This window comes from Topomyia yanbarensis, chromosome 2 (genome assembly GCF_030247195.1).
Source record: "Topomyia yanbarensis strain Yona2022 chromosome 2, ASM3024719v1, whole genome shotgun sequence".
NCBI classification, from domain to species: Eukaryota; Metazoa; Arthropoda; class Insecta; order Diptera; family Culicidae; genus Topomyia; species Topomyia yanbarensis.
The window spans coordinates 45,965,319-46,037,407 of NC_080671.1; the positions used below are offsets into that span (position 1 = coordinate 45,965,319).

The 72,089-nt window shown below is 38.0% G+C and overlaps 3 protein-coding genes and 1 long non-coding RNA gene across 4 annotated transcripts; 1 reads left to right on the top strand and 3 right to left on the bottom strand.

Moving 5' to 3' along the window:
* The first annotated feature begins 10,693 nt into the window (after positions 1-10,693).
* On the top strand, positions 10,694-11,799 carry LOC131684310 (uncharacterized). The gene is made up of 3 exons (XR_009304639.1): positions 10,694-10,809; positions 10,865-11,136; positions 11,188-11,799. It is a non-coding gene; the product is annotated as an uncharacterized LOC131684310 (long non-coding RNA).
* A 769-nt stretch (positions 11,800-12,568) lies between these two features.
* LOC131684190 (trypsin-1-like) lies at positions 12,569-13,670 on the bottom strand. Its single transcript, XM_058966848.1, has 3 exons — positions 13,542-13,670; positions 13,005-13,486; positions 12,569-12,944 (listed from the first exon to the last, which is right to left on the bottom strand). The coding sequence occupies exons 1-3, from the start codon at positions 13,594-13,596 to the stop codon at positions 12,648-12,650; spliced, it is 834 nt and encodes a 277-aa protein (XP_058822831.1). The 5' UTR covers positions 13,597-13,670; the 3' UTR covers positions 12,569-12,647.
* A 14,584-nt stretch (positions 13,671-28,254) lies between these two features.
* LOC131684191 (uncharacterized) lies at positions 28,255-56,019 on the bottom strand. Its single transcript, XM_058966849.1, has 2 exons — positions 55,554-56,019; positions 28,255-29,187 (listed from the first exon to the last, which is right to left on the bottom strand). Exons 1-2 carry the CDS (start codon positions 55,566-55,568, stop codon positions 28,414-28,416), a joined length of 789 nt encoding a protein of 262 aa, XP_058822832.1. The 5' UTR covers positions 55,569-56,019; the 3' UTR covers positions 28,255-28,413.
* Positions 56,020-64,665: 8,646 nt separating this feature from the next.
* LOC131684193 (trypsin-1-like) lies at positions 64,666-65,710 on the bottom strand. The gene is made up of 3 exons (XM_058966853.1): positions 65,605-65,710; positions 65,074-65,549; positions 64,666-65,011 (listed from the first exon to the last, which is right to left on the bottom strand). Exons 1-3 carry the CDS (start codon positions 65,657-65,659, stop codon positions 64,715-64,717), a joined length of 828 nt encoding a protein of 275 aa, XP_058822836.1. The 5' UTR covers positions 65,660-65,710; the 3' UTR covers positions 64,666-64,714.
* Positions 65,711-72,089: the final 6,379 nt, after the last annotated feature.

Here is a 72,089-nt window from a genome sequence, read left to right on the forward strand (position 1 = left end):
ACATTGTCGTATCGCAGATCAGAACGCAGCCATATAAATGACAGTATCGTTAGGTTAAAGCTTACCAAATAGTTTAGGCCGGTTTAAAAGTTAGTCCGGTTTAAATATAGTTAGTACGCGTTTGAGCTTACGGCTATAAAAGTCCCACGATCCTGAACTTAATTTTTGCAAGGGTATTCATGTCGAAAAAACGACAGCTATCAATATAAGGCGGCTACTCCATTGGATTGCACTATGGCAGGGATTTAAGACCATAACGGATAAATCTAGCTTGTATGGATTCAGTTCTGTTGGTACAGATACCCGCATAAGGACACCAGATGATAGCTGAAGCTTCCAGGAACAAGAGAAAAGTCAATGCTCTTAGGCAGAAAAGGTTGGTAAACTCTTTGGCTACTGTAATGATAAAACCAAGATTTATTGGTTTGCGAAATAAAGTGGGAGTAGTGATCTCTGAACGATAATTTAGTATTTTACACGGAAAACCGATTCATCACAATTTCAACTAAAAAATTAGTTGAGTTTTTGGTTTCGTCTAGTTAATATTTGGGCGAACTAAATTTTTGTTGCAAACAATAATCCAACGTTGTTGGTTTGATGCTGTCAGTTTCAGTCTGGACACGAACGTTTCATCCTAGCACAAAACTTAAAAAGCTAAAGCACAAAACTTGAAAAGCTACATGAGCTAAAGCTTGAAACGCTTGTCTCAGCTTCTAACGCTTGTTTTAGTCCAGACACAATTGCATATGCCGTTACACTACCTTTTCAGCCAAGACACAAACGACTAGAATTCAACTAATCTCATTGTTGAATTAAACTGCTTCATCGTAAAATACAACATAGGATATTTCAAACGTTTTGTTTCACCGACCGACGGATGAAAGGTATGAAATTAAATTGTTGAAAAATTCCGTATGTCAGTAATTCACACGTAAATATAATACAGAGTTATGTTTCTCATAATGTTATCTTTTTATAAACTGCAATCTTAAATGAGGTATTTAAGGATTGTTGGAAATTGATTGATTTGAATTTTAGAATAAAGGTATATTTTTTTCTATTTAGTCACAAACACTATCCAGCACTACAAAAAAACTTCATACTTATTCCACATCTAGTTTGGAATCTCAAACGATGAAAAATAATTATCATATTACATATTACATTGGTTAATAATTGAAATGTTACTATATAATCGACTAAATCCGAAATAGAATGATTTTGACAATTTTCGACAATACTTTCAATTTTCAGTGCACATGTATTGAAAAAAATGTCAATAAAAATCATCCCTTAATTGAAATGTTTTTAAAGAAAAACTAGGTAAAACCAAAATGAGGTCAGTTGAATTTCTGTTTTTTTTTTGTGTACTGGTTCAGGTAGTTGCGTCCAGAATAAAACAAGCTTTCCAAGCTGAGACAACTACCTACGTGCTTAACCGTTATGCCCAGCGTGTATGAACATAGTTGCTGTCGCTACCTTGATGTATTTCAGTAAGGTGTGCATCTTAGCTACTTGCTGTCATTTCGTATGATGTGCGTCTTGAATCAAAATCAATAATAATTTTCAATAACTATTATTTGAGAATCTCTCAAAATTAAGAGAAAATTTAGTTACGTTATTCATTTTTCTGTTGAAATCAACTAATTAGGAAAACAAAAATTTGTTTTGTTATTTTCTTCATCGAAAGGCTTTCAGTGTAGTATCCAGCAATGCACCAAGGTCCCCGACAAATGGTACTCTTTCAAGTGATTTTCCAGAGATAGTGCAACTCCACTAAATGGTACTTTTTTGCGTGGGGAAGAAATTACCGAACATTTGGATACATCAAGAGTCAACCGATTTCGAGCATACCAATTTCAGAACTCATCTAGTTGCCGCTGTAATCCAATGCAGTCCAATTCAGACCGCACAGTGGGAAACAGTTTAAAATCATCTGCATAGATAAGTTTGCATCCTGGTAGAAGGACATCACAAACTTCATTGTAGAACAAGGAGAACAGCAAGCGTCCGAGATTGCTACCTTGGGGTACACTCGATAGATTTATGAAGTCATGTGATTCTCTATTTCCCAGTTTGATAGATAGGGTGCGGCCAATAAGATATGACTTAAGCTACTTAGTGTAATAATCTTTAGCTAATTGAATGTCGTAAAAAAAGCAACAATATCTTCACCAGAAAAACTGATATTACCAAGGCTTATTACGTCGCTGAAAACATCGCGTAGTTCGGTTTCAACCTCTGCTGGAGTAATCGGTACTATTTCAAAAGTACTCGAACATGTTACTATGTTTCAATTGAGGCAAGGTTTTATTGTATCGATTTTGTTGGCTATTTTCGGCAAATTTAAGACTAAGAAAGAGACAACGAAAGCAATGAAATTGAATGACGGATAGGTATTCTAGAGTGAATCAGTTATAAACTTAGAATGGAAAACTTGAACAAGGCAGGTTCATATGGACATCGAAAGGAAATGTGAAGAGTCCTTTGCCTTCTGCTAAGTAGGAGCTGGGCGTTGCACCCAAGTCTACCGCATGGTCATTGATAGAACATAACTCATCATCATGTTTTACCGCCGACGCTGGCAAAAAAAACCTCACAAATCCTCGCCTAGAACGACCATGCGATTATTATTTCTTCTTCTGTTGGCATCAAGCCGTGCCGTATGCATTCAATCACCACCAAGCTACCGGTGTCGCACCGATCCTGTTGTGATTGAAGTACTTTTTGATTTTTTCGTTCTGCACACACAGATGGCTGATAGTAATTAACCCATTATATCCTAGCGTATGAAATTTCATACGCAGTACTATCCATCGTTTAACGCGTATTCACTGCAGAATTTTGGCATCTAAATACTTTATTATTGCACTAATGGGATCATTGCACCTCATATTTCATTGTGAAACAAGACAACTGCCATTTTTAATAATTTTGTTAACATTTTTGAAACGTGTATAGTTGGGGCAAATGGCGGCTGAAAAGTAAGCAATACATTTAATTGAATTTTATTGTTGGAATTCCTGCTAATAATTCCAATATGTGACAAAACGTTCCTACAGATGTAAAAGAAGTGTTGTCTATCAGAAAATCCGAAGAAATATGTTAAACAACTTAAAATTTGTTGTTTTTATTTAAGCGCACGAAATTTTTTGCACGAGAAATTTTCATTCTCAAAACCATTTTAAGCGGTGATTTTATTTTTCCCATAATCTTTGATACATTTTTTGGTGGAATTGAAGATATCACTGCATTTGACTCACTTTTTGAAACCCCTGGGTTATAATGGGTTAATGACACAGCTCAGCTAGCAGAAATTGAATTTTTAGCTACTTTTTTACCAACTAGTTCATATGTTACTATGTTTCAATTGCCGCATAGTTCTACTGTATCGATTTTGTTGGCTATTTTCTATTTTTTTAAATTTGCCGAATATTTGCCGTACTCATTTGCAGCACGTTCACTAGACATTCCGTCTAGTAAAGCTATACTAGTTCTCGAAGTAGATGTGTCGGAGTAAGGATCAGTGTAAGCGTAACCGAAGGAAGACGAGGCTGGTTGTAATCATCAAATAATAAAGGAGAAGCTTGTGGTTCTAGAGAATTTGCAATTTCATGTGCAGAGTCAATTTGTTGCTGAATAACGTTTATGCTATCCGCCGAGTCCGGAAGGAGCCAACACATGTGCTACCGTTATTGCAACAATTCTTTTGTTTGGACGCTGACCGATTAGAAACAGCGATGAGTACTCCACCGCCTCTTTTTTACTAGCAACCTTTTTAACCTTTCAAAAGCGATCAAAATTATCTGTTTTCGTTTACGCCTTTTTTGAGATATCGACATTTGATAAGGGCGTATTTTAAAGTGAAAATTATGTATAACTTTTGAACCAGACAAGATCAAATTTTCTTCCTTTAGCAATAGTCGCTGAAACCTTTATCCCCCCTTAACTAGCTTACTTTAGCATAGCTCTGATTCGTATCGTAGCAGTGGGTATAGAAAATTAATTTATCGATGATGGTTGGTTTGCTGGAGACAACTTTTGGTTCTATGTGTGATCGCGGATATAGTCACGGACCCATTTCTTTCCGAACAAGTCTGCCATGATCTGTACCTAAGTCTAACAGTGCACGTGACTGTCATCGAAGGGAATCCACGATCTCAGTCCGTTTGTAGACTCTAACAGTTTGACATTAGCACGAGTCATTCATCGTTATCTACGGGAATGCCGGTAAGTAGTTGTGAGTTGCCGATGTTCTGCAGCATTTGGGCTATATTCAGCTATGCTGCCTTATTAGCACTTTACTTCTACCACCAAATTTACTGGTACCTTTCTCGTACCTTGAAGGTTCCCCTCCTAGCCATTACGTTCCGTATTACCATAACACAAACATCGGTGTAAGTGATCGGATGGCTGTACGAAAAAAAAATCCGTTTTTAAATTCATGAACAAAAAATCACGATTTCGTGAACTGAATGATTTACGAGAATGGTGACTGAAATTAAGGATAATAAACTTCGTATTTATAAAGCACATTCCATTGTTTGGTTGGGTTACTGTAGTTGTTCCCTGGACATGATTTATGTGTTAGGATTCTTGCTCATAATTTGGGATACACTGGTTTGTATAAAGTACATCAATTAGAATAGCCAAAATTTAAACGATGTTCGTCATTTCAGAAGCTCTGTCGCGATTTTCATAGTTTCTCATCACGTTATTGTGATATTTTATTCATGAGTGTACTATCAGATTTTTCTGGCAGAGTAGTGTGATTTACGTTCATGATTTTAGGATCTATGTCACGATTTCCGTAATTTCTATTCACGTTATCGTGATAATTTAGTCACAAGTAGAATGATCTTAGTCACGATTTTCGCAATGTATATGCATCCCTTATGCATTTGCGAGAACGCTAACTCTAGACCCCAATTATCACCAGTACATTTAAAACATACTTTAAGAATAAATTAACATAAACTCGACGAAAACGAGTTTTGTTCGAGGCCTGGCTCTGGTAGATACGCATTGTACCATTCTTAGTCTTATAAAAATTACATGTGAATTGATATGTCGAATCGGATGGAAATTACGAAGAACCTACTGGGAAACTAAATTTTAATTGATAATCAATGCAAAAACCCTTTTACATTCAATTGACCGTTCGTTCAGATAGATGATTATAACTAATTAAATATTCAAAAATAAAATAGATTAGAAAGAATCCTTGATACATCAATATAAAGATTCATAGTTCGATCGACCTTGTGCTTAATACTTTCATGCTTTCGTTTTTAATCGCTCCGCTGAATCGCACATGCACAGTGAATAATTTGCCTTTCACGCTCCTACCAATCGGACTACTCACCGATAGGGTGTAAACAAAAATAGGCTACCTGTTGCACTCGAGTTCAAGCAATAAATCAGACCTCGAGTGCAAACAGCCCATTCCATTCACAAACGAGCCTACTTTATATCGCATTCAACTTTTAATGGTCTTCCTCGCGAGGCCAGAGCGAAATTGAATTGCCAGTCTTTCTACAGCGTCGATAATTAATTACAGCAGTACATCGACTAGAGTGCATTCCGAAGGGATTGTAGGCCTGCATGTCACGTGATAAATCTCTCGAACTAAGAATCTTTTCTATAATGTGTTGTTCAAATGAAAACGTTCAATTTGCTGGTGATTTACGACACGGAAAACCCCGCAATTACAAAAAATAAATATTGCAATTTTTGATTTTTGTCTTGACTGTTTCAACTAAAAATTGCTGATTCAACTAACTGTTCTGTTGATTTTCGCATCATCAATTGGCTGAAAAAATTAGTTGTTTTTGGATGCTGTCAGTTTCCTGAATATAATGACAGCAAAAAGGAAACAAAAATTGCAAATTTCTTTTAACTATTTTTTTAGTTGAAAAGGATACGTTAGTTTGCTCGCTATGCTTATTTTGTAAATTTTTTGAGGCTAACATAAAAGAGTTTGATTTTGAAGTTTAGATTAATAAACCAGTTATAATACTTAGAAGTGATTAACTAATTTAGTAATATATATGTGAATTTATCCAGACATTATATAATACATCAGGTAGACAATAAATTGCATGATTCGACTGATGCTCGAACGTGAACAAATCTGTATGTATGTTTCATGTCTATTTTACAAAGCATACATCTAAACAAGATCTGTATTTTTTGAAGATTCATCATGAGCTCATGGTTAGAAAGAAGTTCGAAAATAATGGAGCTCCGATATGGCAATGTAAAATGAGTGAGCCGACTAGAACACTTCTTAAACATTATTCGGTCGATCCGGCCGGAACCAACAGATTGTGAATATTTTCCAGCCCATTTTGTAAAACATCGCAGGTATTTATGAACATGTGTCTGATAATCTGATGAAAAGTTATCGAATTATTGATCCAATGTTACATCGTGGAGTGGTTTGGACCAAAAACAACATGCGTCGATTTTTTCTATATTAATGTAGTGAGTGAGTACGTGCATAACTTATATTTCGATTATTTCAGTAGTTAATTTGTTTGTAACAGTTCAAAACGAAAAGCTATGAAGGTATAATGCTTATCAACACATAGAGTTTGAAAACTATTGATAGTACATACTCTCCATGATTCTGGTAAGGGTCTCAAGGTAATCAATGAATAATACAACCCCAGCCAAGGATTCATTGTAACAGTAAGATACTACCGAAGACTCCATATCAAGAAGACTGATATCTCTTTCCTTCCCCCATACAAACGAGAGGCGACAGAGGTTACAGCGCCTCTATTGGAAGAAGGGAGGAAGCTTTATGTAAAAATGTATATGTGTGTGTGCATCACTATGGAAAGTACCACCTTTACCCGCAAGTGGCGTTGCTGTTACTGTCTCCGGATTCTGGACAGAGTTGCCAGTCTTCTTGATATGGAGTCTTCGATACTACATTATTACCCTATCTGCCAAACATAAGCTGCGATGTCCGTTGACATAAGTCATGTTTGAAACGGAATTTACTACCAAGTCTATAGTACTGCCTGGAGGTATTACAATTGTTCCACCTGTATGAGCCGTCGTTAATGAGGCTGCTCTGCATTCAGGCATTAGGGACGAGCGATTTGGTGTTTTGTTCAAAGAAATTCTCAGTGTTCATAGGATACTGATACTTACCGCTTAGTGCTATTCGAGTCACTTTTCGTTTCATAGAATTATTGCTATAATATACTTTCAGATCGTTCAGTTCAATCTTATGCAGTGTCAGTAAATCTTGATTGTAAACATCACTCTTGAAAGTTTAACACCTCGCACGTTCTTCTTCGGATTTAAGACATTTGTCACACCATTGCACGATCTCTGCCCGAGTTCTGTCGACAAACGCCTGAATATTCTCCCGTCGCATTGCCTCGCAACGGTTTAGATCGGTAAAAAGTTTGTCATGTGTTGTATAATAGTTATATTTTTCAAATTTCTTCACAACCGAAGGGCAAATATTTCCACAGATTCTTTAGTATAAAACGCATTTTGTCGACAGTCTTTAAGAAGCTCGTACTGGGAACATACCGATTCATGCAAGTGTCTAAGATCTGATATATTGTATTTCGTTGGAGAAAAGTTACGCTCATTGATCAACTCGTCCTGACGATCCGACTGCGGAGTGAAATCTAAATAGCCCTTCGACATTTTAATTTCGCGGCGCATCGCTGCAATATCATCGAATCGGTGTAACTTCTCCACTCGAAGACCTTCAAGGTACAAACGAAAACCTTGCATTTCGGCCACTGACTGTAGTGGATCGTTTTATAGTTCGCGAAGAGACTCGTATATTTTTGTTTCCAAAATTTTTCGTCTTGCGGTTTTCGCTTTCCTCGTCGAAAAACGTTTGAACGTCCTCTGGCAGTCGACTCATATGATCTTGGCAGATGTGTTCACCAAAAATCTCCGACCACAGATCACTTATTCGATTAATCGAAATGGTTGCAATATCATGGGCCTCGCGAATTACGTTTTGCTTAATTTCGGCAATCGGTTTCACCAACGGAATCCATATCTATTGAACTATCACAACACAACAGCGATGCCAGATTTACAGACATATCTGTATTTTACAGAGTTTTGATGTCTCCTAGAGACGTAGCCAAAGATTTACGGACTTTTATAAGGGTAATAATGTTTAGTAAAATTGCACTAGAATGTTTTCGAACACGAGTGATTCCTTCACAATAGAATTTTACTTTCAATCTATTTTTAAAGTAAAATTTTAGTGTAACTAGAATTTACACAACTATCTACAGACTTTTACAGACATTTTAGTTATTCTTCTACAGACATTTCAAAAAAACATGCCAATTAGGCTGTGCAGACTGACGAAATCAACTAGCAAGTCGATATAAATTGACTTTTACTTGAGCCGTGTGTACAAACATTGCTTCGCAGTGTTGGTAAACACGGCTCACAGTAAAAGTTATTATCCATGTCGACTTCGCCTGCGTGCACAGCCTAATTGTTTCGCTTTGGACGGTGTGAAACAGGGATACCAGGTCGTATTTTTTGAAATCGGTGCACTGCCTGTTTAAAAATCTGTGCAAATCTGTTGTAAGGAAAATGTTTCGAATGAAGAACATTTAAAGTTACGCAAATAAAAAAAATTTAAGGAAAACGTATAAATTTGTCTCAAAATAGGAAGTGGCGAACTGTTTTTTTTGTTTTTGCTCGAGGCAAAAATTTAGAAATCTGTGCTACTCTGTGCATTATAACAAAAAACTGTGCAAATCTGTACATTAAAAATTGAATATCTGTGAAACACAGATTAAGCTGTGTACCTGGCATCCCTGTTGAGTACATTTAATTTCATTTTCAGCTGTCCTCCTTGTCAAACTAACCCAGTAAGTTCAACCGGAATACTGCCCACCCTCTAAGAACGGTTGGTTTCAAAATCGTCCAATGAAGGACGTTCGTTGGACCAATTCGGACAACGTCCAAATAACCGTTCAACAAACGTCCATCGTTGGACCCGTGTTGAACGATTTTGAAACAATTTTTTGGACGTCTCAGTGGGCAATAAGTTCAACCGGGACATAAGCCGGAATGCCGACTGGATCTCGGTAATATTCCAGTGGTACAACCCATTCTAATTAAAATCGGTTATGGCACTGGAGCCGGAAAGTAACAAAAATCAGGTTGAATTCCAATTGAACTTTACTGGGTGGGAGAACTTTAATTCATCGGTGCAAATGTGTACACGCAACCATAAAATAACGTACAGAATAAGTACTTTTAACTTAAATTTAGGTACTTTTGAGCTGTGCGTCGCTTTCGCACTTCTTAGTGTTGTCAAAAACAAAACGAGAGATTCGACTCAGTCGATGTCTTCCGTGCAGTAAGGTACTTTTAAGTTGTTTAGGGTATACTCAAAATTAGGTAAATTCAACTTAAATTTAAGTAAATTAAACTCAAGGTTGAGTTATTATTTTTGTTGTAGTTAAATGGAAACTACCCTCAACACGGTTTACCTAATTTTACCTTCCTGCACGATACCACGAGATTGAGTGAAAAGTACTGAATTTTAGGTAGTTTTTCGGTGGCGTGTAGTGATTAAATTGCAGGGATGCCTGGGGCACAAATTTATCTGTGTTTCACAGGTTTTCGAAGTGCTGAACAGATTTTTAAAACTGCACAGTGTTCTGACAGATTAGCAAGGATTTCTCAATTTCGTATCATCGTACACAACTAATAAAAGGTCGCGTCTTCATGCTTTGAGACATAGTTTGCGTTTTACTGAAACTCATTTTTTTACAAATGCTGCGCAGATTTAAGAAATACCCAGCATCCCTGTTAAATTGTTTACTTTTTATATTTTCTTTTATGAGTGTTATGATGTGTACGAATATAAAGATTAATGAGCCGTTATTATTGGTAATGCGTATACCACTTAATAGTTTAATGCGTCGACTGGTAGGGGGTAATTTGTTAAATGATAATATTGCAAAACCGTCTGCAGTATATTAACAACGACACGACCTGAAACTTAATGAAACATTCGGAAGAAAAAGTGTCCGAGTCATTTACCGCCAGTTACCACTAAATTGAATGACCTCTCGAAGCGGACAAAAAATACTTTTTCCAGCAGTACTTCTTGTTTATTTCCATATTAAATTTGCAAAAGGGCGAATAAGATTTGTAAACAAACTTTTATTTTAATGGTTTCTCTTAATTTACTATAATTTCAAAGCAGAAAACAATTGAAATTACTTCTACGAAGGGTAAAAATTTACATTAATGCATATTTTTCATGAAATTCCACTCTGCAGCAGACTAATGAGCGAAACAAGTTTCTTTACAAAAACACTTTCGCCCTTTTGACGATTTAATATTGATTTTACTAACAACTTTTCAAATGTCTTCAAAATAGAGACGTCCATCCAATCCAATGACGATATATATATATAGGTGTGGCAGAATACACGGTTTGCTAGTGTTGACAACCAAAAATATGTAAACAATCCAGAAGCACAACGGGTCGACGTCATAGCGTTCACACGATTCAATGGGAGCGGAACGAACGGTATGATGCAAGCAAGTCGATTTATTCTGTGATCACTCACACCACTCATGTAAGATTTATCTTACGAATACCATAGTGCCATCTTCGCCATACCTATATATACAACATTGCTTCCAATCTGGCATCGCTGACTTCTAGCAACCATGTTATGTTTACATCAGCTCTATATCATTACTATAGAAAATGCAGGTAAAAAGAGCGTTTTGCGTTATGTAATCAGATTTTCGATTGAAAACACTGAAAATGCATATTATGTAAGTATTCTTTCCTATTAGACAACCACATGTTTAACAGTTCGTTTCCCAACAGCTCAAGCAGAGTGTCACGACATTCCTTTCGGCTTTCTCCGAATTTCGCACAGCTGGTTGCGAATAAACTCGATCGTCATGCTTACGTTCCGCAATCAGCTCAGGGACGACTTTTTACCATAATTAGGCGTTCGAATCGAGGAATATTCTCTAAATCTTTGCCATATGAGCGTGAAATATACAGAGCTGGCTACATTCCTTGACTTGATACAAAGTTTATGTAACTGACAAGTTTTCGTTCTGCTGATAAAAAAATTACAAATTACATCTGAGGTAAGTTTGTACATATTTGAACTTCTAAAATCTTACTCTACTATATTACAGGTTTGCAATGCTCTCGTGGTCTTACTGAAATTTTGCGTAGCTTGACACCAGCCTTAAATGGTTTGCACAGCAACTGAGTACATTGATTTGGATTACGAGCGAATTCTCATGGTGCTATGCATTTGATACAATATTTACGGAGGACGTGAAGCATAAAGATACCACGTTAGAACAAAATTCTAATGACCTGATCGGGATGAACTGTTTGATTAGGGAGAACGTAATATAATGCTTGCAATATCTGCTATATGCGATGTATACCAAAACCAAAACATGGAAAATAAGTTCAAGTAACTTTGCAAAAAGAAATCAAGCAATTTAGGAATTGTCAAGCCCTTGGATCAATATGTACCTGTCATCGAATCAGATCATTTTCTAAGCAAATAGGTATGCGAAGATATCGGCGAAATGATAGTACGCTACACACTGAACATGGAGATATTTTAACTTTTTGGGAGCTGCATCGAGAACATTGTCACGAAAAGGTACGGCTATAAAGCCGCACGAATGTTCACAGCTTAATTCATAGCATAGTACTGCCGCATTTAAGTTAAAAATATATTGTTGAGTAAGATTAAAGTACGTGGTTTTATCCATATTCATTATACACAATGGCACATGATTTTTGGAAAATTCATTCGAAAATAACATGATAAACTAATGAATTAAAACATATTTCGTTGATCTTATCATATCGACAATCGAAACAAAATACAAATCTGTTGATAGAATTAGTTTCGTTAGTTTAAACGCAAATCGCGCCAATTACGCGAAGCGCCACTTGCTGGCGTGGGTTGCCTTCGAAATATTTCTTAATATAGATTTATATTTCAGTGATACAACGTGATATGACGGCAATAAACTTTTTTGAATATAATTTGGCTTTTTATTTCTGGGTAACAAGTCCTCTTTATAATTAACAAAATCATTAGCTGTTTCAACTGGATGGGAATTATTTCAATATTACAATTGATTGAAACAACCATCTTGGTTTACAGTTTCAACTTGCAACAATCTTGAAATCGACAATTATATTAGTTGTTAGAACTGGTTGGGAATTATTTCAACATTACAATTGATTGAAACAACCATCGTGGTTTTCAGTTTGAACTCGCACCAATTTTGAAATCGACAATTATATTAGTTGTTACAGCTATTTGATGAGCTGGTTCAGATGATGTGTGTCTTTGCTAACTGACAGCATCACATTTTCAACTAGATAATTTAGTTGTTTCAGCAACTGTTTTGTAAATACAAAAACAAAAATGAAAGTTTAGAAAAATCAACAATCGTTTAGCTGTACCAAATTTTAACCAATCGATTTCAGAAATTCGGCTAATATATTAGTTGCTATGCGATCGGGAGCGTTTCCGTGGAGTAGACTTTAATCGATAAAAGCGTGTTCCGTGATCGGCTCATTTGGTCGTGTGCTTTGATATAGAACGTGTAATTAAATTAGTTCAAACTCCGCTGTTACTTCGGATCCAGTCACGTGCTGCGGCCACTCGTGCATATACGCCGGGATAATTCGGTTGTGCACAGCCAAGACCCCATGAGACTACCCCTACAAGTTTTCCGTTGGCTACTAAAGGACCACCTGAGTCGCCCTGGCAAGAGTCCTTGCCACCTTCACGAAATCCAGCACAAATCATACGATCCGTTACACCGCCAAAGTTCGTGTATGATTGATCACATTCCTGCTGGTTCACGGATGGCACGTATGCAGCCCGTAGATTAGCTCTCGACTCGGTAGCACTCTGTAATCGTAGGCATTTTAGTAGCTCGAAAAATCAAAACGATAAAGTTCTTTTACCTACCTGAGTGTTACCCCAACCGGAGACCACACAAAGGCTACCATCCTCGATAGCTTCATCTTGCTTTGGAAGTTCAATTGCTTGTGAGTTATCCCCCAAGACAATTGCTTTTCGAAGTTGCAGCAAGGAGTAATCGTAGTCGATTATACTGTAGTTGAACTGCGGATGCTGAACAATGCGACCGACAGCTATGACTTTACCACCGGATGCATGCATTGAAGAACCAACTCGTACTCGTATACTGGACGCCGACGCACCGAAGGTACAATGCGCTGCAGTTAGAACCCACTGGTTGGAAATGATCGATCCTCCACAGATGTGTCTTCCAAGGTACTGTAATGAGATCTGGTGTGGCGCATCTCCGATATCGATTTCGAATCCGCCCACTATCCTCTTTCCGGCCGCTATGGATTTGTAGTCTGAGATGAAGCGAGGCCGAGGAATTACTTCTGGTAGAAGTACGTTGTCGTCGGAAACAAATGAAACTGCGGAGATCATGTTCATTAGCAATATTGTGAAATGCATGATGCTAAATATTACCGTCTCCTTGAACTGAAACCAGGATTGCACACACTAGGGCTATTGAGTGGAACATTTTTGCGATAGTTACGATAGTTACACACTAGAGATGGTAGAAATCGAACATATCACTTTTATACTCAAGCCTTATTCTAGACTGATAATACAATCTGATAATCTTATCGTTTGTGCTATACAAATTATTTCGTCAAGTATCTACCAATGAAAGTTGTCGAAAGCTAAAATACATAACAGACATATCACTTACAGCGGAAGTAGCGATCATTAATATATGTCTTTCACTTATTTTTTAAATATAATACACCTTGATCCGAATTGACAGTTGTTGGATACGTACGGTAGCTAGTTTCAGTTCCTGTGTGAATTGAAAAAACAATATTATATCTTGCAATAAAATTGGACTAAACCGTTTTGCGCGTTAAGGGTACAAGACCTAATATAAATTAAGTTTTGCTTTTTTGTGTTTCGGATTCATCTCGTCAGTAACTAGCACCATCTGGGTATCTAATTAGACGATGTATCTAAACTAGTACCCAAATTAGCACTAGTTAGACACAAAAAATTCCAAACAGTTCACACGACATATGTGAACGCCTAAAGCCACATCTCCCGAGTGATGTCCCAGGAAGCAAATATAGCTCTAGTTTGCTGACGAGAAAGCGAAGACGAACTCTTGTCTTTTGGTTTCCGGGACATCCCTCGGGACATGTGGCTTTAGGCCTTAACATATGTCGTGTGAACTGTTTGGATTTTTTTGTGTCTAACTAGTGCTAATTTGGGTACTAGTTTAGATACATAGTCTAACTAGACACCCAGATGGTGCTAGTTACTGACGAGATGAATTCGAAACACAAAAAAGCAAAACTTAATTAATATTATATCTGTTAGTCTGTGATCGAAATATTGTGGTTTACTCTTGGTGTCATTGTCTATAGCTTGGCAACACTTCAATTATACCTGTTGTGTTGATCCTAAAACCTTCCGTAAACAAGTTGGTTGTCCTTTCATGCATTGTCAGGAACTTGGAATATTAAAGTCGACTTTCAGTTCAATGTGTTTGTTTTGTATGTCTATGAGATGTCTAGAAGCAGTTTGTACACAAAATTGTTCATATGAATCTGAAATTTCGATTTTGAAATGAGGATTGCCCAATTGGAATACGTCATAATCTCAATTAATGAAACTCTTAAAAATTTAAAACAAAATAATTTAATACTTCTCAACAAGTTGAAAATGGTTAAGGGGGTGGGGCGGATATGTACAGTAAGGATGACACACCATACGCCTTTTATCCTATATTATCTTTTGAAGTAGAATACTTCTAACATTTCAATATAGGGGCTCCGCTGCAAAAATTTCGGGAGGAATGTTACCCGAGTTTTTGAACGGTAATTTTGCCGTTGTACTGAATGAAAAAATAAGATTTTTTAGCTATCTCATTGGAAATATGCACTAAAATTTTGTGTCTAATTCCGAAGTAGGGTGGAAGCACCAATAGTCGCATACTTATGGAAAACTTTTGCTAAAAAATCGATGAATACATTAAATGTTAATACATTAAACGAAAGCTTTCAAACCCTACTTCGTGGGAAAAATATAAAGATGGTTTATTAACCAATTTATGTATTCAAAACCGCTTGTACCACTATAGGAACATATGTACCAATAGTGGTGCAATCGCTAATTTCGGTTCCTATGGTTGTAAATCCTATTGATTTCTAATGGGACTTGCAACTAGAGGTATATTAGATCAACTATAGGAGCTCAAAATTCAAAGAAAATGAATTTTTTCAATAGTTATTTGAGCAAATTTCAAGCATAACAGTTTTATTGTCGCATAATTTTAGTGTGATGAATCGATCAAAAAATATTTGTTGGTGGTTGGTACCTCAGTTAGGCGTATAACACACTACTGCAACTATTGGTACATCTCAACTCTAGGATTTTGTGAAGGCAGTAATTATCTACTCCACGATTGGCCCGTAAAATTCTACCAAGCAGCGAGCGTTGCTGGGTCTGCCCCTTTGTCATCCAATGAAATGCGACACACGTATAAAAACAGAACACATCATTCCAAACTACAAAATAGTTAAGCACGAAAACAAGAATCAAATACCACTGAACAGAGAAAAACAAGAATGTTACCAAAGATGAACAGTTATTGAAACTGTATCACTTAGATTGTATAATTTACACAAATGTAACAAAAATGAAACAATAATTAATGACGTTAAAAAAAACAGAACACACGAAAAAACCGTCAGTTTGCTTACTGACCTCGTAGTAAGCAAACGTTGTATGCCAGATCAAACCCTTCGGAGCAATATGCGTATTCCATGACTGCCGTCAGTAATCATTCCAATGATACACAGGCACGCCAGTTTTGTGCATACAACGATCACATACCACAGAAACAGTAGAACGCTTTTTTCGTTGCTCTGGAGATGGGGTGGTTGGGTGTAAGAGACCCCGGTCTCTTGCTCTTTAAATTATATGTGGCGTATTTGGATAAATTCACCACGGCCCGCGCTCCAAAGTGCACTGCGTTGTATACACTCAGCGTTGCCAATGTACCAGATTTATTTGAAATCTTTCAGACTTTTCCTAACTGAACAGACATTCGTTCAAGCCATTTCGCCAGATTTTTAAAATTTTGACAGATTTTTCAAGGTATTCTGGATTTTACGTTACACCCTAGTGTTCGCTCCTCTGTTCAGCGCTAATAACTGCCAAGTAAAATTATTCACACGATTCCATCACAATCGAGCAGAATCTCCAACCGGTAAGAACATTCCAGAATAAACTGGCAGATATTTGACTCGCATACAACAGTAGCAACAATAGCAACAGCTGCAGGCGCGGTAATGCATCATCGTCAGTGAGCGAATGTTCCACGCGTTTGTAATATAAATGCGTGCGTTCTGCGCATCGCAGCAATCAGTTTTATTTCGACAAGTGAAGTGTGAAGTACAAGTGAAGAGTGAAAATAAAAACGCTTTTAATCCACCTAACAGTGTGATGAGACATTTCTTATAACTCTTATCACTCTCTTCGGATATTATATCGTTTGAGAACATTTAGAACTTGATGCTTCGCGATGTTTTTGATAACACATACTACATGGGATAGTGGCAGGAGAATCGCTTAAATCAGCATAGGACAACATCAGTGCTAGAAATCTCAAACCAAATCAATGGGAAAGCGAAAAAATGACCCATTATATAGACATACAAACGAATTATTGCTAATGCTCTGTTAATAAAACATCTAAATTCCTCAATCAATGCATTGTGGTGGGAAAACTGAATTTTCCTAAAGGGGTTATGTATATTGTACTGAGTCAAAAAAAAACATTTAGCCTATACATATAATTGGTCATACAACAAAAATAAAATTCTCATCAAAATCGATCAGGACCTGCTAGAGTCGAATGTAAATCGTCATTTTTCATAAATTTCTCTCTACATTCGGAAAGTGTTATCCTCGTTATTAATCATATTACGTTTTCGTCTCAACTTGACGCATTTCCAAAATAAAAACCCGTTTTAATCCACCTAATGGTGCAATTGTGCTTTTCTCATTTATCCAGTCTACGATTCCATGGCTGGTTATGTTCAATACAATGGTGGAAATGAATATTACATGTTCAGTACAATTTTCACATACGAACAATGGATCGACAGCCACGATCTTGAGATACTATGTGATACTGAAACATCGCTTGAAACCAGCGGCGGATCATTTAGAAAGATCCGGGTCCTGCATAAAACTTTCAACTTGTTAAGAAATTTTAAACTAGTTTTAATTTTAAAGTAGCAACCCCTCACTGCATACTCGCTCCGGGCCGGTATGTTCACATTTTTTCCACATACACACACATACATACACACACAGACATTTTCCGAACTCGACGAACTGAGTCGATTGGCATATGACACTCGGCCCTCCCGGTCGCGATTAGATTGACGAATTTTAGAGTGAATGAGAAAGGCAAAAACATTTTTAGCAAATTTTGAAAGTTATGCATTTTTTAGTCTATGTTTCATAGACATTAAATCAATTTCAACTTCACTTCCTATTAAATAAAGACCCTTATTACAGTACATCTCTACAAAAGCGAGCTCAATTTGAAAAGAAATCTGAGGATTATTATTGATAACAGAACTCTGGAATTTTCTATTGGAATGTTTTCAGGCAGGAATTTGATATTGATGCTATTAGACAACTGTGAAATCAAGACCAATAGATCAGTTACATATCAGGAAGGACCCCATTCCGACAATTTATCAAAAGTCCTCATGATGTTTACAACAACAGGTTATCAATCTACGGATCAGATAATTGTTATTGTAATATTGAATTAAATCAGTCTGCATCAATAAATTTTCAACTTCAATCCAATTTATTTTTTTGGTTTGGTGGGGGGGGGGGTTGTATGGTGTTAAACCCCAAAACCTTCTCTTGGCTACGCCGTTGCTTGGAGTTATTTATTTCGCTTTCCATTTTCCGATATGTTTCAGATCGATCCGATGGTTATAAGTTAGAAAAATTGCAGTCAGAAGGTTCGCAAAAATGAACATTTTTGCACTGATAAGTTATCAAGTTCCTTCCAGATAACTTGGAAGTGTTCGGTGATTATTTCTAGCGGTTGTAGATAGTAAAATGAAATACAAAATTCGTTTTATCGAAATAATGTTTAGCTTATTTCAATGGATTATTACTATATTGAACAATAAATAGGCGAGAAAGAGTAATCAACAAACAACAAGCCATAACTTTTAAAGTATTCAAAATAGATATTTAAAGTCTTTAGTAAAGTTATTCGCAAAAGTAAGAGCTACAAATTTGCTGAAGACATCATTTCGATATAATCACTTCCAAGAAAATTTGTGAAAATATCTCACTCATAGGGAGATTAATCAGCAAAAGCACAATACCAAAAGAAAGGGCATATTGCCGCCATTAAATTCTCTGAAGATACTATTGACCTAAAATAAGCCGTTTTGGCGTTAATAATAGATTACATGTTTTTGGTCATATTTCTGGCAATGGGAAATGATAAAAATCTTTCGTCCGCCTTTAATGTTAAATATCTCTTTTGATAATAGTCCGATTTCAACAATCTATAGCTTGTTCGAAAGGTATTTGTTAAAGTTGTCTAAAAACATATAAATTGTTAATCTATAATGTCAATTTCGGCAGATAATTTAAAAAAAAACTGTAAAAAACGCCATTTTTACGCATTCAAACATTCATATCTTGGAAACTAAACATCAGAATCAAAAACAAATTAATAGCGTTCATACTGTTTTTTAGTTCTTTCATTTAAAATTGGTTTGGATAAGATCGGTTTAGCCATTGCTGAGAAACACGAATGAGAATTTGTCCGTTACATACACACACACACACAGACACACACACACACAGACATTGTCCCAAATCGTCGAGCTGAGTCGATTGGTATATAAGACTCGGCCCTCCGGGCCTCGGAAAAAATCTTGTAAGTTTGAGCGAATTCTATACATTTCTTTTATAAGAAATGTAAAAAGTAAAGTGTATAGTGCAAAAAGTGTTTTCCTTCCAATTAATCACATCCAGTAGCAAGTGGTTTTCCAAAATACAGTCCACATAAGTTGTTTGCAGTTTGTTTTGAGTGGTCCATCCAAGAGTTTTATTTGTCTGTGGACAAGTGTAAACATAACCAGCCACCAACAGCAAGCTGCAAATTTCCTACACCAAGGGCCACCACTAGGCCCAAACACCTAGTGAGGTTTCCATTGGGACAGATTCATCTGGAACGGTCAAAGTTTTTTTTTTTTTAAATTCCAGCCAACAGTGAAATCTCTTATTCTATCAGATTTTTAAATTCTAGAAGTTGCAACAAACAAATTTTGGAAATCTTCGTCATATTCCGTTAATACATGTTCTATGACGAGCAAAATGGATGCAAGTATTCGATGACTTTGAGGTCGCTGTCAAATGACAGATTTGGCAAGACATTTTTGGTTGAACTGCCAGATTTCCTTCAAAAAATAGTGTCAACCCTGTATACACTGGAGTATACACCGGAGTGCGCTCTTTGGTTCGTTTTCCACCGGCAAGCGGTAGTGCGGGTGTGATTGATGATTTGATTAGCACTGGTTAGTGATGAGCATTTCGAAAAATAAAATCGATTTTGCTAGATCGATCTTTTGTATATAATAAAAATCGGTGCTGTTAAAGATCGGACCGGGTAAGATCGAATGAAAAAATTCAATTTTTCGAGACAAAAGATCGATGGTAAGAAAATCGTATCTTTTTCAATGGGAATTTAAAAAAAAATCGATTTTAACAGATCGATATTTTTAAGTTAACAATCAAGCCGAGAAAATCGGATGCAAAAAATCGATTTTGTTTTTGGCTCAACCTTGAAAAAATATATTTGTTACTAATATTTGCAAAATACATAAATTATATAACAAAAAAAATATCACAAAAAAAAATTAATATCCACTCCCCAATTTTTACACAATCTTTTTAACGTGATTCTTAATATTTAAAAAAAAAATAAGTGAAAAAATTTCATAAGGCATAAAACAAACAAAAAATTGCAGATTTTTTCCGGTAAGCTCATTTGAAAATACTTTTTTATTTAATTTTTTTTCCATAAATCGAATCGTTTCCGAGTTATAAGTGATTGAAAACTGTTCGTTGTTATAAACTTCAAAAGTTCAAAAACTGATATTGAAACAAATATCATTTACAGCAGCAAAAAATGCGTGTTAATTATTTTTAGCTATAGAATGCAAGAAATTTTTTTGGAAGGGATTTAAATTTTGGTTGTAAAGCTGACGTGGAATGACCAATTGGTAGTACTACCCACTCGAAAACAACATAACGGCTTGAATCTTTCGAGCAAGCCTAACATTTGAAATTTGCCACGCATTGCAAGTGATTTATGTGAATGTAATGCAAACATGCGATGTATTTCCAGCAATAATGTATTGGTACCATTATATTTGCATTTCTATTAGAAATACCGAAATGACTGATTTTAACGCAACCATGCAGAAGATAGTTAAAATTTCATTCGAATTAACAGTCTAAGTGTATTCTACTTCACTTCGTTTATGTCCCAGACTTTACCCACCCACCTTTATAATTTTCGGAACCAACCCCTTCAATAGCTCTTTGGTGAACTACAGTGGAGTCTAATGGACTCCAGTCCAGTGGAACTTTATTGGAGCTCCTACCAGCAGGTTGAATCGCTGTTGAGGCATTGCAAAAACACTATTTTTGCCTTTCTCATATAAAGAAAGGCTATGCAATCACTGTCAAAATCGACTTTTTAACCGAGGCTCGGAGGGCCGAGTGTCATACACCATTCGATTCAGTTCGTCGAGATCGGCAAATGTCTGTGTGTGTATGTATGTGTGTATGTGTGTGTATGTGTGTGTGTGTCATTTAAACTCACACAATTTTCTCAGAGATGGCTGAACCCATTTTCGCAAACTTAGTTTCATCTGAAAGGTATAACGCTCCCATAAGCTGCTATTGAATTTTTAGTTGATCCGACTTCCGGCTCCGGAGTTACGGGTTGAAGAGTGCGGTCACACAGCAAATTCCCATATAAACTGGTACCACCATGATGTTCAAATAATGTAAAACATATTAAAATTGATGTAACATTACTCTAGTTAACGGGTCTAGATCACTAATGAGCAATCAAAGCAGCTTTGATCACATTGGCCACCTATGACGGTTCATGACGCCCCCGGGGACCCCGCCAAGTTCCTAAGCTAATATCACACCCATTCCCCAACGAATTCTCTACTGATTTTTACAAACTTGATTTCAAATGAAAGATACAGTAATACCATTGACTGCTGCTGAATTTCATTCGGTTCTGACTCTTGCTTCCGGAGTTAAAGGGGTGTTAGTAAGGATACACTGGAATTTCCTATATAAATCGGTACAATCGTAATACCTCAGAGGCTAAAAACTATTGAAATGGTCACCAAATTACTTCTAATCGCAGATCCAGATAACTGATTGCCAATCAAACATTCTTTGAATATATTGTCCACTATCGACGATTCCGGAAGTCCGGAATTCCGGGCATATTCTACAATTAAAGTCACATCGGTTCTTCGGTGATGACTGAACCGATTTTCTCAAACCAAGTCTCAAATGGAAGGCAAAATATGCAGTTGAGCATTCCGTTGCCGCCCCTCCCCCCCCGCCTTGCCATCACACCTCCTTCCTTCATCACTCCCCTCCCCTTGGACCACCCTCACGCCATTCACCCCGTATACCGAAATAAGATGAAGGATTTCTGACGCATCCTCCACTCCCACTCTACTAACCCCCCATTCCCTCCACTTTCAAACCCATTCCACCAACATTACAAAATATAATCACATGAAGATAACATTGAACTCATGCTGATTAAGCTAATTAAATATTATTCTTTTGCCTTTCTCATATAGAAAGGTTATGCAATGGCTCCAAAAACCGACTCTCTAACCGAGGCCCGGAGGGCCGAGTCTCATATAACATTCGACTCAGTTCGCCGAGATCGCAAAATATCTGTGTGTATGTATGTGTGTATGTATGTATGTATGTATGTATGTATGTATGTATGTATGTATGTATGTATGTATGTATGTATGTATGTATGTATGTATGTATGTATGTATGTATGTATGTATGTATGTATGTATGTATGTATGTATGTATGTATGTATGTATGTATGTATGTATGTGTGTGTATGTGCGGAATTGTTAACAAAATGTCCACATCAGTTACTCGAAGATGGCTGAACCGATTTTTACAAACTAAGATTCAAATGAAAGATATAATATTCCCATAGGTTGCTATTGAATTTCATTTTCAACCGACATCTTGTTCCGGATTACGAGTTGAAGAGTATGGTTACAAAACAAAATTTATTGATTTGTCCACATCGGTTTCTCGGAATTTTCTGAACCGATTTTGACAAACTTGTTTTTAAAAGAAAGGTCCATCAGCTGCTGTTGAATTTTGTGTGGATCCGAGTTCTGGTTCCTAAATTACAGGGTGATACGTACGATCACGCAGCAAATCCCGATTCTGACGAATTCTGCGATGAATGTAAAAAGGTGAATTTTTTTCCAAAATGTAAACACAACTGTTGAATTTGTAGATCTAGGTCACCAACAGTCATGCAAAGTCTCTTTGGCCACACTGGCCACCATCGACGGATCCGGAAGCATCCAAATTCAGAATAACGGTTATATTGGTTTCTCGAAAATGGCTAGATTTGATCAACCGAGTCTCAAAATGAAAGGTGTTGCGTCCCCGGAAACTGATATTAAATTCCATCTCCATCCGACTCCGGAGTTACGGGTTGTGGAGTGCGATCACATAGAAAACTCCGATTCAAACCGATACCGCGATGAATGCAAAAAGGTGCTCTTATATATACTTACCAAGTGTAATAAAAATGAGACATTTCCATAATGTTATATTGTACGAACCAGCTATTAAATCATAGTTTGGAGAAATGAGAAAGGCACAATTACACCTCTAGGTGGATTAAAATAGGTTTTTAATTATGAAAACCACCCTCCCTACTTTCATATTGTAACAAATGTCAAAGTAAGATCAAGTGCCAAATTCAACATCATTTGAACAATGTTTGACTCCCCGCTCATGCCAATTGAAATTTTTGTCGTTGCCACTAATGGAAATAGGACGGAAAAATACATTATATGCTATAACTTTTGATGTAGCAAAAATGGGGTTCTGGGATATTTTGTCTCCAAAATCCCCTATTTTCAATAATATTTCTTCTCTATGTCTCAAATCATACATTTGTTGCAGTTTTTCTTTGGTGAAAAAACATCAGAAACCACACGGAACCATTGCACAGTGGTTCCATTCCTTAAGGGAGGCGGTCATAAATCTATTCAATGCAAATTTTGATACGAAGCTACATGTCTATAGTTAACTTGGGTCGCTGAATTCAAATTTCGCAATAAAAAATTGATTATATCCACCTAACAGTGTGATACGGCCTTTCTTATTACATTAAGGTTAACATTAATTTTTTTTGTTCCAGAATTTTTTTTAGTATCGAATAGTACACGTTGTGCTGAGCTGGTAAAACAAAATGAATTTATTCATTGGAAGTTCTCTAAATTGTAACTTTTGCACCTGAACGTAAATATTATGATGTCGTTCTCGGTGAGCATGATATCTCGTGAACCTACCCACAGACCAATCTGCAAATGTTGTTCGTAATTATTATAGCAAGTTAACGAAAGAATTTTGAATAAATCGTGCATTTTTTTCTTTAAAATTATGGTTTTCGTGAATAAAAATTGTGTTTTCCTACAATAAAAATTATCCCATAATAAAAAAAACTGCGTTAGGGTACCAGCTATTTTAAAATGGAGAAACGAGAAATAGTTTATGATTTCATGTTTATTCGTAAATATTAATTGCATTGGGCTTTTTTAACGCACTTGAAAACGTAGTTGTAATACTAGGTGGAGTGAGACATTTGCTTCGTACATTGAATATTCCGTAACGACATGTGTTTCAAAGAAAAATGTCAAATAAATTAATATAACTCAAGTTCTAATGATTCGATTGATAAATTTTGGGAAAATAAATATTAAGATATATAGTATCGATATCAGTAGTAATTATTAACGTAATATAATTTGACAATGTGATATAAAGTTTTTTGTCTTGCATTATCCCGTTAAACATATGCAACATCTTAGATTCTCTAGGCAGTCTGGGCGCAGAGATGCGCAGCTGAATCCTAGTTTAAGTGAAACTGGACTGCCTAACGACCATTTTGAAAAGAAGTTCGGGAAGGATATCGAGGGGCAAAGTTAGTTAAAGTCATATTGAAAATTTTTAGGTTAATTTTTCTATTATATATACAAATAAACCCCCCATTTCTACTCTCCTTACACTCCAAAAATCGAAATTTATCATTCAATACACAGCTAATAGTAGTGTTATCTGAAAAAATATGAATATTACAGATGGACAAAAACATTTTTCTGGCAAGCAATCGATTATCGATATTATTTACATTATCGGTAAATAACGAACCACCCTATGCATTCTTCTATATACGAAGAAAACCAGTTCATTTTTGACGAAATTCATCATGAAACTATTAAATATACATCCAGAACGATGTAATCACAAGATAAAAACACGCCTTTGCCGAAATATTTTTTTGTATTATTGGCCTATGGGGACCACTGTGCATTGCGACCTTAGCCAGATTACGAGATTTTGGGGTTCTAGGGCGTTTTGTCCTTAATCTCAATTTTTTTCATTTTCTTATGCAAATAGTCATATATTCATGCATTATTATTTAATCATTTTGTTGTATTTGTACCTTGTTAAACGTGGGAGATGCCAAGGAACAAAATATAAGTAGATAAGTTATTGGTAAAAATTACAAATATTAGATTTATGACATTTACTTGGTTTGGCTTAGCTAGCCAATGCGATATTTCTCCTTAGTGGAGTAAAATTTAGGTAATAACTATTTTATCTCTACTAAGGAGAAAGTTGTTTTAAACCACATTTTTCGTGTAATTTTCGTTTCAAATTCGTCTCATAAAAAATTATGATTTGCAGCATAGAGCAAAAATGTTTTTAAAAATAGGGGATTTTCAGGACAAAATATCCCAAAACCCTAACTTGCCGTATTTTTCAGGAAATAGACATATGCAATCTTTATTTTTCCCAAAGGAAAAAATTAAATAAACCAATTTGCGCTTAAGGGCACAAAACCTAACTTAAATAAATTGGATTTGAATGCTTCGTTTTCCACTCGTCCGTAACTAACACTAACTTGCTGTTACACACAGAAAAAAAATGTTGGTAAAAATAAGAGTTTTTCACTCTTAGCAAAAAACAACCAACGCATACTCTTAGTTTAAAAATAAAACTTTTGTTTTCAGTACTTTTCTTCATTTGCTTAAAAGAAAAACTTTTATTTTGAATATTAGTCTTGATTAATTTAAAATTTTTGCTTTCAACCTAATAGTTGGCGTTGGTTGTTTTTTGCTAAGAGCGGAACACTCTTACTTTTACCAATATTTTTTTTTCTGAGTAGTTAGACGATATATCCAAACTGACACAAAATTGGCATTAGTTAGATATTAAATCTAAACAGTTCACACAACATGTGTGAATGCCTAAAGCAACTGGCTAGTGCTGAGTGATGTCTCTGTTATCCAAGCAAAGAAGCTCTGGTTCGCTGACGAGTTTCGGGAGCTGAACTCTTGTCTTCTGGTCTTAGAGCCAAACGTCATATGTCAGGCACTTGCCCTACGCTGTAATGTGATGTTTGTGTTTTTGGCTGCAAATAGTATGAATTATAAAAATATGTTGGTAAAGTTAAAACTATTAAACTATAAAATTTCAAGGAATTAATGTTTTTTTCACAATGAATCTTTAAAAAAACAAACTTAAGTTGTATAAATTCATTGTTGGGAGAAACAGCCAAAAACTGCTTTTAAGGTACCCCTACTAACACACATATATATATATATATATATATATATATATATATATATATATATATATATATATATATATATATATATATATATATATATATATATATATATATATATATATATATATATATATATATATATATATATATATATATATATATATATATCGCTCGTACAAACATATAGATAAATAGTACCCTTAATTAGGTTATTTAAACTTAACCGTTACACAAGGTTGCGAAAGGAAAATATTTTTAAAATGTTGAATAAAAAAATGTTTCTATAAATGGTAGTACCCCCTTAAGAAAAGTGTGCCGATTTATAGGTATAATCAAACTTCAAGAAACTCAGCTGGACACCTATTCCCAAGAAACATCAACGAGAGTTAAATAATACTTTTGTTCATCATTTTTCAGTTTGTGACCATGGTGCGGTGTCTCACCCGCACATGCGGCATCTCTCGCGCAATGACTTTTTAAAAAAAAATGTTCGTGAAAATTTGAATTCTCACTTTTAATATTGTTCGAATGTTTGAAGCACCATATAGCGGCCGAAATATAAACTAGCTATATTTTAAAATCTATATTATTTCGAAAAAAACTTCAAAAAAGTTGCAACATGATGCATACCGATGACGACATGTACCAACCGATAACGATATAAGCGTGAACGAAAATGCCAGAGAAGGCAGACGGTGGTCAACGCAGTCAATGCTTCACCGTCAAGGATGACGATCACAACACGTAGTAGAAAACTGCGTCAACAAGACCCGATGAACATGCATCTGGAAAGCTATTTTTTATTTATACATATTGTAAAAATCATGCAAGACCCTCGGCTCAGTTATGCTAACAGATTTAGCCGTCTCAAACAAGCAAGATAAAAACAATATTTTAAAGGTAGTATTAATTATATTTTAAAAAAATACGACAGTTTCAAATATCACATAAAAGTTTCAGCTCATTCAGGCTATTACAATGAGTTCAAATCAGCAGAGTGAATGAGAAAACACGATGCAATTTCATTTTGCATGTTAATATTTTCCGTTAAAAGTGATGATGTCGATAAAGTATAGTCCTAATTACTTTTGGGTGAACTAAAGCTGTTTTTGCACCAGCTCCACTAGCGGAAGGTGGGTTCAGATTTAACTGAAAACCGTACCTGTGAATATTTTAAATAACTGAACGTGTTTTTGTGAATTCAGAGAAGACCCGATTTTATTTGCCCCCGATTTTATCAGCCCTCGATTTTGTCTACCCCCGATTTTATCAGCCGTTTTACCCGATTTTGTCAGCCTCATATGAAAATTGATAGTTAGGAATTTGATTGGCTCTAGCAGATGAACCAAGTTGAATTCGAGGAAATCTTTCTTGAGTATATTTTTATTATCTTAGAAATCCGAAATATGCAAAATAATAGTTTTATTTTTTTTAGTTTTGCACTGTCAGACCCCTTTAAGGGAAATTTAAGCAAAATAATCGGATAGGGTTATGAGGTTATATCTAGGGACTAAAGAAGAATATTTTAAGAGCTTCGGTTTCTTAAAAAAAAGAAAAATATATGTCCCGATTTTGTCAATTGTAGGGTATCAATGTCCACGTTTTATCAGCCTGAAATTCATCAAGGGGCTGAAATAACGGGTCTTCACTGTACTACCATTTCAATGGGTATATTAAATAAAAAAATACCACCATTCCAAGTGATTTGTTTTTCAAAATAAGTTTTATTTTAATTGTGAACGATAAAAGATACACTTTACAAAAAATTATACATTGACCACATTGTTGTCGGTTTTGCCATTATTCATTTAATCTTTGTTGTTTTTTAAATGCACCACACATAACATTCACAATATGCAACGGTTCAATTAATTGTGTTAATGTAGATATTAACATATAAATTTTTGATTTGCTCATCCGGTTATATTCTAATCGTTCACATAGCTGCTATTCCTGAATTTAGCGCATAGTAGGACACTCTTTCTTTCTAACATCTAACCAGTAGACTTGTGATAACAAGTAACGTAAATGCTAAACGCGTTCGTAAATATGTAAAATTTTATTGTACATTTTATCCAATATAACAAAATGGTCTATCAGCATAGCTCAAGATTTAACAAATTTCAATAAAAATGTTCCTTTTTTCTTCAATCATACTAAGATATATAAAAGCAACTATATACAAAAAAGCGTATAATTTTCAACGATGGGGGCGTGGCAACTAATGAACAAACGTTCTCCCTATGGGATCTATTACAATTCAAATGCATTCTCTGCTAACGAACTTTCTGCATTACAATTTCTGCTAGGAACAACCTGTGCTGCAAAACATCTACTGCCCCAGCTTCCCTTCCTTAGTCGTGGTTATGGCCAAAGTGCAGTGGTCCTGGTCTGTGTTTTTGATTTTTACGAGCTGAGATTTCGGAAAGGCTTTCGCGGTGTTGCTGATGGCTGATATACCCAAGGGATCCTGATCCGAGCGCAACACCGTTGGGACCATGGATGTATCCAAGTGATCCCGATCCAAGTGCCACGGGACCGTGATTTTTCGTCAGCAATGGTGAATGGTTGTTCAGTGGTAATCCGAGTCGGGGATTGAAACCAATGGTGGTAGAATATGCCAAATTGAGCGGACGGTTGTATACATCTGGGAGTTCGTTGCTAAAGTAGGACGGAGAAGGGTTGTACGTGTCGGGCTGAAGCAGACGGTGACGTTCGATATCATCGGCGTGATGTTCTAGGACGGAGTACTGTTTGAGAATGCGGCCATCGGCAATGTAGGTTTCTTCATCGTTGAATCCCAGATGGTTGCCACCGATGAATTGAAACGGTGAACCGTAGTTGGAGTATTCAAAGTAATTGTTCTTGTAGATGTTGTGCAGCGAGGGCTTCGAATGGTAGGATGGGAAGCCCGATGGGATCGGTTTGATTATTTGATCAAGTATCGGTGAGTCAGACGAGTAGATGACCGACGGTTGGAATGTGGTGGGATGGTGAAATGAAGTGGATTCGGTTACCGATACGAAGGGATCGGCAAGGTCGTACAGCAGTCGTTTTTGCTTAATTCTGGCGGCAAAAGTCTGCACGTGGATGGCACAAAACATCAAAAGTGTTGAAAGCAGTAGATTCTGAAAATAAAATAAAAAATTCTGGCATGACAAGGAATCACATATTTCAATTAAACGCTATGTTTATCCGAGCCGTTTCCTTGGATTTAAGAACACAATTGACCATATAATTTTACAGCCTTCCCAGTCCAACTAAGCAAACGTCTTGTAGAACATGTTTTCGGACAAACAACAAACCATTCAATTAAATGTTTGCGAGATCTGGCAGATAAAATCAAACACCTTTATAGCTGCGATCGATGTCGAAAGTCACGAAAAAGAAATAAGCGAATATAACTCAGCTGACTAGCAGTCCCATTGCACGCACGTGGCCTGGCGCATATCTATACAGAAAAGCAGATTGGGAAATGAATAAAATCATGTCTCTGTTGAACTTCTTGACATCTTTGATTCGTTTAGTTTGGCTCATTTCATTATTTTTAAATTAATTATCACTACTTATCGCAATTGGATCAGAATTGTGAATTGGATTTGTAACAGTAGTAATGCACCGTGTATAGTCGCTCATTTGTAATATATACTTAAATTAACCACGCACATAATCTCACTGTGTGGGTTTAATATCTCCCTCCAATTACCCATTTTCCACACACTCGTGAGTTTCTTCTCTCCTAATAGCCCGTCCACCAAGCGCCTTTTTATTACTTTAAAATAATTGACTTAATCACCGGCGGTTAGTAGCTTCACGATCTCCGTGATTCATAAGATTTGGTTGCCAGTTCCTTTCATGGTGGCTGGCGGAGGCTGCTGTTTACTGAATTAATTCGTGACCAGCTATCTACATTTAAAGACAAATTCAAGTTCGACAGCATGGGGCTTATTTTGTGAATCGAGCAAAGGGTGTGTTCCTCCGGTCTAAAAGCCCTTCAATCTCTATCAGCCGGCAGCGCATCGCCGCGGTTGCTGCTCAACGGAAAGCATTCAGAAGTCACTGCCAGCCAGTCAGTCAATCCTTCTATTCAGTGGCGATCAGTAATGCAGCACGAATCGTTAGCGTTGATCTTTCAATTTGGTCGCTGATTCATGACCATGTTTCGTGTCGTGTGGCTATTAATATTTCAAGCCGAATAATTAAATATAATTAGGAACCCTTACGATGGGCCCACCTTGCTGACCAGGAAAGCCCGATCCTATCCAATATCCAGAAGCACTATGAGGTATATCGGTTGGAAATAGACGGTCGGTCGGTGCCTTTCTATTCGCCCTTGTTTAAGTGAAGTTTTAGACGTTGATGAATGTAGGCCACAAGCCGTCGAGGGCGGAATCTGTCATCGAATTGATGCAGTTATTTGTAACAAGCCACCAACGGTATGAATGTACTCGTACTTCACAGTGGCCTCACAGATGACAGGCTAAATGTGCAAGGCGCAGGGCTTGGGAGTGGCACACAATGTACAATGTTAGATTGTATCTGACACGTAAAGTGAACGATTAACGCAATATTTGTCAATTATCGGCGTCTTTCACTCAATCATTTGAAATTCAACTACTTGAGATGGAAAACTACTCGACAGCATTCGTGCGTAAACTGCTATATTGATTGCTTTGTGTGAAACAAACCATTTTGGGACAACCCCCCCCCCCCCATCTTCCCAACGCGACCGGGGATGAAAAAAAATAAATATGTTTTACAATTCTTTTAAACACATGTATTTACAAAATGTTTGACGGCTTTTATTTACATTTTTATTTTAATAGCAAATTGCGAACAAAATAAGCCCATTTCATGACAAATATCGCGTAATAATTTTGTTTTGAGTTTTATATGTCATGGAACATGAACAAAATATCTCTCAGTTCACGATGCTGCAGCTGCCCATTCTAAGAAGCATACATTCAACAAAATTACTAAATTTTGTTTGGTTGCATCCGAAGAGAAAACTTAATTCAGCTAACAAACTAAGTCTACTAGTTAGCAAGATTAGCTAACTAATGTAGCAAGTTAAATCCGCACACACACAAACTTACCACATTAAAAATTCCATGAACAGTAACTTGTGTGAATTGAAATTTATTTCTCTGGGACCATCCATAAATGACGTAGCATTTTTTGAGTGATTTTTAACACCCCCTCCCCCATCGTAGCATTTCGTCACAAACTTCTAAATACCCCCTGGTAATTACGTAGCTTGACGGTAACTCTACCCCCCTTGTCCCCGCAAAATCTTGAAAAAAAAATAAAAAACGATGATAGTTATTCCCCTTTAAAAAAGCTACGTAGCATGACAGGACCCCCTACCCCCCTGTCGTCACACATCATCACAAAATACAAAATTCCCCCCTCCCCTATATAAAGCTACGTCATTTATGGATGGTCCCTCTTGGGAATGGAGGAACATCAAATTGTTTTTTTTTCTAATCAATGGGTTTAAATTCCCGTAAAAAAAATCTTAATGCTACGTTGTGCAACTTCTGACCCTGCCCTCTCCCTCGTCACACTTCGTCACACATCGTCACAAATTTAGTACCGTAAACCGGGGTGACTTTGATCATCGGGGTGACTTTGATCACTCGAAACTTTTTTCGTAGATCGCTTATTAAAGCAGAATAGTCTACCGAATCATTTTAGTTTGAAATGATTTTTACTCTAAACTTACGAAATACTAGTTTGTTATACTTTTTGAGTATTTTGTTCAGTTTTTGGGTACAAAAACTGCAAAAAACCGAAATTTGACTTTGCCTTATTTTTACGAAGCTTCATAAAGTGTCTATTTTTTATAAAACAAATAAAGCTCAGATTTGAGCAAGAGTAATAAATTACAAGCGAGATTTTATTTTCCTTTAGAGTGGGATGTACCAAATTTACTTTTAAGAGTTTGTTTATTTTAAATACAATTTTTTGTGAAACTAGTTGGCAATTATTTCAAAAAAATTTAAGCTAAAGCTCGCAACTTTTTTTATTGTTCAATATTCCAACGTGTTAAAATGGATGAAACATTTTGTACATTGATAAAGTAGTGAAATAAAACAATTTTAGTAGTTTTAAAGGTTTTCAGAATGTTTTATTCTAGTTGGACACAAATTATACGAATTTTGGTTACTCGAATTTTACAGTACATTGAATGCTTTGTATAATACCAATTAACATCTTTTTAACAATGAGTATCTATCCAGAATTAGTTAAAGCAAACATTTGAATGAAAAACATTGACATCAATATCTTAATGTGGGTGAATATGCAAGTCATCAAAGTCACCCCGGAATACGAAAACGGACATCAACTTGAAATCATTTTTGGAAAAATGTCTGTAAGCGTACAGTTTTAGGTAAAACCATCCAATCTTGTTCTCCTTACATCAGTACATTGTTTAAAAATATTAAACTTGAAAAAAAATGTGTTGCGTCTAAAAATATGCAATGATTACTTCGAAAAGTGATCAATGTCACCCCGGTTTACGGTATACTCCCATACCCCCCAAAATGCTACGTCATTTATGCATGGCCCCAAAGATTGTTTGACAGAATAGTTATTTGGTCAAATTAGCAGAGGTGAACCGATGCAAATCTGTACTGGAACGGTACGTGACATCACAACGTTTGCACAACCTGTGAGATTTTGATTTCCTGCACACAGTAAATGAACCAAACCGAGTTTTGGTTTCAAAAACACAACCAAATGCATGAGTACCGTGTCCATTAGGGCATTGCAAAAAAAAATTTTTTGAATTCTCAAAGGCCCCCCTCTCATATTGTGACAAATGTCAAAGTATGCCAAATTTCACATCATTTGGACAATTTTAGACTCCCGCCCACTTCGCTTGAAATTTTTTGAAATTGGTACTATGGGAAAATATGGAGGAAAAATACATTAAATGCTATAACTTTTGAAGTAGCGATTAGAAAATTACAATTTATACCTCTTTTGAAAGGAAATAATCTAAGTATTTGAATGAAGATATATTTGTTTCTAGAAAAATACGGGAAAGTGGGGTACTGGGTCATTTTGGCCCCAAAATCCCCTATTTTTAATGATTTTTCTGCTCCGTGATGCAAATCATACATATTTTGTAGTTTTTCTAATATGAAAAAATCTCAGAAATCGACGAGAACCCTTTTGACCTTAGTCCGAATACGAGAAGTTTGGGTTATAGGGCTTTTTGTCAGTCATATTAAATTTTATCATTTTCTCATGCATATATCTCTATTATTCTTCAATAAATTTTCATAAAATGTAACTTATTGAACGTGTAAAATTCTGAGGAATAAAACAAAACAAAAACGTTAAAGGTAAAATTCAGAAACATCAAACTTTTTGATATTTACTCTACAAATCTCATTTTTTCATTATTTGTCCTAATACCTCAACTTCCCCTATTTTTCCAGGAATGAAACTTTTTCATGTGATCCCTAAGCATATTTTACACTAAAAGTAGTAAATTAAATAAGAATTTTGTTGTTAAATGGAGTTAATATGTGCGATTTTATGATAAAAATGTGAAATCGACAATATATGTCAGATAATTTGATGTTCCTGAATTTTACCGGTAACGAATCTATTTTTGTTATAATCTTAAGAATTTTCCACGTTCAACAAGGTATAGTTTATGAAAATTGAGTGAAGAATAATAGAGATATATTCACGAGAAAATGATGAAGTTTAATATGAATGACAAAAGGCCTTTTAACCCCAACTTCTCGTATTCAGACTAATGTCAAAAGAGTTCCGTTCGATTTCTGAGATTTTTTCACATTAGAAAAACTACAAAATATGTATGATTTGCATCACGGAGCAGAAAAATCATTAAAAATAGGGGATTTTGGAACCAAAATGACCCAGCACCCCACTTTCCTGTATTTTTCTAGAAACAAATATATCTCCATTCATATACTAAGATTATTTCCTTCCAAGAAAGGTATAAATTTTAATTTTCTGATTGCTACTTCAAAAGTTATTGCATTTAATGTATTTTTCCTCCATATTTCCCATAGCACCAATTTCAAAAAATTTCAAGCGAAGTGGGCGGGAGTCTAAAATTGTCCAAATGGTGTGAAATTTGGCATCTGAGCTTACTTTGACATTTGTCACAATATGAGAGGGGGGGCCTTTGAGAATTCAAAAAAAAAAATTTTTTGCAATGCCCTAGTGTCCATGTGTGCACGCGTGTTGATTCATGTTTATGAGCCATACATGTAGCCAGAGTGGGAGCCAATGGGCTAATGACCTACCTCCTCATTGAAATTTTTCAAATACGGAGGTTATTAACTGTTACTATGTTTTAATTGCCGCAAGGTTCTACTGTATCGATTTTGTTGGCTATTTTCGGCAAATTTGAGACTAAGAGAAACGAAAGCAATGAAATTGAAAGACGGATAGGTATTCTAGAGCGAATCAGTTATAAACTTAGAACGGAAAACTAGAACTAGGCAGGCTCATATGGGCATGATCGAAAGGAAATGTGAAGAATTTTTTGCCTTCTGCATAGTAGGAGTTGGGCGTTCCACCCAAGTCTACCGCATGGTCTATGGTAGAACATAACTCATCATCATGTTTTACCGCCGGCGTCGGCGGTAAAACATGATGATGAGTTATGTTCTACCATAGACCATGCGGTAGACTTGGGTGGAACGCCCAACTCCTACTATGCAGAAGGCAAAAAATTCTTCACATTTCCTTTCGATCATGCCCATATGAGCCTGCCTAGTTCTAGTTTTCCGTTCTAAGTTTATAACTGATTCGCTCTAGAATACCTATCCGTCTTTCAATTTCATTGCTTTCGTTTCTCTTAGTCTCAAATTTGCCGAAAATAGCCAACAAAATCGATACAGGAGGTTATTAACGTCCGGTCTTTTCGCATAAGATACATAAAAGATTCGTAATGTGAAACATTTGCTAACTGCGAAAATGGAGGTTATGCTGACGGAAGTCGTCTTTATCGAGTTCTACCATGTCAGGCATTCAGTGCTGATAGCGTTCAACAAATTAGCCCAGGAGAAACCAGTCATTTTGCATAATAACTTGTAGCACGTGGTTTCTGTGACGCCGCTATAATTAAGATCATCATATATATGGACGACGAGAAAATCAATGCTCGGCTACAAGAACTGATTCCACTCAGACCCGGTTAGTCAGGTTGGCCCCCACCATAGGGGGCGCTGGAATGTTGATATGCTTTGTAAAATAAGTGGGATGTCATAAAATAAGTCAGTAGTGTCATATTTAAGTACAAACTAAATTATAGTTCGAACCGAACAAAAAAGTCAATATAAACAACAAAGGGCGCAAAACTGATACTCAACCAAAAGCACCAGACGACCACGCTACGACCCTGTCAGTCCCATTCAAATTTATTGCCAATAAATGATTATGTTCTCAAATGTTAAAAGGATAAAAAAGTAAATGCTTAAGTTGCACGACACGAACATTTCAACTGAAAATTTAAAAAAAAAATGGCGAAAATATTGAGAATTTTATCGCTCGTTTTCTCAGTTTCATAGAAATATAAATGTGATACGATCTGCATTTAATGAAAATAAAGTAGACCACCAGACAATTTTGTGGAGTAAGTTAATCGATTATCATCGAGGTAACAACCATATGCCGAACAGCAAGAATTAAATTCTCCTCGGTGCCGGGAGGAGTTTAGCGCTGCACTGTACTGCACTAAGTTGATTTGTGGTGTTTATGGAAGCGCTAGAAACTCCTTGTTTGAACTCAAGTTTCTAAGACTACAGGGCTGTTCGTTTCGGCTTTATGTCAGTGCTATAGTTGACGGTCTCATAAAAGAACAATTTTATCCTCTACAAGAATTTTCATCAGCCTATAGTTTTTAGGAGCAGTTACAGATATCTTCACAAGGGGATCCTCAGAGCCGCACTCTTCCTGGGCCAAGATAGCATATCAATTTGTCGTGGTGAGTGGGGTAGCTCTCTAGTATTTCTGCAAAATAGTGCTTGTAGTATCATTTAAGAGAACGCTTCAGTTTCTTCAGGCGCAGTTTGTGCGTGGGGCTTGGCAACCAATTAAGTGGATTCTTTCCACAATAGGCACATTTTTCAGCATTTCCAATACAAGAGTCATTCCGATCCTTTTCTGCGCACTTGACACATCGGGAGCTTATTGTTATAATGGCCCACCCGTTTGTGTTCATTGCAATGCAAGATGCGTGGTACACATAGTGGATCAGAAAGAGATGAACCTCGTCGAAAAAACATAATTAGGCATAACAGTTACATCCGTCGTTTCCAATGTCACCCAATACAAGTTTGAAGGGGCATTCAATTTTGTTCTGTCCTGTGCATTTGCTATTTAAAATCAACACTCATGGGGGTCCTTTAGACAGCGAAATCGAATGGGTGAACAAACCGCCAATTCCAACTTTGTGAGCGGGTGAATAGACGCGGTGGCCCTTCGTAAAAGGAATACCGGCAGTAAGATCGTTTGCTTGCTTAAGACAGGCCGTACTTTCGAGATATCTGTCACGGCTGAATATTCCTGCGCCAGGTCTCTCCAAACTATTTAGAATTGATCTGAAAGAAGATCATGGTTGGAGGATACCGATTTTCTAAGCAACTGGAACAAAGAATGTAAAAAACCTATACATATGAGCAGTTGATCATAAAAGCATTTTTTTCACTCGCTTGTGCAAAAAGATGGGTAGGTAAAGTGTGGGACATGGCAGGAATGTCGTGGCGGCACTTGAATTTTAATTCAAATATATTAATATACTTCGTAAACGGTGAATTATTGCGACACTTTCAAACTTGCGCAACTGTTTTCATACCAAACAAACCAAATTTTGCCCAGTTTCTTTTTAAAGTATATTGTTTACATTTGCGAAGCTTTTCAGTTGTCAGTGAAAATCCAGTCGAGATAGAAGAAAATCAAAAATCAACCAATAATAGACGGCTCTGATGGTTGAGTGGTAAACGCGACCGCCACTCACCCCAGTGGATCTAGATTCAATCCCAGCCGATGTTGTTGAGATTTTTTGTGGTGAAAAACCTTTGGACACGACGTCCTTCGGAAGAAAGGTAAAGCCGATGATCCCGGACCATGTGTTGACGGGCCGAAACACAGGATCTAGATAGGGGAGTCGCCTATGATTTTCGCTCAGTGCGGACAGAGCCCGACGAAAATAAACAAAAAAAAAATACAAAGGGGTGCCAAGAGGACCATTATAAAATTCATATCACATCTAGGAAGTAATTTTCGTATTTCAAATGGTGTTTTTATGGTGAGAATCTAGGTTGGCCGACGAATTACCTCTTACCTGACCCTGCCCGTACAAAACATAATGCGATAGTATCACTACACACATTTTTTTATTTCGATTATAGAGGTTTTAACCTTAAGGTCATTCGCCTCTTCGGGTTAGAGAAATCTGTTATGAAAAAATTCTAGCCCTATGTGCGGAGTTGGGACTCGAACCCAGGTGCGCTGCGTACAAGGCAATCGATTTACCAATACGTTACGCCCACCCCCACACATTACATCTTTGCATATCCATAGTTTTCAATATCATTACCTGAACCACAAACCACTGTCTAATTTGTGGCAGTTGTTTGTTCAGGTAATATTGAGGGCAAAAGCTGTGTCAAGTATCTCAACATTAACAGCCAGCACCATCATTGAGGAAGTTCACGCTCGTAACCCGTAAGGGTATGAAACAAGTATGAAATCAGATGTTCACGAACATGAACCATGATAACAAAATCATGGGTGCGTTTCAACTTCGTCTCAGAAACCGACGCTAACTTATTGTCGGAATAAATTAGCGCCGGCTTGACGCTAAATCCCAAAACCGCAAACACACTTTGTGTTTCAATCGAATGACTGATCAAACGTTATGTCATGTCCGAGCAGAAGTTCAGTTTATGCCGATGAGACACAGCAAAGCCGAAACTTGCCTTGGCTTAGCAGACCAATGTGAAAGCACTATGCTATACACTCAGGTTTTTTACGCAGGGGATACAGGCCGCTTAAATGAAATTCGCTTAAATGAAAACCGCGTAAATTTTAAAATTCGGGTAAATGAAAACCGCGTAATTTTAGAAATCCGCGTAAATGAAGACCGCATAAATTTAAGAATCCGCGTTAATGGATACCGCGTAAATAAAAAAATACGCGTAGATTAAAACCGCGTAAATTCAAAAATTCGCGTAAAAACAGCGTGAAAAATACCGCGCGAAAAACTTCTTAAAAACCTGAGGGTATTCCTCCCTAAGAATTCAGTGATTCAGTCGATCGTTCTGGTTGTATTTGTTCCGCTCCGCAGCTTCTTGCTCACTCATAAAACCTATTGCCTATGACATAATTCGTGTAGAATTAACTAGGATCTTATGTATTGTTTTCGACATCGAATACCAATTGTAGTTATTTATATAGTGGTTCGTATCAGCATACCACTTGTCAAATTCTTCTAAATTCACTTCTTCTAAGCTGTTGAGAATAGCCAAAATCGCAGCCAGGTTTGTAACCATGGTTTCATCGAGTTCTAATGATTGTGCAAGCAGTAGCGGTTTTGCAAATAATTTCTTTTTTTTTGCGTAGCGCTCCAGTCGTTGTCGATCCGAATCCAATCATCAATGGGATTGATACCAATTAAACTGTCACGACTCGTGGTGTTGTTTATATTTGACGTTGAAAAACAAAAAAACGAAAAGTTTATTTTGAGATATTTTGTAGTATTTTTGATGCACTTTTGAAAAAGAAAAAAATTAGATTCTACTTTTTGCAACCTTCTGAGTTATAATCCATGGAAAACCATCATTTTTATTTTAAAAAATAACCGTAACGAAAAAAAAAAACATCGATCCACATTTTTCATCAGAAATATGCGCAATGAAAAGTACTAAAATTGCTTTATAGACAGTAGACATATAGAGTAAATATTTAAAGAGTAATTGTTTTAAAACAAAGTTTTTCAGAAGCACCCTAAGTTAAAGAAGAAAAACAATCACATAAAAACCGATATAGCTGCATTACATGCAAGAAAGCTTCTTGCAATTTTTGCACATTACCAGAACGCTTGCAATTTTCGCTCGTATTTATTGCATTAATAAAAGACACCTTTACCGCGTACGTTTTGGGTGTATCAGGGCACCAACGAGCTCACGTACTTTGAAAACTTTCAGCAGAAAAATATGTTACACGGTTGCGTTTCGGCTTCGCATACACACTTGTTCAAGTGCAAAGACTAGTTTTGCCAAAAAAATTTCGCCCTAGTTTAGCCAATTTTCCTCCTTAGGGTGAAATATAGCATAGTGCTTTCGTATAGGCCTGCTAAGCCAAGATAAGTTTCAGCTTCACTGTGTCTCATCGGCATAAACAGAACTTCTGCTCGGACGGAACATTACGTTTGATCAGTCGTTCGATTGAAACACAAAGTGTGGTTTAGTTTTAAGGGATTTGCGTCAAGCCGGCGCTAATCTATTCCGACAAAAAGTTAGTGTCGGTTTCTGATGAGGCGAAGCCGAAACGCAACCGTGTAACAAATAAAGATTTGTGCCCTTCAAGTGCAAAGACTGGTTTTACCAAAAAAATTTCGTCCTAGTGAGAAATTTTGGTGTTTAGTCAATTTTCCTCCTTAGGGTGAAATATAGCATAGAAAAAATATGGATTCTATAATGGAATGAAATACATTTCTCAAGTATGAAATAAAAACGATAGTAGAACCTGTTCGCACCACGCAATGGACGCATTTTATACTCTGAACATTATAATACTCAATCATTACATGCACTCTCTAAGCTGATTAAACGTGTATGTTCCACCACAGCTTAATCGCATGAATGACCAAAGCTACGAATGAATGAAAACGTGGCTCGCTATACCATTGCACTACAGCTCCAGAACGAACGAGCCACTTCAGCTATCATTCGGTTGACCTACTTCAGACAGCAGACGTGACGTCAAACAAACGTGGAGAGGCCACGACTGTCATTTTCCCAGACTGCCGCGTGATCGAAAAAGCTCATACGAATCCTGAATTGAATGTTCATAGTTGTGAAGAACCTCCGGTCGCTATGGTCTATCTGGACCCAACGAATTACCTTGATTGGTAGCAACACCGGTTAGGTCGTGCAATTGCATAATTCAAATCGATTTATCTACGCGTCTGGGGCGATCTCGCACACCACGGCTTGCAACCCACTTGATGTGCGTGCACGATCAACGCACAGCTGGGTTTGAGCTTTATCAAAGTTCATGCGCCCACCAGCTGTTGGTGGATAAAGGGGGTGTAACATGAGATTAAGTTAGAATGGGTGTAGCTTAAGTCGTGAGAGGTTGAGTGCAGCATTAATTGCCAAGCCCAAAGGGCTTTTCAGCATAATTTGCAACATTTTTCTGTTCAAACAATCGAGCTAATAAAAATTAAAGCCATTCAATGATTTGAATACAAAATGTATATTTTTTGTATTCATTCATTGATAATGCATCTGAAGAGTTTACCCCTAAACACAGCAGATAATCCCTAAGAAAACTTTAACAAATTATCAACGCACTAGCTTGATGTCAAACATAAATTATACCCATATTCTAAGTCTCTGTAGCGAGCAAAAATAAATATGTTCCACTGAATGTTGCAATCTACGCAATAAAAGTGTTACCAATTCAAAAAAGGGGACACACAAAAAGCCGCCGCCGGTATCAAATTGACCGGTCGGACTAGCCATTCGACAGTTACAGATCTGCGAGTTGAGTGAAAATACTGGTAGGTTCACTAACCTACCTACAAACAAAATCAAAGTGCTTGTAAAAGCGTTCATACATCGAGCCGACTCCCATGTGCGTACGTCGCCGTAAGGTTTATTGCATTTAGGGGAGAGCGATGTACTTAGAGTACTAGGCTTAGGCTCTGGATTGGTGTGCACTTCAGTGTGATACCAACTTGGTTACGAAAAGGCGGGAAATCAATAGGATGAAAGCAAATCCAATACGAACACCTTCTAACGACAGTGATTTCTAATTTTCTTCAACTACAAAATCGCATCGAAAACAGTCAGCTAAGTTACTGTGATAAAAGATTTTTGCATCCACCTTGACACTAAACTGAGATTATGTCCCTGTCAGTACCTACAGTCAGTTTTTCTATCCGTATAATTTAAATGCATCGAGATACAACAGTCTCCCCTAGCATCAGGGCGAACTGTCCACCCAGCATCTGGCTGGGTCACCTGGCTAAGATAAATATCATACCGGGCCGGCGAAAACATATTTGCCTTCAAACAACTTTTCTATGGCACGCACTTGCACCAAACTGCAGTGATTCTTTAACAAACCGGACTGAATGTCTCTATTGCTTGCTGGAGGTGATAAATGTAGTAGAAATAGATTTACATTCTAAACTAGAGCAATGGATTGAAAGCTACAAACATCTTTGAATACAGTACTCTGATGACAAATGCCGTGGCTGTGGTTTACTAGGAGGTTGATAACAGTTACTGTCTATGATCTATCTCCGGACTAAATCAGGCTAAACGCCATGTGGCATCCAGCGGGTTGAAGCATCTCATTCAAGATTTAATCCACTGGTTTCTGGCTTCCATGTCGTGAGGCGCCACAGAAGACAGGAGTCTCTAAGGCATTTATATCCGTGTCGATGACCGAAAGGTTGGAAGAATAAAATATGCCAGTAGCAAATAGAGTAAGGTGATCCTTGCTATTGCCGTATCAAGCAAAACTCCCACACAATGACCTTTTCTTTCTTCGCCAATCGTGGAATTCCAATAATGGTCATGCTGGATTCGATGTAGGCATTTAAAAACTAACGTGTGTTGTAACTTCTAGATGCTGTATAATAAATTATGGAGTTGAAAAATGTAGTGTTTTGATCGGCAATGATTATAGTAGAACACTGTATTTATTATATTTCTAGCTCGCCCAAAATTTTACGACCGGGCAGGGAAGAGGTGTTAAATGTAACTTCCTGCTCCGAAAGTATTACGTATGACTTGGTAAACTTACTCCTAGCGAAAGAGCACGAACCGTCGACATCTGATAATAAATTCTTGATACATAAATATTTGATCATTTAAATGTCTCGTTAGATATCGTCACATAGTGTAATCCTTAATCTACGAACAGGGACCTCCATGAAGAGAGCTAAGTGACTAAGTATTTACAGACCTATTTTACTTCAAGTACGCACCTGCTTACATACAACAGCTGTATTACGTATCTTTTGAGATTCATCGTTCGTTTTACCATTCTATCATTGCGTAGAAGTGTAATAAAAGCTGTCGGTTGTCAGTTATTGTCCCAGTGATATTATTTGAACAGTTTAAAAAACCTGGATATTGTGCACTTTACTCCCGCAGGAGCAGATTGTCACCATTGCCGAATCAAAAAGAAATGGAAAAGAAGAAGTGCGAATAGTGCCACTTTCATTTACGTAACCTTGAACCGAACTAATTTTCTGTAAGTTGAGTTTCATGTAGTCAGCGATGTTGCAGCGGTAATGTCCGTGCTTTAGAAGAAGCACTGCTATCGGAAAAATTATTTGCCAAAAATATGTTACAATAGTATATAGTACATCGACGAATTATTGATTTTTAATTTGTTGTTTATTATTAATTCACAAGTTACAATTTTCTCTAGTAACAAAAATGAATATTCAAGAGTTCAAAGAATTTAAAGGCTAAACGGATACGCAATCCCTGATGGTGCTAGAGAATGCAAAGTATTCTAGACTACACGTTTACAAGGTGTAGAAGACCGTAAATTGGAACGAGTAGAAAAATATCATCTAAAAACCCGCCTCACGAAACTTTACACGCATTTGCTAATCAAATCGTGTTCCACCCTGATGCGTCAAGGTTATTTCCATGGATAGGAATATATCAACGTGAAATTCATGTTTATCGTTGCAGAGAATATTCGAACAAGGAGAATGCCGAAAATTGCTCTGAATCTTCTGATCAGGCAGGCGATTTGTAGATGCGAGAAACGGTCAACTCCTGTTTTGTTGATCAGGTGTCAGGTATGATCTTTTCTATATTTCCATTATGTAAACATTAAAAATAATAAAACGAGTTTAATGATTGCTCGGTAGATATCGTGCAAACAATTAGCCATTGTACGTATTTACGAGGCGGGAAAATATTTTTTCCTCACCAACTGCGTTTTGGGGGTAGTGTATTTCAATTTCGCCATTGTGCACTTCCATGTCATAATTGTAGTTGCTGCCTTTATAATTGCGAACATTTGATTTTGCCATGCTTGTTGCACTTATTGTGAACTTCCTCAATGATGGTATTGGCTGTAGATTTTGAGATACTTGACGCAGGTTTTGCATTTATCAATATTTATTAATATTATTATCAATATTATATGCTATTCGAAAAACCGATAAGTAGTTCCTACATGTGTCCTTCAGAATGGATTTCATTTCTCGCAAATGTGACATGACTCTGCACCTAAGCGGTTCCCGATCTTGTAGCCGAATGTTCGGCTTATCATCTTTTATCATCTTCCATATAGATGAGAAGCTTAACTATAATATTGTCACACACAACTATGTGTTTTAAGCTATTCAAAAAGACTGGTTTTACCTGGTCCATTTTGTTGAAAACTATGAGCGGAATGGCTGACACGGTAGAACTCGATAAAGGTGATTTCCGTAAGTCTAACCTCCATTATCACCGTCAGAAAATGTTTCACATCACGTATGCTCTGTCTTGTGCTAGTAATCAATAATCACAATATTTGACCGGAGCACCACTTCTTGCTTCTGCGACTCATCTCGACAGATTATTACAGCAAGAATTATAGTAACAGTTTCTTTTGTTCGTCAGACTAGCACATAATATAAAAGAAACTGTTTTTGTCGTTCGCTTTGGGCAGAACCATAAGCTACACTGAGTTTCGAGACCATTGTTTTTGGTGGTTAGAAATAGTTGTTGGAAATATCCTCTTTAACTTTCGTCAGTCCGGCTTGAACTGCCGTTCGATCCGGTCACAAATCTTGATAGTTCCTGGTCAACAGCAACAGTCTTTCTCAAAACTATCTATCTCTCAAGACTACCTCCATTTTCTACTCAATCATTTTTTTCAATACTAAAACGTTTTTTTTCAAGACTAAAACGGTTTTTCAAGAGATATTTAATTCTTCTTGAGTTATCTCAGAAAGACCGTGTGTCAAATATTAAAAAGAAACGGAAAAGGGTAACTTCTCCACCCGAAAATCCAATTGGTTGTAGCAACTTATTCGATGGTTTATTCGAATGTGAAGCAGAAGAAATTTGTAAATTATCTCGCATTGCGCGTAATTCCAATGCGAAGAAACAGCAATCTCTTCTGCCGATAACATTGATGATCTTCAACTTCAGAGCCTCTCGAACTGAGTTATCGACGTTGTTTCCGGATGTGAAGGCCCCTTTTCAGATTGGTCGAAGAAAATAATGTCGAGTTACAGCGGATGGCTACAAACGACTGCTCCAGTTTCTTACAAACGTACCACAACCCAGTGGAATTTCCCAAGAGCTTTTTTATTCCATTTTAACCACAATGAGAAAATGTTAGAAAAAGCAAGTTTTATGCTCCACGCACGAGTAAAGTGGCAACATTATAAACGACAAGAGGCAGAATTCCAAATCAAACCCAGTGTTGTAGATGCCAAGGCTTTGGGCATGCCACAAAAAATTGTCATTTGGATTCCAAATGCATGATCTGTAGTGATAAATCGCACACAAAAGAACGTTTGTCCGGTGAAAGAAACCACAGAAAGTTTTAAATGCGCTAATTGTAGCGAAAATCATAAATCGAATCTCTGCACATGTCCTATTCGAAAAAAAATTATAAATTCTCGTTCAAAGCAATGAAAGCAACAAATAAAAATAACCTACTTTTTCAAGTACACGTCAAGAAAACAAGTTTAAACGTGTCTATCCGCTTCAAAATACAAATACAATTTGTCTACCTATACAAGAATCTTCTATCTCCGTCACACCATCCTACTATGGTGTGTCATCTTAAGGTTCAGTGGCAGGCGACAAGACTAAAAAATGATGACTGTCACGCCTCCAATTTCATTCTCACACAATGGTTCCATTGATCCAACCGATTTAGGTAGCATTACGGAAGAAAAATTGAATTTCTTACTGCAATCAATGTTTCAGTTGATGACTGCAATGCTAAATTCTGCTCCATGTTTGAAGCTTTTCAAACTGAGTGGGAAGTTGCTAACAAAATTGTAATGAATTTAAAGTTTAATAATGACTTTAAATAATCATTTAAATTTATTAAATTGAAATGCTCGTTCATTAAAAACGTGCGAAGATGGTTTTTGCAACTACATAATGGTACATAATGTGCATATAGCCGTTGTGACTGAAACTTTTTCAAAACCAAATATTAAATTGAAGAGTAACTCTAATGTTGTTATCCATCGATTTGATCGAATTGTTAGATTCGGCGGAGGAATCGCTGTAGCGATTAATCGCAGAATCAAACATTGCGTCTTACCGTCTCTTGACACCAGGGTGATTAAGAGTCTGGGTATCAAAGTTGTTTTGCTGCAGCGTATTTTCTTTTTCAATGAACTGGCGATCAAATTGATTTCTTGTAAGAAGACTTACAAAAACTTACAAGAAATTCTTCATAAGCAGTAATTTCAAAGCTACATATCGATCCTTGAATAATGCTCAAAGCAATTCCAATGGTAAACTACTTTTAATGATTGCTCTGCTGGCTATTATTCGATTTTTTTCCCGAATGGACCTACGTGCCATTCGTCTGTAGGGAATACATCAACAATTGATTTGGTTTTGACAGATTAAAGAATGTGACTTTGTAGCGAATTGAATGAATCCACATGCTGACTTTGATTCTGATCACCTTCCAGTAATTTTATCGCTTTCTGAAGAAGCTGTTTCCAATTCCATTGGCTTAGAGCTTAATTATCACAAAGTGAATTGGTAATGATGCAAAACTTATACTGAGAATAAATTTAAAAATGAATTTAAAAATGATAAACCTGACATTGATGCTGCATTTCAAAATTTAAGTGATTCTATAGTTGATGCTAGAAATTTATCAGTACCAACAACACAGATAAAATTTAATACTCCTATTACTGACAACGATCTTCAACTTCTGATTCGCTTGAAGAATGTTTGAAGGCGTCAAGAAGAAGAAACCTCAGAAACCAATTCCAGCTTTGAAGGAAGGTGACCACATACTTACCACTTACAAACGAGGAAAAAGCTCAAAAACTTGCTCACAAGTATGAAAGCGTCCATACTATTAATCTCAACTTTGTAAGTCTTATTGAAAATGAAGTCTTACAAAAGTATCGAAATGTTTCTAATCAAGTATTGTCTCTAGACGAGATATTTAAACAAACTGTGAGGGGCGGGCAGAGCATAGTTGGTAAATCTACGGCCTTGTACGCAGCTCATCCGAGTTCGATTCCCAACCCCGCACATAGGGTTAAAGATTCTTTCAAAAGAGACTTCTCTAACCCGGAAAGGGGTTATTGACAGCAAGGTGAAAACTTCTATAATCAAAACTAAAAAAAGAAACAAACTACGATGGGATCAAATTCATCATGAAAAACCTGTTTTAATCCACCTAGAGGTGCAATTGTGCCTTTCTCATTTCTCCAAACTATGATTTAATAGCTGGTTCGTACAATATAACATTACGGAAATATCTTTCATTCTTATTACACTTGGTAAGTATATATAAGAGCACCTTTTTGCATTCATCGCGGTATCGGTTTGAATCGGAGTTTTCTATGTGATCGCACTTCACAACCCGTAACTCCGGAGCCGGAAGTCGGATGGAGATGGAATTTAATATCAGTTTCCGGGGACGCAACACCTTTAATTTGAGACTAAGTTGATCAAATCGGTCTAGCTATTTTCGAGAAACCAATATAACCGTTATTCTGAATTTGGATGCTTCCGGATCCGTCGATGGTGGACAGTGTGGCCAAAGAGACTTTGAATGACTGTTGGTGACCTAGATCTACAAATTTAACAGTTCTGTTTACATTTTGGAAAAAACTTCACCTTTTTACATTCATCGCAGAATTCGTTAGAATCGGGATTTGCTGCGTGATCGTACGTATCACCCTGTAATTCAGGAACCAGAACTCGGATCCACATAAAATTCAACAGCAGCTGATCGACCTTTCATTTAAAATCAAGTTTGTCAAAATCGGTTCAGAAAATTCCGAGAAACCGATGTGGACAAATCAACAAATTTTGTTTTGTAACCATACTCTTCAACTCGTAATCCGGAACAAGATGTCGGTTGAAAATGAAATTCAATAGCAATCTATGGGAATATTATATCTTTTATTTTAATCTTAGTTTGTAAAAATCGGTTCAGCCATCTCCGAGAAACCGATGTGGACTTTTTGTTAACAAATCCGCACATACACACACATACATACATACATACATACATACATACATACATACATACATACATACATACATACACACATACATACACACATATATTTTGCGATCTCGGCAAACTCGACTAATGTTATGAGACTCGGCCCTCCGGGCCTCGGTTAGAAAATCGGTTTTTGAAGCAATTGCATAACCTTTCTATATGAGAAAGGCAAAAGAATAATATTTAATTAGCTTAATAAGCATGAGTTCAATGTTATCTTCATGTGATTATAATTTGGAAAGGTTGGTGGAATGGGTTTGAACGTGTAGGGAATGGGGGGTTAGTAGAGTGGGAGTGGAGGATGCGTCAGAAATCCTTCATCTTATTTCGGTATACGGGATGGATGAAGGAAATGCGGGCGTGAGGGTGGTCAAAGAAGAGGGGAGTGATGAAGGAGGGAGGTGTAAGGGCAAGACGGGGGGGGGGGGGCGGCGACGCAATACTCAACTGCATATTCTGCCTTCCATTTGAGACTTGGTTTGAGAAAATCGGTTCAGTCATCACCGATGAACCGATGTGACTTTAATTGTGAAATATGCCCGGAATTCCGGACTTCCGGAATCGTCGATAGTGGACAATATATTCAAAGAATGTTTGATTGGCAATCAGTGATCTAGATCTGCGATTAGAAGTTATTTGGTGACCATTTCAATAGTTTTTAGCCTCTGAGGTATTACGATTGTACCGATTTATATGGGAAATTCCAGTGTATCCTTACTAACACCCCTGTAACTCCGGAAGCAAGAGTCAGAACCGAATGAAATTCAGCAGCAGTCAATGGCATTACTGTATCTTTCATTTGAAATCAAGTTTGTAAAAATCGGTAGAGAATTCGTTGGGGAATGGGTGTGATATTAGCTTAGGAACTTGGCGGGTTCCCCGGGGGCGTCATGAACCGTCATAGGTGGCCAATGTGGTCAAAGCTACTTTGATTGATCATTAGTGATCCAGACCCGCAAACTAGAGTAATGTTACATCAATTTTAATATGTTTTACATCATTTGAACATCATGGTGGTACCAGTTTATATGGGAATTTGCTGTGTGACCGCACTCTTCAACCCGTAACTCCGGAACCAGAAGTCGGATCAACTAAAAATTCAATAGCAGCTTATGGGAGCGTTATACCTTTCAGATGAAACTAAGTTTGCGAAAATCGGTTCAGCCATCTCTGAGAAAATTGTGTGAGTTTAAATGACACACACACATACACACACACATACACACACACACACACACATACATACACACACACAGACATTTGCCGATCTCGACGAACTGAATCGAATGGTGTATGACACTCGGCCCTCCGGGCCTCGGTTAAAAAGTCGATTTTTACAGTGATTGCATAGCCTTTCTTTATATGAGAAAGGCAAAAATAAAAAACTTGTTTTAATCCACCTAGAGGTGCAATTGTGCCTTTCTCATTTCTCCAAACTATGATTTAATAGCTGGTTCGTACAATATAACTTTATGGAAATGTCTTTCATTCCTATTACACTTGGTAAGCATATATAAGAGCACCTTTTTGCATTCATCGCGGTATCGGTTTGAATCGGAGTTTTCTATGTGATCGACCTCCACAACCCGTAACTCCGGTGCTGGAAGTCGGATGGAGATGGAATTTAATATCAGTTTCTGGGGACGCAACACCTTTAATTTGAGACTAAGTTGAGCAAATCTAGCCATTTTCGAGAAACCAATATAACCGTTATTCTGACTTTGGATGCTTCCGGATCCGTCGATGGTGGCCAGTGTGGCCAAAGAGACTTTGAATGACTGTTGGTGACCTAGATCTACAAATTCAACAGTTGTGTTTATATTTTGGAAAAAAAATCACCTCACCAATTCATCGCAGAATTCGTTAGAATCGGGATTTGCTGCGTGATCGTACGTATCACCCTGTAATTCAGGAACCAGAACTCGGATCCACACAAAATTCAACAGCAGCTGATGGACCTTTCATTTAAAATTTAGTTTGTCAAAAACGGTTCAGAAAATTCAGAGAAACCGATTTGGAAAAATCAACAAATTTTGTTTTGTAACCATACTCTTCAACTCGTAATTCGGAACAAGATGTCGGTTGAAAATGAAATTCAATAGCAACCTATGGGAATATTATACCTTTCATTTGATCTTAGTTTGTAAAAATCGGTTCAGCCATCTCCGAGTAACCGATGTGGACATTTTGTTAACAAATCCGCACATACACACACATACATACACACATACACATACACACATACATACATACACACATACATACACACAGATATTTTGCGATCTCAGCGAACTGAGTCGAATGTTATATGAGACTCGGCCCTCCGGGCCTCGGTTAGAAAGTCGGTTTTTGGAGCAATTGCATTGCATATATAAGAAAGGCGAAAGAATAATATTATTTAATATAATTAGCTTAATAAGCATGAGTTCAATGTTATCTTCATGTGATTATAATTTGCAAAGGTTGGTGGAATGCGTTTGAACGTGTAGGGAATGGGGGTTTAGTAGAGTGGGTGTGGAGGATGCGTCAGAAATCCTTCATCTTATTTCGGTATACGGGGTGGATGAAGGAAATCTGGGCGTGAGGGTGATCCAAGAAGAGGGGAGTGATGAAGGATGGAGGTGTAAGGGCAAGGTGGGGAGGGTGGGGGGAAGGGGCGGCTACGCAATACTCAACTGCATATTTTGCCTTCCATTTGAGACTTGGTTTGAGAAAATCGGTTCAGTCATCACCGAAGAACCGATGTGACTTTAATTGTGGAATAGGCCCGGAATTCCGGACTTCCGGAATCGTCGATAGTGGACAATATATTCAAAGAATGTTTGATTGGCAATCAGTGAGCTAGATCTACGATTAGAAGTAATTTGGTGACCATTTCAATAGTTTTTAGCCTCTGAGGTATTACGATTGTACCGATTTATATGGGAAATTCCAGTGTATCCTTACTAACACCCCTGTAACTCCGGAAGCAAGAGTCAGAACAGAATGAAATTCAGCAGCAGTCAATGGCATTACTGTATCTTTCATTTGAAATTAAGTTCGTAAAAATCGGTAGAGAATTCGTTGTGGAATGGGTGTGATATTAGCTTAGGAACTTGGCGGGTTCCCCGAGGGCGTCATGATCCGTCATAGGTGGCCAATGTGGTCAAAGCTGCTTTGATTGATCATTAGTGATCCAGACCCGCAAACTAGAGTAATGTTACATCAATTTTAATATGTTTTACATCATTTGAACATTATGGTGGTACCAGTTTATATGGGAATTTGCTGTGTGACCGCACTCTTCAACCCGTAACTCCGGAACCGGAAGTCGGATCAACTAAAAATTCAATAGCAGCTTATGGGAGCGCTATACCTTTCAGATGAAACTAAGTTTGCGAAAATCGGTTCAGCCATCTCTGAGAAAATTGTGTGAGTTTAAATGACACACACACACATACACACACACATACATACACACACACAGACATTTGCCGATCTCGACGAACTGAATCGAATGGTGTATGATACTCGGCCCTCCGGGCCTCGGTTAAAAAGTCGATTTTTACAGTGATTGCATAGCCTTTCTTTATATGAGAAAGGCAAAAAAAATATGAAAGCTCCAAATTATGATGAAATTTTTAATTTTTAATCGATTTTCATGACGATTTTACCAGCGGTGTGCAAAAAACTACTACATTCGATTTTAAAGATGGCTTTTCAAGGCTTTCTCATTTGAACCTTAATGCATGATTCATTGTGCAGGTTGGATAGAGAAGAAACATGATCAGAAACACAGGAACAGAAACAGATGTCAAAGCAATATCTCGTGTAGTCACTTGTTATAATTTTCTGTTATTTTGATTACTAATGAGACCAAATTTATAACACCGCTTACTACGAACATTACATTCCGTTGTAATTGTATTATTGCATTCTGATCGGAAAGGCCCTGCTTGACCCGAGTTGGCATAGATTCATTTGAATAGCAGTTTTTGCCTTTCTCACATAAAGAAAGGCTATGCAATCACTGTAAAAATCGACTTTTTAACCGAGGCCCGGAGGGCCGAGTATCATACACCATTCGATTCAGTTCGTCGAGATCGGCAAATGTCTGTGTGTGTGTATGTATGTGTGTGTGTGTGTATGTGTGTGTGTGTCATTTAAACTCACACAATTTTCTCAGAGATGGCTGAACCGATTTTCGCAAACTTAGTTTCATCTGAAAGGTATAACGCTCCCATAAGCTGCTATTGAATTTTTAGTTGATCCGACTTCCGGTTCCGGAGTTACGGGTTGAAGAGTGCGGTCACACAGCAAATTCCCATATAAACTGGTACCACCATAATGTTCAAATGATGTAAAACATATTAAAATTGATGTAACATTACTCTAGTTTGCGGGTCTGGATCACTAATGATCAATCATAGCAGCTTTGACCACATTGGCCACCTATGACGGTTCATGACGCCCTCGGGGAACCCGCCAAGTTCCTAAGCTAATATCACACCCATTCCACAACGAATTCTCTACCGATTTTTACGAACTTAATTTCAAATGAAAGATACATAATACAGTAATGCCATTGACTGCTGCTGAATTTCATTCGGTTCTGACTCTTGCTTCCGGAGTTACAGGGGTGTTAGTAAGGATACACTGGAATTTCCCATATAAATCGGTACAATCGTAATACCTCAGAGGCTAAAAACTATTGAAATGGTCACCAAATTACTTCTAATCGTAGATCTAGATCACTGATTGCCAATCAAACATTCTTTGAATATATTGTCCACTATCGACGATTCCGGAAGTCCGGAGTTCCGGGCATATTCCACAATTAAAGTCACATCGGTTCTTCGGTGATGACTGAACCGATTTTCTCAAACCAAATCAAATGGAAGGCAAAATATGCAGTTGAGTATTGCGTAGCCGCCCCTTCCCCCTCCTCCCCACCTTGCCCTTACACCTCCCTCCTTCATGACTCCCCTCTTCTTGGATCACCCTCACGCCCAGATTTCCTTCATCCACCCCGTATACCGAAATAAGATGAAGGATTTCTGACGCATCCTCCACACCCACTCTACTAAACCCCCATTCCCTACACGTTCAAACGCATTCCACCAACCTTTGCAAATTATAATCACATGAAGATAACATTGAACTCATGCTTATTAAGCTAATTAAATATTATTCTTTTGCCTTTCTTATATAGAAAGGTTATGCAATTGCTCCAAAAACCGACTTTCTAACCGAGGCCCGGAGGGCCGAGTCTCATATAACATTCGACTCAGTTCGCCGAGATCGCAAAATATCTGTGTGTATGTATGTGTGTATGTATGTATGTGTGTATGTGTATGTGTGTATGTATGTGTGTGTATGTGCGGATTTGTTAACAAAATGTCCCCATCGGTTACTCGGAGATGGCTGAACCGATTTTTACAAACTAAGATTCAAATGAAAGGTTGCTATTGAATTTCATTTTCAACCGACATCTTGTTCCGAATTACGAGTTGAAGAGTATGGTTACAAAACAAAATTTGTTGATTTTTCCAAATCAGTTTCTCGGAATTTTTTGAACCGATTTTGACAAACTTAATTTTAAATGAAAGGTCCATCAGCTGCTGTTGAATTTTGTGTGGATCCGAGTTCTGGTTCCTGAATTACAGGGTGATACGTACGATCACGCAGCAAATCCCGATTCTAACGAATTCTGCGATGAATGTAAAAAGGTGATTTTTTCCAAAATGTAAACACAACTGTTGAATTTGTAGATCTAGGTCCCCAACAGTCATTCAAAGTCTCTTTGGCCACACTGGCCACCATCGACGGATCCGGAAGCATCCAAAGTCAGAATAACGGTTATATTGGTTTCTCGAAAATGGCTAGATTTGCTCAACTTAGTCTCAAATGAAAGGTGTTGCGTCCCCAGAAACTGATATTAAATTCCATCTCCATCCGACTTCCAGCACCGGAGTTACGGGTTGTGGAGGTCGATCACATAGAAAACTCCGATTCAAACCGATACCGCGATGAATGCAAAAAGGTGCTCTTATATATACTTACCAAGTGTAATAAAAATGAAAGACATTTCCATAAAGTTATATTGTACGAACCAGTTTGGAGAAATGAGAAAGGCACAATTGCACCTCTAGGTGGATTAAAACAGGTTTTTATACAGGTTTTTGTAAGAATGCATGCTGCAAGCAATCAAATTTTCATCTTAGTGATTTACTATTTAAAAGAAAATTCTTTTCAAACAGTTTACGAATACATATTAAAGAATTTCAAATCATGCATCAGTAAGATCGGTAAGAGTGATGTGGGCAAAAGTTAGTTTACCCTTCCGCTTTCTAATGCGATACAGCGCATATCGCTGACATGATCGATTGGGTCACTTGCGTCGTGTTGTTAGGTACATAGCACTAGGTTCCTTTTTTGGCGGACCTAAACTGAGGACATTTTCAACCCTTCGGGAGTAGATAAAGATGCGACTAGCTGAATGTTAAGAAGGCCCATGTAGATAAACTTCTGTCCAGAACGTTAATTGATTAGTAGGCAGTAGCATATATGGCCTTCAAAGTTGGCTGGTAAGCTGTCGAAGACGAAAGTCGCTCAGAGAAACCACCAACATCGAAAACGGAAGATAACATGGACAGAGAAACAGAGAAAATCGTCACCTTCAAACTAAAAGTAATGTGCCGTGTCAAAATAAGACTAAAAAAGAAAAAAACGTGGAGAAAACGCGTGAGTTTTTCCACAGCGACCGTCGTTGTTCATGTTTCCAAGTGATTTCTAATAAAGTGAAATTTTTGTATGGTATTGTGCAACAAATTGTGACGGAGGACTTTTCTATATCAGTAAGAAGAATGTCTCAAGCTTTCAAGAGAGAAAGTATTTCTGGTTATCATTCTGTTAATATGCGTATTTCTGAACCCCCTCTTTCCAAATTCCTTCTCGACAGAGAAATGACAAGAAAGCCAATGCCAACACGGAATAACTCTCCGAGAAAGGGGAGCGTGTCATCTGAACCATTATGTTCTATTTTCTGATTTCTATTGCTTGCTGGAGGTCATAAATGTGATCGAAATAGCTTTACTTCCTTAGATTCAGTAAACCCTTAGTAGCCCAGGACAATAGAAATAAAATTGAAAATTCTCATACCCACCCTTACGGTATCAGAGCCTGCGGCTCTGATTTAAACATGAGTAAAATCTGTAAAAATTTACTCATTTCTAAAGCGGGTATAAGTTGGTATAAAAAAGCATCAGAATATGTAGAGAAAAATCTAACAAAATAATTAAGTAACATTATAAATGATCAAGTACTGTCAACTCGAAAATTGCAGGAAATCTTACACCAAATAACTTTGACGAAGAACATATAATCATAACGCTATGAGTATTTTATTAATGTAGTTTCGATCATAGCTCCCTAAACGTTCCAAATAGTTAACTGAAAGCTGGTTAGGGATAATATAGAATGAGGATGTCCAAGTTCTGGAGAAAAAAAACCATACATCACATTTCATCCTAACTAAAACAACAACTTGTGCATAAATAATTATAAAGCCCTCACTGTGGCTTTTCAGATTTCCGAGATTATACTCACCTAATAAACAATTTTCCAACCATAAAATCTATCAACAAATTATAATATGGTGTCGATGGAAATAGATTGTGCAGTTTAACATCATGCACAAAGCTTAACCGTTTACAATATTCCTGCAAAGCTCCAAACATTGTCAGGTACCATCTTTCATTACACAAGTGCAAATTTAAGACAGACGAGACGAAAGCAACTGCATTCAACTGTTAATAGGCCAGATAAGATTTAGTACTACCCCGCCATCAGTTCATGAAACAGTGAGCACTATATAAAAAATTGATGCTGTCAATAGAATAAATTGCTTTCCCACTGAAGCTGTTGAAACAATACTTTAATAAAACAACTTCACGACCAGGGGCCATTAAGAATAAAAACTTATACAAAAAAGGACGCCGATCCGCTATTCCCAGACGCCAGGGAAACCACAATTTACCATTTTCCTATTCATGATCTTCCACAGATGTTGAGACTTCTGCGACCGCTCGAGAACCGATGCTCCTTCAGAGGCTTGCTGTGAACTGCTGATGCGGTGCCCCGCAGATCGCTACGGGCAGTTAGTCCTAACCTTTTGTTGCCACGAAACTACCATCGACTGTCTACCATTCTGTGCTCACACAGTAAATCACGTTTTTCCGCTGCACTTTGGTGTAGTTCTAGTTCACGCTAACCGCAGAAGATTCCAATCGATGACAATACAAATAACTGATGTTGAATTTTTTCTTGGTTACTACCCTAGGGACACAGTTAGCCGCACTTGATCAAACTATATTCGCGAAATATGTCCCAACTTGGACATTGCTCACGATTTTTTCACCATCCCATCCGAAGCTTCAAGACGGTTGGAAGAACTCCGTGAACGAGGATCGTCAGCCCGACTAGAACAATTTCGCGAACAATTAGTAGATACTGTAGACAATTTTCAGGTACGCGATCACATAAGCAACCCAACCGGCGAGAGAAGTTATTACAGACTGAAGGTACAAATTTAAACTGGAAACGTTTGATCCTAGCAAGTACACTTTATAATAGTATAGTTTGCCTTTGAGTCTATACATTTTCGACTATCGTTCGGTGGTGGCGAAGTTCGTCGCTTCTAAGTCTCGCGCCATGATCTCTCGTTCTCGCAAGAGCGCGCACCGGCGGAAAGGTGATGTGTTTTTTGCCGTTGGTGTTTGTTTTGGTTTTCTGCCGCAGCGGCCGTACCTGCTGTGGTGACAGGTATCTTTTTATCGCTTTTATGCTCTCGTGACTGGCAGTCTGTCTGTCTGTCTGTCTCGCTGATCGCGACCGATCCTTCTTGAAAAATGAGAGTGGGTTGTTCGCGTGTCTCACAGAAATTCGGAAGTGCTTGTGCTTATGGATTGTTTTATCGCCGTTTAGTTGAATTACACCACGCTAGGTAGATACGTATGGGAATATGGGACTTCGACATCCAATTATCTTTCATATATTAACGCATTAGTGAATTCTGCTATAGTCAGGAAAACTTGTTTCGCTTGATACACTAACCTTAAACACTCTTTAAGCTTCTTATTTAACGAGTTAATTTGACCCGACTTGTGATGACCTTTTACATTTCGAAAGTGAACTATCGAAAGTAGGACTGATAATAGATTTTGGGTTGAATATAATTAGAACGTATACAAAAGGTCTCGATTACAATATAGCATCGTATAGCTAATTGGTGGATATGAAATCTTCCCTAGTTACTGTATAGTTCATACTCCTACGCCATAGGAGGCGAATGAAAAAGAGATTCTTTTTCATTACAATCTGTTTTCGTGATTTTTTGACTAATAATTCATCTATTTAGTTTTTTGGCGTAAGTGGTGGTATCCACTGGGAAAAACTGATCGAGTGAAGCGAATACAATTATGTGAAAAAAATTCCCCCAAAGGCAGGATTCGAACCCGCAACTTTCGAGACTCCGGTTCAATGCACTAACCCAGTGGTTTTCAACCGGGGGTGAATTCACCCTAAGATGTAAATTGGATGATTGTTGGGGGTGAATTATGCGGCACAAATTTTAACTTGTTGTCCAAACATTCCCGTCGGGTATTTGTCTTTATGTATTGTTTTAGTGTGTCGAGAATTGAGATACTTACTGAGAGTGCCCTGGAACATCTTATTGTAAAATTATGGCATTCATCCAATTGAAAATCTTCTTTTTTCCAGGGTAATAGGATTATCACCTTTGGTAAGGTTTTCACTTGGAGATTTTTACTAACCTGCGATAGGTTTTTATAGAATCAGTTTGAACCTATCTGACCTATCTGCTGAGTTTAAATTAGACAAGTATAAACTCTTTCATTCTTTTTGTAACTCGTCGAGGTATCAATCACCAAAATTGACTCACATTGACCTTGACATGGCTAACGAGAAAAATCCAAAAGCACCGGCCACTCACGCTGTGGAGGAGCAGCCGAAAAACCATTGCTCTCTACCACAGCTAAGTACCGTGAAGCAGGCAGGAAAGCGGTAGCATCTGTGAAGCACACTGCGGTGTCTTCCGAAATTTTTGCTGGGCACAAAATATTCGGTTATTCATCATCACAGTCGCTAGGAAGGTTCCAACAAAGTAGCACATTTTTTCTACCTGGCCAACAGTTAAGGTGCGCTTCTGGAGCAGTCATAATTAAGACCGAAGGAACTCATTTGAACATATTGAGTCAAAATTATTCATCGTATCACTATACTCGGCGAAATAGACTCAGAACCCGGAGGCCATGACATCCTCTCCAAAAACTGAAGTCTCTGGGTCAAACCCGGAGGGGTAGCAACCCTACAGGGTAATTATGGTAAACAATTTTCAGAAAGGGGTACATCATGGGGAGCAATATTCGGAAAGGGGTACATGGAACGAAAAAGGTTGAAAACCACTGCACTAACCCTTTTTTTTTTTCCAATTCGTTTATTTGATAAGGCAGGTTTGCGTTAGCTTAAAGGTGCCAATTTTGTTTTGTTTTACATTTTAAATTACTTAAAACTAGGGGATTACATATTGATTAGCTATACATATACACAAGGGGGTAATATAATTTTCGTAAGATTAGGAGGTCATTTAGTTTTTATGGCAATATGGTTTGACATTTTTAGCAATGAGATTATTGGAGCAAATAATGTTTAACTAAGGGGGAAAATTTATACGACTATCTTAAAAGTAGAAATAATTAGAGGGCGTGATTAAATTTTGTAAAGATTCGGAGACATTAATTAGAGTTATTTTATGTGGTAGTAGAGTTGGGCATTTTCAACGAGATCATATAATATAATAGTTAAAACTAGAAAAGGTAAGAAGAGCTAAATGCTTCATGAAAATATTTGTGGGGGGGGGGAAGGGGTGTTACTTCTGTGTATAAGAGTCAGGGGAAGTAGGGTGGACAAACATGGCAGGGGGAGAACATTATTTCAGTTTCAGACTTCGGGAGATCAACGGATGGATTACAGAATCAGGGTGGCCTTCATCAGGAAGAATCATGTACTGGGACGCCGGGTGGTCGTTCTTAAGATGGCAGGGGTTTCTCCAGACGATTTCGTAGTGCGGCTAAGATGTTGATCGGCTACATTTCGAGTTGTGCGTGTGATGTTCGTGCTTTAGGTCCCGTGTTTGTTGGCTCATTTGACAGGGATGTTTTGTGTCGCCTTGGAGTCGCATCAAACCATCGTGGGTGTATGGTACAGGTGGAAGAGAGCGTTTCTGAGAATGATAAGGAAAAAGGGGCAGTTAAAGTTGGATATTGATGGTTTTTATGAAGGTGTATATAAGGGACATATAGAGGACATCGCGGCTTGCCAACACATCTCGAACCGGGACGATGGGTGGTCTTCCTCGGGCCCGGAGGGTGTCCATAAGCCGAGACCTGGCGAAACTGTACTCGGTGCACGCCCAGACTATGTGCTCTATATCGTGATAACCGTCGCCACAAGCGCAGATACCACTCTCCACGAGCCCAATACGTCGGAGATGTGCATCCAGCGTGTAATGGTTCGCCATGAGTCGAGACATCACACGAATGAAGTCACGACCCACATCCATCCCCTTGAACCAAGGTTTCGTCGATACCTTAGGGACTATCGAATGTAGCCACCTTCCTAGCTCCCCATTGCTCCACGAGGTTTGCCAACTTTCGAGGGTTCTCTGATGAGTAATAGTGAAAAATTCGTGGAAGCAAATTGGTCTTTCAAAAACGTCACCTTCAATGGCACCCACCTTAGCTAAGGAGTCCGCCTTCTCATTGCCCGGAATGGAGCAATGAGAAGGGACCCACACCAAGGTAATCTGGAAAGATTTGTCAGATAAAGCACTCAGTAGCTCCCGTATTTTCCCCAAAAAATACGAGGAATGCTTTCCATGTTTCATCGAGCGAATAGCGTCAATAGAACTCAGACTATCCGAGACGATGAAGTAATGGTCTGCGGGTAATGTGTCAATGACTCCAAGGGTATACTGAATAGCAGCTAGTTCTGCGGCGTAAACTGAAGCAGGGTCACTGAGTTTGTAGGAGGCGGTGAACTTTTGATTGAAAATACCGAAGCCAGTGGACCCTTCGAGGTTTGATCCGTCAGTATAAAACATCTTAGAACAGTCGACTTCTCGGAATTTTTTATAAAAAATATTTGGAACCACTTGTGGGCGTATGTGGTCCGGAATTCCACTAATCTCATCTTTCATGGATGTGTCGAAGAAAACAGTAGATTCAGAAGTATTTATGAAATGCACACGGTTGGGATTGTAAGAAGAAGGATTAATATTTTGCGCCATGTAGTCAAAGTACAGGGACATAAAACGGGTCTGAGAATTGAGCTCAACAAGCCTTTCGAAATTTTCAATCACCAACGGGTTCAAGATATCGCATCGAATGAGCAATCGATATGAGAGTTCCCAAAATCGATTTTTCAGCGGGAGAACGCCCGACAGGACTTTGAGACTCATCGTATGGGTCGACTGCATGCACCCTAAGGCGATACGCAAACAACGATACTGAATTCTTTCGAGTTTGATGAAATGTATGTTCGCGGCGGATCGAAAGCAGAAGCATCCGTATTCCAGTACCGACAGTATCGTTGTTTGATACAACCTAATTAGGTCTCCTGGGTGGGCACCCCACCACGTTCCGGTTATTGTACGAAGAAAGTTGATCCTTTGCTGGCATTTCTGTTTCAGATACCGAATATGGCATCCCCAAGTACCTTTCGAGTCGAACCAGACCCCTAGATATTTTACTGTGAAGACCTGAGCGATAGTTTGACCCATTAATAGAAGCTGTAGTTGTGCTGGTTCACGCTTCCTAGAAAATACAACTAGCTCAGTTTTCTCCGTGGAGAATTCGATACCCAGCTTAATAGCCCATGCAGACAAATTGTCCAAGGTATTCTGTAATGGTCCTTGTAGATCGACAGCTTTGGGTCCCGTAACAGACACCACGCCATCGTCTGCAAGTTGTCTTAACGTGCAAGAATTGTCAAGACATTCATCAATGTCGTTGACGTAGAAATTGTATAACAGGGGGCTTAGACATGAGCCCTGGGGAAGGCCCATGTAGCTAAATCGTGATGTCGATAAGTCACCATGCGAAAAATGCATGTGCTTTTCCGACAACAAGTTTAGTAAAAAGTTGTTTAAAGTCGCTGAAAGACCATGCTGGTGCAGCTTCTCTGAAAGAATGTTGATAGAAACTGAATCAAAAGCCCCCTTTATATCTAGGAACACTGATGCCATCTGCTCTTTACTAGCATAGGCCATTTGAATTTCGGTTGAGAGCAACGCAAGACAATCGTTCGTCCCTTTGCCTTTGCGAAAGCCAAACTGTGTATCTGACAGTAAGCCATTTGCTTCGACCCAATTGTCGAGGCGGGATAGGATCATTTTCTCAAACAACTTCCGGATACAAGATAGCATTGCGATCGGTCGATACGAATTGTGGTCGGAGGCTGGTTTTCCTGGTTTTTGGATGGCGATGACCTTCACTTGCCTCCAATCGTGTGGGACAATGTTAGCCTCAAGAAACTTATTAAATAAGTTCAACAAGCGTCTCTTGGCAGAGTCTGGCAGATTCTTCAACAAGTTGAATTTGATTCTGTCTGGCCCTGGAGCTTTATTGTTACACGACAAGAGAGCAAGTGAGAACTCCACCATCGAAAAAGGTGTTTCGTTCGCGTTATCGTGACGGGACGCGGCGCGGTAGATCTTCTGTGCCGGGGCGGAATCCGGACAAACCTTCTTGGCGAAATCGAATATCCAACGGTTTGAATATTCCACGCTCTCATTAGTACTGTTTCGATTTCGCATACGTCGGGCTGTTCCCCAAAGAGTGCTCATCGATGTTTCTCTCGTTAATCCGTCGACGAACCGGCGCCAATAACCGCGTTTTTTGGCTTTCATCAAACTCTTCATTCGCTTGTCTAACGTCGCGTACTGTAGAAAACTAGCGGGTAACCCGTCGTTCCGGAAGGTCTTAAACGCGGCGGCCTTCTCTGCCTACACGTCTGAGCACTCTTTGTCCCACCAGGGATTGGGAGAACGTTTTTGTATGTTCGCGCCGAGTACTGGCTTAGTCTGAGCTTGATTCGCGCTGTCGAGAATCAAGCCAGCCAAAAAGCTGTACTCTTCCTCCGGAGGAAGTTCTTGAGTAGATTCGATGTTGTCGGATATCGCGGCAGCATAGCTCTTCCAATCGATATTTCGTGTGAGGTCATACGAAATATTGATTGTTTCCAATGGCCTTGAGCCGTTATTGATTGAGACTACGATCGGCAGATGGTCGCTACCGTGGGGATCAGGGATTACCTTCCACGCGCATTCTAACTTTAGCGAGGTCGAGCAAAGGGATAAATCTAATGCGCTTGGGCGCGCAGGTGGGGGAGGAATCCGTGTCATTTCACCCGTGTTTAGAATTGTCATGTTGAAGTTGTCGCAAATATTGTGAATTAAAGAGGAACGGTTATCATCATAAAGGCAACCCCATTCCGTACCGTGAGAGTTAAAGTCGCCTAAAACTAGTCGCGGTGCAGGCAGGGATTCTATGATGTCATGTAGCCGGCGATGCCCAATCGCGGTGTTGGGGGGAATATATATGGAAGCTATGCAAAGATCTTTGCCTTTGGTTGTTACTTGACAAGCGACAACTTCAATACCTGTTATCGAGGGAAGGTTAATTCTGTAGAAGGAATAGCGCTTTTTGATCCCCAAAAGCACTCCTCCATAGGGGGTGTCTCGATCCAGGCGAATAATATTAAAGTCGTGGAAGTTGAGATCTATGTCGGAAGTTAACCAAGTTTCACATAATGCAAATGCATCGCAACTCAAATCATTTATTAAAATTTTGAAGGAATCGATTTTCGGGATGATACTTCTGCAATTCCACTGTAGAACAGTGATCAAATCCGTGACCTCGTTCGATGAGTTAGCCATCGAAGGATACAATCGCTGAAAGGAGGGGCCATTTAGCAGTCAACTGCTTCAAAAATGTTCTTACTGTAGGGAGAAAAGCTAACATAAGACTTTTAATTGGATCAGTTATATTGAAAGTTTTTATTATCCAGTCCACAATGTCCGAGAGTTTGATAATTCCAGTGCCGCGATTATTCTCGAACTGAAACAGAGGAACACTTGGGATTTTTGATGTTCCGGGAAGTGCTGGGAACTCCTTCTCTGAGTTTAATCCTCCGAGACCAGGAGCTAATTGCTTCGGTTTGGTTGCAACACTTCCAATAGATGTGACTTTCGGAGTCCCGTCAAGGGATACCTTCTGGCCTTTACAACGAACTTTAGGAGAGGAAATGTTCCTCCTCTTCCTATAACTTCTAGGCGCCCTAGTAGATGTTCCCTCTTGTGGGTCATCAGCCTCGCCCTCGTTAGGAGGCAAGTGAGCATAGATGTTTGTTGAGGTTGGTGGTGTAGCTTTCTTTAGCATTTCTGCGAAAGAACGTTCGGATCGTCCCGCAAGGGAACGTTTTAGTTTATCCCCGCGTAGTTTGTACGCGGGACATGCCGAGATATCATGCAGATTCTGTGCACAGTAAGGACACTTCTCAGCATACTGCACGAATCATCTAGATGATTCTCCCCGCATTTTCCACAGCGGGCCTTATTGCTACAATGGGTGGCTGTGTGACCCAATTGTTTACACTTTGTGCAATTCATGACCCGCGGCACAAACAGACGCACAGGCAGACGAACCTTGTGCAAGAGGACGTAATTTGGCAAAGCGGTACCAGCGAAGGTCAACCGATAAGAGTTTGATTGGGGGTACGTTTTTGAACCATCCCCCGCAACTACTACTGAGTGCAAACGCTTGCACTCGAGTATTTTCACTGGCTGAAGTATGCGGTCTCTAAAACGGCCAACCCCGTACTGCAGCAGATCCTCGCATGTCAAACTGTCATCGGTGACAACGCCTTCAGACTGTACTTTTACAGCTGGAATATACACGTGATAGTCCTTCGTAAAGTGCTCGCAGCAAGTAATATCGTTTGCCTGCTTTGAGTTAGTCAGCACGACCCTCAGCCTGTCTGAGCGGACCTTTTTTATTTCGGTCACAGCCGAGAACCGTTCCGTCAGGTCTTTTGAAATCTGTAATAGATTCAGCGATTTTGTTTTGGGCCGAAAGAAGACCACAAAGGGACCGGTCGAGAGCTCTGGATATTGTTTGGGTCGGGGGAGAGCCTTAGGAGTCGACTCGATCTCCATTTGGCCATCCGGGGAGGAAGCCATCGACACCGTCAATGCACGGGGTCAGCACCCGCGCAGACGGGAAAAAGCCGTAAATGTATCAAAAAGGTAGATTTCACTTATCTGTATACTCGTTTCCCACGACGCACCAGTCCAGCTTAAATAGCTGGTTATTGTTCAATCCTCGCTTTGCGAACAAAAGGTTGAGGAATGTGGCCTAACGGTTAACACACGCACAAAAGAATAAAAGTCCAAACCTCGAAGAGGCAGAGAATGGCAAAATAACCTTGAACGCGGATTACTGCACTGTTCTTTTTCCAACAGACCGAAAACAAAATACTTCTATCTCGATCGAGCGATGCGTAGAAACTGCACTAACCCTTATACTATCCCTGCGATAAGATGACGTCCCAGAAAGAACATATGATTATCGCACTAGCGACGGTGATCGTACCCTTCCTGCAAAGCGAGATCTCACAAAACCGCACCAACCCCGCCCAACACATTTGATCTATTTAATTTCCCCGCTAGATACCAAGGCCCGAGTTTTAATTATCGTCGTTATTGTAGTGCTTTTTACGCAATTTAATGTACCGTATTCAATAACTTTTATCTTTCAAATTTTAATTTTGAAAAGTTTCATTATACGGTGGGATCCGACTATGTAACTGAAGCAACATTACATTACAAAATGTTGGCTTTTCATGTAATTTTCGATAGCAGCAATGAATAATTATGGCCAAAATTAGACCTCAGTTTTTGTAGCAAATGAGTCACGGTGACCCGTAGTTAGGCCTATTGTTGTACTAATTGGGCATTTGTTACTAATGTGATCTTTACTATAAGGCATTGTAGTAAATAAAAACGCTTGTGATTTACGAATATGATTTACTTGCTGACAAAGATTGAGAAATTCAACTCGTTCAGATCCCGCTGTTGCTACGAATCCAATCACGTACTGCGGCCACTAGTGCATATACGCCGGGATAATTCGGCTGTGCACATCCCATACCCCATGAGACAACCCCTACAAGTTTTCCGTTGGCGACCAAGGGACCCCCGGAATCACCCTGGCAAGCATCTCTGCCACCATTACGGAATCCAGCACAAAGCATTCGATCCGTCACACCGCCATAGATAGTGTAAGCTTTGTTACATTGCTGTCGGTTGACTGATGGTATGTACGCAGCCCGTAGCTTCTGCCGCGATTCGAAAGGATTCTGTAATCGAGGATATTATAGTGTAGCTCAGTTCATTTGAATAGCACATTTGAGTAACTTACCTGGGTACTACCCCAACCAGAGACCACGCAAAGGGTACCATCCACAATAGATTCGTTCTGAGCTGGTAGCTCAATTGCTTGCGCATTATTTCCCAAAACAATAGCATTATTCAACTGCAGCAAGGAGTAATCGTAGTCAACCGTGATAGAACTGTACTGCGGATGCTGAACAATCCGACTGATAGCTATAATTGTTCCACCAGATGCGTGCATTGATGAACCAACTCGTACCCTTAAACTGGAAACCGATGCACCGGAGGTACAGTGAGCTGCTGTTAGAACCCATCGACTGGAAATGATCGATCCTCCACAGATGTGTCTTCCTCGGGACTGTAGTGATATCTGGTGGGGAGCATCGATGATATCAATTGCGAATCCTCCTACTATCCTATTTGTACCAGCTAGCGATATTAAATCTGAGCCGTAGTAAGATCGAGGGATTACTTCCGGTAGGATTTCGTTCTCCTCGGGAAGAACTGTAGAGACAATGTTCATTAGATATATTGCGAAATGCGAAATGGTATAGCTTACCTTTCCCTTGTACTGTTAGTAGCACAACACACAACAGTGCTATTAATTGGAACATCTTTGCGATAGTTACTTGAATACACGCTAGAGTTGGCGTGAATGGAACCCATCGGTTATATACCCAGCACTTAAGCTTGATTGATTGAAAAAATGATAATCTTATCGCTTGTGAAATACAAATGTAAATAACATTCAAAAGATGGAGAAAGTTACAATACAGCAGGATACTCTAGGTGCAATTGTTTAGAGCTCAATAACACTTCAACCACACATGTCGTGTTGATTCCAAAACCTTCCGTAAATAAGTTCAATAACACGAGTCTTTTATACACATTGGTAGCTGGTACGTAGCTTGGTAGCATTCAATTTATTATGTTTGTTGTCGTCGAGATATCTAAAGACTTTTCTATTTGTTTGCACGATTGGAAACTCAAAACATTGAACTGCGAATAGCTTGGCAACACTCATATTATATAAACTATAACATGTGAGTCTTTCAGTGCTTATCCCACTCATTTAAACACACTAGTTAGAGCTGCGACTGCTATCTCTGTTCTAAGCTTTGGCACAAACGGTATCATGACAAATGGATATTCGTTTTGAATAATGGTTTATCGGATGTCGCTTACCAGGTAGCAATTCACACAATGAAAGGAATATGGAATAAATTAGGAGCAATAACATAGCCTTGAGTTTTAGTCCTCTGTACATAGGTCCGTCTGTATATAAAGTTCCAAAAGTCCGGATATGCAAATGCATGATTGAAGAGTGATTACATATTAAATGATATGCAGTTCCGTAACCGGACCACAAAGATCACACGAGCATGCTGAGTATTAACCCTAGAACGTTGCACTTGCGTTTTCCACCCTAGAACGTTGCACTGGGGTACAAATGTACCCCACGCGTTTCATCGCAATTTTCGCAGGTGAAAACGCAAACGAAAGAAATGTATAATACATCGTTTTTTTCGTTTTTTAATTGCAAAAACAGCTGTGTAAGTGAAAGTACGGAATTTATTGAATGAATGATACATAAAATGGTTTGAACAAAAAAGAAAGTGAAAAAATCGCGGTTTTGGCCTTTTTCACAAAAATCACTATAATTGTGAATTTTCAAACGATTTGAAAAAAAAATCAAATGATTCTAAAAGTTGAAAGATTGATAAAAAATGGAATTTCGATATTTTTGAAAAAGTGCAATTATTTGGAAGAGTGTAAGTTAAAAAATCGGGTTTTGGAAAATACCACGAAATGGGGTGGAAATTAAAATGAAAAAACTACAAGGGGCAGCCCTATGGGGTTGCACGAGCTGTAGACGTAGGACTATACTACATAATGTAAAATATTTATTTTCTTAGTACATTTATAGTAATAATAAATCAAACATATTTCTTACGTATGGTTTAATCACAACCAATCAACATCGAATATTACATATTGAACCAAACCTTCTTGGTTATCAGGTCATTCCATTTGTAGTAGGTGATCGAATCCGATTAAACTTATTTAAGAAGATCTGAAGAAATAAGACAGAAAACTGTGACCGAACTAATATCTGGAACTAAATTTTTATAGCATAAGATAAGCTTGTAAAAACTTTTCGATTGTGTGTGGTAAAAAACCCGGACCAGTGAAGAAAAATCAAATTTTAGACAATATAATCACATTTCATGTATAGACCAAGTATTCTAGTTATATTTTGCCATTATTGTAACTTTCCCAAAGTACGCATACAAATATAGCGAATGCAGTGGTCTTTATCATATACAGTAATGTTTCGATTATATCACGCCTAGTTATATATATAGGGATGGATGCATTTATGTATAAAACAATATTTAAGTACATGCATATATATTCATTTAAATATATACATTCTAACTTACATATGCATTCTAAGATACGTACATACACATATGTATATACACAGTTACATGCATACATATATGGATATATAAGCGTGATATAATCGAAACATTACTGTATTGAAACTTTAAATATACAAGAATCGAAAACAATTTTATATGTGGACAAGATGCGTTTTCGCAACGGTTTTTCAAGTGGCAGTGTATTCATTCATAAATAGGCTTTGTAGTATGTACCAATTAGTAGAATCAAAATACTATAAGCTGAGTGGAAATGAATCACGTGATGGGGAAATAAATCAATCGAACGTAAATAATAAACTTTCGTTGTGCAATTTAATAACAAATTAGATCTACCTACCTACACATTCGCCTCAAACATTAAACCCAAGCGCAAAAAGCAAAATGAATCAACACTGATGATGGGTAGAGCGAAAAAGACAACAAATACCACGACACTATGTTAAACGTGTTTGTAAATGGACTCGCATGTACAAACTATTTTGTGTACGAATAATTATACATAAAAGTATGCTGGAAACGAGCACAACACAAAAGATAACATAGTCGCATTCACTGGGTAGCGTACCTCCACAAGCAGTGCAACGGACTTCTAACTCAGCTACACTGGTTGAGTAAACTAAACAGCGGAGTGATCTGCTTCGCCTGCCGCTCAACAGACAACGGAGCGTGCTCGCCGAAATCTGTCCGTTTAAATACTCGATGATGACGTCATTCATAGAAGTGTAGCGCGTTAGGTACACAAATCTGTCGTGCTGGACTAGGGAAGCGCTATCTTCTGTGTGTAAATGCGCGATATTTCGACTAGTTTGTTCATTATTTAAATTTTTAATGTCATGATATCAAAAATCTTTGGGTTTATCTATTGGAATCTATTCTTAGAAGTATTTCGGGGCGATACGCGGAAAAAATTTGAAAATTTATCGTGAGATGCCTGAATTATATGCGTTTAAAATTGGACCACTTTTCGTTACATACCATTTTTGTAGAATTTGCCACATGCACTTCTATATCGAAAACAAAGACGTAGTCCTACGTCAAAAATATTTCTGACCAGTAATACATTGGTAACACGCAACGTTACTGTTACAGCAGTTACGGTGCGCAAATTATACTTGCGATCCATTGTTTTGAAAAAGTATAAAACATAAACAATAAAGCAATAAAAATCTGCAAAAATGAGAACGATTTATTTTTCTACTTCAGAACTAAATTAAATTGAATAAATGATTAAAAACGATTCTATACTACCAATTCTTACTTACGTAGTAAAACAACCAGTATTTAAACTGGTATTGCCACGAGTCACATTTACACTGACAGCACGAAACCTGGCGAAACGCTAACGGTAACCGTACACTGGGGTACAAATGTACCCCACGCCAACTTTGACTCCTGCTTCCACGAAGCCTATAAGCAAACTGGCTATACCACCATTTCCTACTCTTACTAGGAACTCTAAATTGTATTATGGTTAGGGTCCTAGGTCGGTAAATGCCGAATTATCGTCTTCACACGACTCCAAAGAAGGCGTGGGGTACATTTGTACCCCAGTGCTACGTTAGGGTTGACCATGTGATAATTTAGTTTGCTATGTCGAGTCAGCGCTCTGACTGGAATACTGCAATTATGAAAAATGCAATAATTTCACAAGTTTGCATGCTACGCCAATGGTTGGCATGTTCAGATGCAACCCAAAAGCGAATCTTGTGCTTTACCCAAATTACCGACAATAGTTGTACTTGACCAACGAAGTCAGTCGCAGCGCTCGCTTTAGACAATTCGTTCTCCGATTTATTTCCAGTAATACCCATAAAAGGTAGTTAGCAGTTGAAGTACTGAATCCCTCCATTTGAGTTCGATATGCGATTGCTAATTTTGATCCCGAATCTGCCGAACTAGCTAGTGTTAAGGTAGCCTGACTGTCAGAGAACAGAGAGTCTTTTACCGCAAATTCACTATTGAAGTGCTGACCGTGCGCCACACAGAATCGCGAAGATTTCTGCTTGGAATACGGTGCAGTATTTACCAAGCAAATGAAATTGGTTGTTGTTCACCCGTAGCACTCTTGAATTTTTAAATCTGGAATTTCAACGTACATTTGTCATCTGTTGATTTTATCAATTCGTTCCAAGATTAGTTAAGCTTAACTAATCTAAGAATAAAAAAACATTGATTTTCTGTTTTTAAGTCTAAAATATGCTTTAAGATGATGAAAATGATACCCCTAAACATGGAAGACGAAAACAATACATAAATTGTCAAATTTTCAATTATGCCGCAACGCATCTTATGTATATCCCATGTGTACTGAAAACTTAAACCGCGTTTTTCTCGAAACCACTTTTTTGAGCTGGCCGAAAATGTACCTCAAACAAACGATTTTTGATAGTTTTGAAATTTTCACAGTACATTCAGAATTGATTTCTCCAGCGACGTACGTAGGATTTTATTTTTTTATTGCTTAACTTTTTTTAATTAACAATTTTGTTTCGATTTTTATGACATTTTCGGCATTTTTTCACTCAAAAGTGCGCAATTTCGCGTGAAATCAAAATATTGAAAAAATCCTACATGCGTCGCCTGCTATTAACATAAGGAACCAGGAAAAACTGTAGCTTTTTGCTCTCGGTCAAAAATTACGGGTTTTCGGTTGTGGACCCCTTCTAAAAAAACACGTATGGGGGAAAATGCTGCATAGTCACTATCTTGTGATGAAATTGCTCGAAAAAAATATTTTGGTTGATTCAAATACTTCTGTTATAAAAAACCATTTAACAAGATCTCGATTCACCTTTTTATTGGGTCAAGAAAAATTCTCGAAATATGCTTATTTTTTCGTGCTCTACAATGGCGTAACCCCTTAAACAGAATAAAGGTAAGCAGTAAGTGATTCACAAATACTTCTTGGATGTCTCAAACATTATAATAATACTTATCAAAATATTTTAAAAATTTCAGAACATTAGGGGGGGGGGGGGGGCTCTTGTCCACCATGCGCATGCCAATGGGTTGTACTACTTAAGTATTCCATCAATTTGGTGCCTCTCAAATATATATCTGAGCATCCCCAAATTATTTGGTGGGCATTTTCATCACTGCCGATTATGAGAGGAAAGTCCCATTTCTGCCACTGTATGATACAACCCTTTTAAAATTATCAGAAGGTAAAGATTCATTATGTAGCAAATATGCCGTGCAATAGACTTGTTCCCTGTTTATGTTATCAACAGTCATATTGACTGAAACAGCTCAATTCACAAGTATGCACGAGGCATTTTACGTGGATTTGCCATGCCATTTCTGTAGAAAGCTACGAAACCCGGGTTATGAAGCTTTCCAATATAGAAGTTTCCTTTATAGAAATCTGTTTTTGATCCTAATCTATGGAAGCTTTTCCTTCCTGTGCAAGGCGGGATAGATTCATGGTTGCTGTACCTTAGTTGCTAGCCATTGTCAATCGCACCACAACGTATTGTGCAGCAACTAGCAAATACCAAACACGTCGGCTTTGAATCGCCTATAACGAGCCCCGAAAAAGGTATTTAGAATGACCATTAGCTGAACCTTATGATTTGCAAAGAACCAAACGTTTTCTGTGTCAAATACAGCAAGGATAATACCTGGTGTGACACAAAGTAAAGCACCACCCCACGACAATGTTGCAGCAAACAAACGAAAAGCGCTTTATCGTAGCGTTTTCAAAACAATCGAAATACCCGTTCTCAGCATAAACGGGTACCACAAACATCCACATTGGAGGGCCATAAAAAGTATGCGAGCCGCCATCGCTCTGCAACAGTTCTGCAATTTCAACGAAGTACGCAACTCAACACGATGTGGCCGTTCGGAGACGACGTGATCATACAAAATACAATCAGCGCACACGACGTCGCATCGTATTCTCTGGACGGTGCATTCTTCATAATCATCTTCGTCGTCATCATCATATGGAGATGGCGACGAAACGGCAAGCGGCTAAAAGCGCTTGAATCAGCAAATCGACGGAACCAGCTCGAGGCTTAAAACAACTCTGTAAATAAATGTGAAATAAAATTAAATCAGTTCCCTTCTGGACACTCGGAGAGAATGTGTTTCATTTGATAAACCAAATATTACATATCTAAGAACAGCATTGGGTTCGGGCCAATGCCGTAGTTCATACGGTGATAGATCCCTCGAGACCGGGTTCGCGCCGGTGAGGGATCAATCATGATCAATAACAGACATTATGCTAACACTCGAATTGGATCAATCATAATCAACAATAAACAATACCCATGGCATATTTTTGTTCCCGCCTACATACAAAGGATTCCCTATATAGATGGGACAATTATGCATAGAATGGCAGAATATCTAATACAACAGCTAGCATAGCCTGTGAAGAAACATATTCCAATGAAAACTGATAGATGCTCGTAACCCGTAAGTGCAATAACCATGCAATCTACAGCATGGATGAATATAATTACTCGAGAGAAAACGGATCAATTGACCTCCAAGCAGCAGCAGCAGGCGCCAAGAGACTTCACTTCAAAAAAGAGGATCTTCATGCGAAGGTACAAATATATTAAAGGACACTCGACTAAACCGAGCT

Bases quoted from the DNA above. Each gene is read 5' to 3' on its own strand.
- LOC131684193 (XM_058966853.1), bottom strand. From the start codon at position 65,659: ATGTTCCAATTAATAGCACTGTTGTGTGTTGTGCTACTAACAGTACAA. The intron at 65,550-65,604 runs GTAAGCTATACC...TTGTCTCTACAG, and splicing joins ACTAACAGTACAAGGGAAAG to TTCTTCCCGAGGAGAACGAA. The intron at 65,012-65,073 runs GTAAGTTACTCA...CCTCGATTACAG, and splicing joins CTGGTTGGGGTAGTACCCAG to AATCCTTTCGAATCGCGGCA.
- LOC131684190 (XM_058966848.1), bottom strand. From the start codon at position 13,596: ATGTTCCACTCAATAGCCCTAGTGTGTGCAATCCTGGTTTCAGTTCAA. The intron at 13,487-13,541 runs GTAATATTTAGC...TGATCTCCGCAG, and splicing joins GGTTTCAGTTCAAGGAGACG to TTTCATTTGTTTCCGACGAC. The intron at 12,945-13,004 runs GTAGGTAAAAGA...CTACGATTACAG, and splicing joins CCGGTTGGGGTAACACTCAG to AGTGCTACCGAGTCGAGAGC.